At 35.4% G+C, this 72,089-nt stretch overlaps 1 long non-coding RNA gene across 1 annotated transcript; it reads left to right on the top strand.

Annotated features, from left to right (window-relative positions):
* Window positions 1-19,951: 19,951 nt before the first annotated feature.
* LOC148939760 (uncharacterized) lies at window positions 19,952-63,869 on the top strand. Its single transcript, XR_016143484.1, has 3 exons — window positions 19,952-20,089; window positions 47,320-47,517; window positions 63,759-63,869. It is a non-coding gene; the product is annotated as an uncharacterized LOC148939760 (long non-coding RNA).
* The last annotated feature ends 8,220 nt before the right edge of the window (window positions 63,870-72,089 follow it).

The raw sequence follows: 72,089 nt of genomic DNA, 5'->3' as shown, positions 1-72,089 counted from the left end.
CAGCTCAGCTTCTTTAATTTAAAGAAGTTCCTGGCTAAATAAGAGATATAAAGTTCCTTGCTTAGGAATCAGCTTGCTATAGCAAAATATTAAGGCTTGGTGTCAGGGTTGAAGCAGAAGCCGTTTATAATTTACTACCAAATATGTAACTTTATTTTCGTTTGGGATTTAATCACAGTAAATGTAATATAAGTAGTGAAAAGTCCCGTATAATGTTTCCACTTTTCTTTTCAAACGATCTGTAAAACCTTGGCGATTTTCGGGAGATGACTCTCAGGATTCGGTAGAATTTTCAGTAAGAATGTTTTTATTTTGTACTAAATTTTTGGAGGCGTCCGAGGGATTTACGAATGAAGTACAACATTCTAAAAGTTCAGTGTGCAGATCTACTGGAGCCAGCTGCGATTCCGGAAAGAAAAGAGGATTTTGTCAATCAACTTTGTCAAACATGACAAAGAGAAGCAGCTAAAAGCTCGACAAATGTTGAAATGTATCTAATTTTGAAATTTTATTTAGACTCTAAAGCTGTTTAATTAAGACAATTTTTTCATAAGCCCCAACTTTTTCTCAACCTTTCAGGCTCCAATCGACAGCCCGCTAAGTTCAGGACGGGGACAGAAAATCTGGACGAATCACACCGGGCCTTTAACCATTGGGTTTGAGTTAGGCGGATGCACTTTTTTTTTACCACCATCCCCAAACAGTTATTCACAAATGATAAAGGGAAAACGTAAAGTGATAGCTCATTAAAATTCATATAACTGAAAAAAAAGTATAAACATAAGTAAAACTTTCAAATACATCTACCGCATTACATTCATAATCTGTTTCTATCGCATGGCTTTTTATGTGAGCAGTCCACTCTGATCTTTCAGTAGCTCAGCTGTGCTGGCAGACGCTACCACTCCTTTTAGCCTCTTTCTGAGGGGCTGGTCAACCGTCAGTGCGTCTGCTGTAACTCCAGCTTGTTTCATTCCAAGTTTTGTCTGAATCGAGGAAGCCAGAGCTACCGCTACCAAACGATTTTGTCTGTCTTTACTTCCTTCAGTAAGCTGAGGAGTATTTCTGAAGCTGCGTTTGAAACTGGCAAAGAGAACAAGTATTGTAAAAAAACAGTGCTAAGCTTGGAAACCGTTTATTTCCACGATGGTCCCTCGCACTCAAAGCTGATTTCCAGAAATCCACGGCTGTCACAGTCGCTGTTTCATCATCATTGGCACTATCGAAATGTTCCCCCCAGCCTTTGTCAACGGCACTTCTCGACCATCCTGGCAACAAGTAGCATCTTAAATATGGGCCAAGGGTAGGTGGATTTAGTGACTTAGCATTTTCAGATTCAAGAGCTCTAACAACCTCATCGTCAAAACTGAATCTTTTCTGAATTTGAACGGTGGCCTCTTTATAAAACTCGCGAGCTGACAAATGAATTCTTTCAGTCTCGGATTTTGGCTTCTCCTTTTGGTCGTCAGGCTGATCACTGGTCAAGTTGACAATTTCTTCTGCCGCATCTAAGCCGAGGTAAATATTTTTCAGAGGGAGGTACTGCAAACTATTTTCAGGATCATTCCTTTTCTTCAACATACTTGGCGGTCGTGAAATTTACTGATAAAGTCTATACAAGTTTCACTGTCTCTTCTTTCGAAAGATGAAACAATGGGGCATCTGCTTGGAACATTGTATTAAACTCTGTTAATAATACAAGGATGAACATCTTAAAAATCATCATTACTTTCATAATTGGATTCTATAATGCATTACACACAAGCTCATTTCCATACGTGGGGTCCTCAAATTATAAATTCCTGAGATAAGTCTTCAGGGGTTCCCAAAGCTGAAGAATGTGTCTTACAAACGCATGAACTGAGAGCCATCTTGTTAGTCCATGCGCAAGAACTTTCAGCCGGTCCATGTAGAAAAAGTCCTGGAACTCTCCAAAAATCGTGACTCGTTTTGCACTGTTTGCAAAATGATTATAAATCGTCCTGCAAAGATCTTCCAAAGTTTTTAGAAGCTTTTTACAACCATAAGATGCCACAAGATGGATCAGGTGGCAACTTCACTTCATGACAGTAGCTCATGAGTAGTTTTCCGTTATAAGTGAAGAAACAGAGTGATGGGCCCCCCCATCATAAAGCTTGCAGTGTCACTGCAGAAACCAATCCAATTGGCCACTGGAACTCCATCTTTTTCCAAGACCTGCAGAGAATTCCTCAGTTTTGAGAACAACATTTCCGCAGTTCAGTCAGAGCACTCCATAAGGTCAATTAAATCCACCTCTGTTTCCAAATTCTCGTTTGAAAAACTAACACAGATGGCCCACTGTTTAGCAGTTGCAACATCAGTCGTCTCGTCAATTATGATTGAAAAAGGGTTCTTTTTCAGAGACTCCACCAGCATGTCCTTGTAATACACTAACAGGTCCTGGCAGACTATGTTCGTCATTTTCTGCCTACCCAATCTTACTTAATCAGTAACATTCTTATGTGGCTTTTTTTCAGGAATGGGATTGACTTGTCAACCAGCAAACGTACCATCTACGTCCTCTATGCAAGGCAAGAATACAAAGACCAATATGCAAGAAGGCGAACCGGCAAAGGACATGTTGGCATTGCAAGGAACAAATAAACTGAATTTAAATTTAACGATATTTCTTGTAAATAGACTATTCATCCAAAGAAAATAAATCCACATCATACATACAATTACAGTTATAACTTATTATCCTCAATATGTTTCACTGTTACATCTAATGTGTAATTAGAACTCATAATTCTAGATTTGGTATATTCTTCTTCTTCTTCTTCTTCTTCTTCTTCTTCTTCAGTGGTCCAGGTTTTTTTTTTAGAAACATGTTTGTTTGTTTGTTTTTCAGTACACGTTTATACGCATATAATCGCCTCTTTGTGATTCCAACTCAATTCCTTTTTTAGCCAAAAGGTAAATTAACATATTTCAACTCTTTAATTGCTATACGTCACCTCATTACCACCTCCCCTTCCTTCCCCAATGCTTTTACACTCCGTTCTTTTTTATCTGGCTTAAGTCGAAAAGGGAGATAATAGAATAATACCTTTTTTTCATTGAGTAAACTTTTTGATTTTTCTCACGTAGTTTTCAATTAAAGAGCTGGAACTTTAAATCAAACATGGATAGAATTTATGCCGAATAAATGTTCATTCCGATTATGTTCTATTAATTTTACATTCAATGTTTCAACATCATTTTATTTAAATTTAATTCATATGGAAGGAAAAAGCCTTCGTCATCATTCAAGCAACCCAAGATAATTCGAATAGTGGAAATAAAAATACCCCAACCAGTACACAATATAGGGAGTGCTTTTCTATTAACCGAAGATGAAGAAGTACAACTAATAGAATGTACCATTAGAGTTGAAAAATGGGATAGTTTCGTGAAGAACTGAGATCACCAAGCACAGTGTTACGAATTAGATCCCTATTTTGCCTTTTCTTTTTAAATGTTTTTTATACACCACTGTTTTTGTTCCAAGTAAAACCATTGTTTCTTCTGATTATGTTCTTTTCATTATAGTATTTTATTGATGACGATGATGACGATAGTGTTTGGGGCGCATTTCCTTTGGATGGAGAAGAAGCAAAGGCATTGTGTGATCTTGTTGAGGAAACCCCCTAAAACCGGTGATACAACAAGCTATTTCAACGAAATCCCCCCCCAACACCACATGTATCTGATGATATTATCAAATCAAACATTTCGTGGTAACAAACTGTAAGTAAGGAGCGACCCGGCTCAATCGTAACCGAAACTGTAGAAAACGAAATTTTGATACCAATATATACATCAAAAGAATTAAATTTTAATGCTGATTACAAATATGTAAGTTTCCTCATGTTTAGTTCTACCTACCAAAAGTTACGCGCCTGAGAAAATTTGGCTGATTTTCAAAAAAGGAGAAAAGACCCCCTAAAAGTTATAGAACCCTAATGAAAATCACAACATCATATTCAGCGTATCAGAGAACCCTACTGCGGAGGTTTCAAGCTTCTATCTACAAAAATGTGGAATTTTGCATTTTTTGCCAGAAGAAAGATAACGGATGCGTGTTTATTTGTTTGTTTGTTTGTTTTTTTTTCCCCCAGGGGTCATCGTAGCGACCCAGTGGTGCTAGAATTTCGCGAGAAGGTTCATTCAAACTGAAATTAAAAGTTCTAGTGCACTTTTTAAGTGACCCAAAAAATGCAGGGCAATTCGGCCCCCTCCCATGCTCATTTTTTTCCCAAAGTCACCCGATCAAAATTTTGAGATAGCCATTTTGTTCAGCAAGGTCGAAAATATGATAACTATGTCTTTTAGGATGACTTAATCCCCGAAAGTCCCCGGGGGGAGGGCTGAAATTTATGAACTTTACCCAATGTTAACAGATAGTATTAGTTATTGGGAAGTATACAGACGTTTTCAGAGGGTTTTTTTCTCGTAGTGGGGGAACTATCCAGTAGTATCATTATGGTAAATTTTCAATTTGATCGGTGAATGTTCTTCCAAAAAGTGTTTTTTGTGATTTCAAATAAAATTCAATGACTTTTTAATATTCTCAATACTCAAAGATCCAAGAAATATTAAGCTATATATTTACATATTAGGGGGTGAGGGTAAAGCATTACATATATTAAATACGTAGCCTGCAGAGTTCTAAGTGCCAAGGGCATAAAATAGAACCTTTTTTCCCTCCCCTCCCCTGAGCCCCTTAAATTGAAATATCTGGCTTCCTTGTACAGTCTATATAGCGCAGGTTTAAAGACGAGCGTTTTGTCTTATGAAACCACACAAAATTAGAAAAAAATGTGAAATGTTCCTTCACTATCTATGTAATAAGAATAAAAATGAAGAATTTTATACACAGTTTCAAGTGGTTATTTTTTTGTCAGCCATAGTTGAAAGCCTATTCAAAAAATGTCAGCCTATACCTTACCCTTTTTCCAAGAAAAGCAAAAAAGTAGAATTTGCGAGAAATATTGAGCTATATATTTGCATATTAGAGGGTGAGGGTAAAGCATTACGTATCTTAAATACGTAACCTGCAGAGTTCTAAGTGCCAAGGACATAAAATAGAACCTTTTTGACCTCCCCCTCCCCTGATCCCTCCTTAAATTGAAATATCTGGCTTCCTTGTACACTCTATAGCTCATGTTTTAAAGAAGAGCGTTTTGTCTTATGAAACCACACAAAATTAGCAAAAAAAATGTTAAATGTTCCTTTATTATCTATGTAATAGGACTAAAAATGAAGAATTTATACACTGTTTTCAACTGGTTATTTTTTTGTCAGGCATAGTTGAAAGGCCAATACCTTACCCTTTTCCAAGAAAAAGCAAACAAGTAGAATTTGCGAGAAATATTGAGCTATATATATTTGCATATTAGGGGATGATGGTAAGCATTACATAAATTAAATACATAACCTGCAGAGTTCTAAGTGCCAAGAACATGAAATAGAACCTTTTTTTGCCCTCCTCCTGGGGACTTTGGAGGATTAACTCATCATAAAAGACGTATTTATTATAATTTTAACAATGCAGAACCCCTAAACCCCAAAAATTTATATATATATATATATATATATATATATATATATATATATATATATATATATATATATATATATATATATATATATATATATATATATATATATATATATATATATATATATATATATATATATATATGTTGTCCAAAACGGCTCCATATTTTTTCAAGAAATTTAGTTTCTTGGGATATTCTGACATATAAAAAAAATGATGTAGATAGGTCAGAAGTCTGAGAAAATTTGTTAAGAGCCTCAATTTTGATTTTTGGAAATGACATCATGTTCTATGTTAGTACATCATATAAGCATTTTCTTATATGATGTCATGAATAGAATAAATAAGATTATTGAGTTTCCAAAGCAACAGTTCTTTATATAATATAATGTCTGTTGCAAGGCCAAAAAACCGAAAATTTGCAGTTGCAGTTAGTATAAATGATGATTCTTTGGAACCAACACCTGAACAATGAAGCGTGATAAGATATGAAATTCTTCAACCTTGACCATCAATTGCGACAACACCAATACGGACAGCTAAAGCAAAGAACATTGCTAAGTTGTATGAAATAATCAAATTCCAAAAACGTGTCAAAAATGAAAATGAAGAGCAAAGACATGGGCGGTTAGAATATATGCGAAAATGACAATTGGAGCGTGTTAAAAATAAAAATGAACGGCAAAGACACGATCGGTTAGAAGAAATATGACACCGAGCAAGTGAGCGAGTCAAAAATGAAAATGAACAGCAAAGACCCACACGGTTAAAAGAACAGCGGCGACGAGTCAAAATTAAGATTGAAGAGCAATCAAATTCCAAAAACGTGTCAAAAATGAAAATGAAGAGCAGACATGGGCGGTTAGAATATATGCGAACATACACACACAGTTAGAAGACATGCGACACCGAGCATGTGATCAAGTCAAAAATAAAAATGAAGAGAAAATACAAAAATGGTTAGAAGAACAGTGGCGCTTGTCAAAAATGAAAATGAATGGCGTATACATGCGGTTAGAAGACACACGACACCGGGCATGTGAGCAAGTCAAAATGAAAATGAAGAGCAAAGACACTCGCGGTTAGAAAACATGCGACACCGAACATGTGAGCGAGTCAATGAAAATCAACCTGGACAGCGAGACTCAAAACCTGTCAAAAGTGAAAATGATAGCGATGATGATTGGGTTTGGGATTTTTACATGGATAAGGTCATCGATGCCTACATTAAAACAACAAAGGTTTGCCGATATGTATACAATAATGACGAAAGATAAGCCGAGGTAAAACGAACCAAACAAATTGAAAATGATAGCGATGATGATTGGGTCTTGGATTTTGATATAGATAAGGCATCAATGCCTACCATACCTTTGAAAATCAAAAAAATATGGACTAGATAAATCGTTGCAAGAAAAAGAAGTGTATGTCCCACTACCTGAACAATTTAAAGAAACAAAGATTTGGCGATATGTCTTTCCTAATGACAAAATACAAGCCAAGGCAAAAGAAGAAATTGTTGTCCGACCAACTAAATAATAATAATAAAAAAAAAGGTGGTCGTCAATGCCTACCATGCCTTTGAAAATCAAAAACCTGGACTAGATAAATCGTCTAAAAAAAAGAATATTTTTTCCCCACCATCTGAACAATTAAAAGAAACAAAGTTTCGGCGATACGTCTTTCATAATGACAAAAGACAAGCCAAGGCAAAAGTGAAAGGTCAATAAGAAAATAATGTAATTTTACAAAGGCACCACTTCAAATTTAAGGTCTTTAAGGTCTAATTTGAGGTCCAGCTGGACGTCATGACATCATAAAAAGGCTCAAATTGTCTATATCAAGAAGACAAGCGACAGTGAGAATCTATACATGAAGCCTGCCGCGTGCCGATTGCCAGGGCCTGGCGGCAAAACCACCAGACCCCCAGAACTATATATATATATATATATATATATATATATATATATATATATATATATATATATATATATATATATATATATATATATATATATATAATATATATATATATATATATATATATATATATATATATATATATATATATATATATATATATATATATATATATATATATATATATATATATATATATATATATATATATATATATATATATATATATATATATATATATATATATATATATATATATATATATATATATATATATATATATATATATATATATATACCTGGGGTACCAGATTAACAAACTGCTGTCGTAACTTTATATCCATAGAGGCTCCAACCGGAAAACAAAAAACCCAATTTAGTTTTACCACCAGCTTTTATTTTACCTCGAAAACTCTTTTCTATTTAAGCTTCGTTATTAATAGTCCCTTGTAGCAACTTGTTAAACTTGCTGAAAAATAGATTCTTAACAACAAAGGGCAGTTTTCTTTTGAGAATAGACCTCTCTTTGACCGCTTAATTGGGTTCCCGTGGAGCAGATTGGGCAGATTACATGAAGACTAAGTAATTAAATTATAGCAAATCTGGAGCTCTAAAGAACGTTATCCCCTTTGTTTTGTAGTTTGTTGAATTTGACTAATTTTTAAATGCAGTTCCAGGCAGGTGAGAAGGAATTTATTTTGGTAGACTCAGCGTTTCAGGGGGATAAAATATTTCTCACTCTACAGTTGAATATTTTAGATATGAGATGAGATATACAAAAGAAACACAAAAAAAAAGAAAACAAACACTATTTACCTTTGGCCTGCCAAAAAAGACAATAAGCTTGGAAGGGCCAGCAAGGTTATCACTCTCAGCTAATCAAAACTACATTCATACCGAGCTACTCAACACATAAGAAACTCAACTGATGAAGGAAGAAAGGTAAACAGAGAAAACGGAAAAGACAAGAAGAAGATTGAAAACAAAAAAAAATAACAGCAAAGAAAATCGGGGAAACAGCTTGAAAAGAATGACAACCTGGAGTGAGCTTCACATCAAATTCATTCACGAGATAAAAGAAACTTCTTTGGCCGTGATTTGAAAGCATGACTTAAATAATTAGCAAGTAAAAGCTATTCATGAGATTATTAGAATTAATTCTGCTAAATAAACGTATACAAAGTTACTGTTAATGTTGTTTGATTCATTATTGTTGTTATCATAGGCAGCGCAATCGCGCTGCCTAAGTAAAGAACGATGTTGGCACAATATATTTTTTTTTTTTTTCCTTTAGACCAGGACACTTCGTATCGGAGGAATTGTCGTAGAAACTTTGAAAAGGGCTCATTCGATTGGAAATTGGAATGGCTAGTGCCCTTTTTAATGGTCGAAAGTAGTTGGAAGGCAACTAACCCCCCTCTCACGTCCACCTTTCCCCCAAACACATCCAATCGAAATTCTGAGATAGCCATTTTGAATAGAGAATAATAGAGAATAGTTGTATTTCTGAGGAACCTTATTTCCTCTGATATATTTTTCTTATACTTACTGGGTATTTTATAGAAAAATTTTCCCGAGGTTTACGAGTTTTTCAGGGGCCAAATATAGCAAATTTACATTCTTTTTCATTTTTGAAGTTCCTGGTTTTAATGCACTTGACAAGTATGTTGATTTGATAGCAACAAGGATATCTTCTGAAAATCAGTTCAGAAAAAAAAACTAAAAAAAAATTGTCATGTACACTAGATAAGTTACTTTTACCAAGTCCGTTTAAAATTCGCTTAGCACTGTCCGCAAGGACAATTGACACAACCCAATAGTAACCGAAACTCTAGAAAACGGAATTTTTATAACAATAGGCACGCCAAAATAATTTCTTTTATGCTGATTCTAAATATATGAAATTCATTAAGTTCAATATTACTCATCAATAGCTATGAGCCTGAGAAAAATTTGCCTGATTTTCGAAAAAGGGGGAAACATCCCCAAAACTAAAACGATCTTAATAAAAATCACACCGCAGTAAACCCTGATGTAGAGGTATCTTTAAAGATGTGGAATTTTGTATCATAAGCAGCGCAATCGCGCTGCCTAAGTAAAGAACGATGTTGGCACAATGTGTTTTATTTTCCTTTAGACCAGGGCACTTCGTATCGAAGGAGTTGTCATAGAAACTTCGAAAAGGACTCATTCGATTGGAAATTAAAATGGCTAGTGCCCTTTTTAATAGTCGAAAGTGATTGGAAGGTAACTAACACCCCTCTCACGTCCACCTTTCCCCCAAACACATCCAATCGAAATTCTGAGATAGCCATTTTGTTTAACGTAATTGAAAGATCTGGAAATTAGGCCTTTGAGGATGACAACCCCCCCCCAGAACCCGCAGGGCAAGGTTTGTAAGTAATGCCCGAGGGCATATAAGGTTTATGGAGAAAGCGTTGTCGTAGAAACTTTAAAGAGGGCTCATTCGATTGGAAATTGAAATGGCTACTGCCCTTTTTAATAGTCGAAAGTGACTGGAAGGCAACTAACACTCCTTCCACGCCCACTATTTCCCCAAACACATCAAATTCAAATTTTGAGATAGCAATTTTGTTCAACGCACTTAAAAGTTCTGTAAATTATACCTTTGAGCAGGACATTCCCTCCGCAGTGTTCAAGGCAAGGGCCATAAGTTACGCCTCGGGGGCATATAAGGTTTTCATTGAAATCTTTCTCGTAGAAGCTTCAAAAAGGGTTCATTCGATTGAAAATTCAAAAGGCTAGTGCCCTTTTTAAAAGCCAAAAGTGATTTGAGGGCAACTGACCCCCTCTCACACCCACCTTTTTCCCGAACACATCCAATCAACATTTTTAGATAGCCATTTTATTCAACGTAGTTGAAAGTTTTAGAAATTGGGTCTTTAAGGATGACAACCACAACCCCCTACCCCTCTAAAGCCCTCAAGCGAAGGGCTGTAAGTTATGCCCTTGGGGCACATAAGTTTTTTTTTATAGAAAGCGATGTTGCAGAAACTTCAAAAAGGGCTCATTCAACTGGATACTGAAAGGGCTAGTGCCCTTTTTAATAGTCGACAGTGATTGAAGGGCAACTAATCCCCCTGTCCGGCCCACCATTTCCCCAAACACATGCAGTCAAAATTTTGAGATATCCATTTTGTTCAACATCAAAAATTTTCAGATAGCCAATTTGTTTAACGTAGTTGAAAATCTGGAAATTAGAAATGGAATCGGAGGACGAATAGCCCCCTCCCCCCTCACGCCCATCATTTCCCCAAACACTTTCGATTAAAATTTTGATATGATCATTTTGTTGAAGGTAGTAGAAGGGTCCGAAAATTGTGTCCTTGAGTATGACGACCCTCTACAACCCCCAGTGCTAAGATTGTAAGTTATGTCCTGGGGGCATAAAAGGTTTTTATAGAAAGCGTTGTTGCAAAAACTTTAAAAAGGGCTATTTTTTTTGGATATTGAGAGGCCTATTGTCCTTTTTAATGGTCAATAGTGATCAGAGGGAGAATCACCCCCCCCCCCCCGCCCATGATTTTCTCAAATATTTCCGTTCAACATTTTGATATATCCATGTTGTTCAACGTAGTATAAAGGTGTGGAAAGTTGAGGAGGCCCCCCCTCCGATAGCCCTAGCGACAAGGGTCGTAAGTTAGGCCCTTCGACATAAAAGGTTTTATAGAAAGTTTTGTCGTTGAAGCTTCAAAAATGGCTCATTCGATTGGAAGTTGAGAGGACTAGTGCTCTTTTATTAGTCGAAAGTGATCAGAGGGCAAATCCCCCCCCACGCCCATCATTTTCCAAAACACTTCAAATCAAAATCTGAGATGGCCATTTTGTTCAACGTATTGAAAGAGCTCCTTCGGAGGGCAAGTAACCCCCCTTCCACGCCCACCTGTTCCCCAAACACATCCAATCAAAATTTTGAGATAGGCAATTTGTTCAACATAATTGAAAAGGCCGATAAAATATGTTTTTGAAGATGACACCCCCCCAGCAGCCCTCAGGGCCAGGGCTTTAAGTTATGCCCTTTGGGCAGATAAGGTTTATATAGAAAGACTGATCGTATATACTTCGGAGGGGGGCTCATTGGATTGGTAATCGGAAGTTCTAGTGTCCTTTTTAAGATTGAGAGTGATGGAAGGGTGAATACCCCCCCCCCCTCCCCACAGCCTCGTATTGTTCTTATAGAAAGGGTTGTCGTAGAAACTTCAAATTGGGCTTTTTCAATTGGAAATCGAAAGAGCTAGTGTCCTTTTTTATAGTAGAAAGTGTTTGGAGGACAACTAATCCCCCTCTCACGCCCACCATTTCCCCACACACATCCAATCAAAATTTTGAGATAGCCATTTTTCAACGTAGTTGAAAGTTCTGGAAATTAGGTCTTTGAGGATGACTCAAAGTCAGTTTACTTTGAGGATGACTTTGAGGAAAACTCAATGAATTTGAGGATGACTCAAAGTCAGAGGCTTGTGCCCTTTTAAATAGTCGAAAGTGATTGAAGGGAAACTAACCCCCTTCTCACACCCACCATTTCTCCAAACACATTCATTAGAATTTGAGGTAGCCATTTTGTTTAAAGTAGTTGAAAGATCCAGAAATTATGTCTTTGAGGATGACAAACCCCCCACAACCCCCAGGGCAAAGATTGTAAGTTATTTCCTGGGGGCATCCGAGGTTTTTATAGAAAGGATTGTCGTAGAAACTTCAAAAAGGGCTTATTAAATTGGAAATTCAGAGGGCTAGTGCCCTTATTAATATTCAAAAGCAATCGGAGGGAAATGCCCCCCCCCCGCGCCCATCGTTTCCCCAAGCACTTCCGATCAACATTTTGATATAGCCATTTTTTTCAACGTAGCAGAAGGGTCTGGAAATTATGTCTTTGAGTATGACAACCCCCTTCCCCCACAACCCTCAGGGCTAAGGTTGTAAGTTATGTCCTGGGGGTGTATGAGGTTTCTTTTAAAAAGCGTTGTCGTAAAAACTTCAAAAAGGGTTCATTCGATTGGAAATTGAGAGGACTATCGCCCTTTTTAACAGTCGAAAGTAATTTGAGGGAGAATCACCCCCCCCCCTATGCCCATCATTTCTCCAAACATTTCCGATCAATATTTTGATATGGCTATTTTGTTCAAGTTAGTTGAAAGGTCTGGAAATTATGTCTTCGAGGATAACAAATACCCAAACCCACAGGGGAAGGGTTGTAAGTTATGACCTAGGGGCATTTAATGTTTTTTATGGAAAGCATGGTCATATAAACTTCGAAGGGGGCTCATTGGATTAGTAATTAGATGCTCTAGTACTCTTTTTAAGAGTCAAAGTGATCATAGGGCAGCTACCCCCCCCCCACACACACAAAAACATGTCGTATGTTCCCGAAATGTATCTAATAGAAATTTTGACCATTCTATTCAATGGTCTAACTAGTCTAAATATCATATAGCAAGGCTTTTGAGGTTGAAACAAACCCTAGAGATTAAGGGCAAGGGTTGTAAGTTGTGCCAGAGGGTTATTTAAAGTTTTTATGGAAGGTATGGTTGTTTATTTTTCGGAGAGGCTCAGTCTTATTCCCTGAAAAAGACTATGTCAGTATAAAACGAGCAGAAATTAATTAAAAAAACTTTTCACAAAATATATTTTTTTTAAGTATAGAAGGCCATTAAACCCAAAATGAACAAAAATAGAATCAAATGATCTACCAAGCATAAAACTACCACAAATCAGCATCAATAAATAAATGAAACCCAAAAAACAGAAATTTAAATAAACAACAGAGTCAAACTAAAAACGAGCAGAAATTAAAATACGTAGGGGTCTAAACCCCTATGCTTTCTAAAAGCCAGAATATAATTTGTACTTTACTAAAAAAATTCTTTTAAATGTTTTCATTTTATAACTTTAAGATATCAAAAATTAATTAGTATTTTAAGGAATAAATATTAGTATATGTATATTAAACTGACAATGACCATTTTTTCATTAAATTCATTTGAATTTTTTCAGGGAAGTGCAAATTTTATTCTGGCTTTTAGAAAGCATAGGGGCTTAGAACCCTACACATATTAATTTTAATTCAAAATTCTTTTAAATGTTTTTACTTCTATAACTTCAACAAAACAAAATTAATTGATATTTTAAGGAATAAATATCAGCATATTTATATTAAACTGACAATGCACATTTTTTTTTTCAGTAAATTCATTTGAATTTTTTGAGTAAAGTACAAATTATATACTGGCTTTTAGAAAGCATAGGGTTTACAACACTGCTCAAATTAATTTCTGCTCGTTTTGAGTTTGACTTATTTTAATTTCTGCTTGTTTTGGTTTTCATTTTTTTTTTAATGCTGATTTGTGGCAGTTGTACGCTTGGTAGATTATTTGATTCTATTTTTGTTCATTTTGGGTTAAATAGACTTTTTTACTTTTTTTTGAAAAATTTATTTTGTGGCAAAAGTTTTTTTAATTAATCAGAAACAAGCTCTAGCGATGCCTTGGAATAGAGCCACCACATTCCTTCAAATTGTTATTGGTATTTAATCTCGCCATATTGTATGGTAGGAAAGGTTGTAAAATCGTAGAAGGGTAGGTACGAATCGTAGAATCGTAGAAAAAATAACAGATTTTGTTCCTTTTTTATACAAACTAAAAGCTGTTGGAAGGTAGTTAAACCTCTTCCATGCCTTTAATAACACCCCCTCCCCTGTAGCCACCAACCCATCTAATACAATTTCTTAAGAAGATGTTTCACTCAGAATATTAAACAAGTTCAGTAAGGATGCCTCCAGAGATGATGTAACCCTGGCAGCATTCAAGGCAGAAACCATAAATTAGGCAAGTTGTCAATTGTATACAAATAGGTTTTAAGGTGAAAAAAGAGGAAGGAAATATATGATCTTAGGTGACTGATAAATTCCAAGCTTTCTGGGGGGGGGGGGTTTCCCGACCAAGAGGATCACACATTTTGTTAGGTAGTGACCACGACTAGTGCCAGGGGGGCTTGAAATGCGCCAAAATAACAATTGTCTCTATTCAGTTTGAAACTTATAGCTAAAAATTCTGATGTCAAGAGAAAACTAATAGACACAAAATTAAAAAGTTCTGAGGTAGGGCCCCACCATAATTTTTGCCAAGGCATATTAAAACGATTTTTGCGCTTGGCTTGTATCATTAAGTTCTTGGCATAAGGGAACTTAAATGCAGAATAATAATGTAAAATAAATATTACTTCCCCCTGAAAACAGGGAGCAATAATCTTATAATTCGGAAGCAAGCCTGTTAACTCGCAATGCTAATCGGTGGACATAGCCAAATTCACTAGGAAAAAAGGGTCTAAGCCCTAGAAATATCAATATTAATTAACTTAATATTAATACTAATACATAATATTAATTATTTAAAGAAGGGGTTCAGATCAAAAAAGGGTTCAATAAAATTCTTAATGGTTCTTACTCTCTAGGAAGCTCTTGAAAGAACCCAGGGAACTGATTGATCTGTATTCATTATGCCTTATGGTGCGAAATTATCAAACAGTTCGTGGTAACGAACTGCAAGAAAGGAATGACTTGTCTCAAAATAGTAACTGAATACTGAAACTCTAAAAAAACAGAATTTTGATATCAATAGATACATAAAAAGAATCAGGTTATGATGCTGATTCCAAATATACAATATTCATCAAGTTTAGTGTTATCCATCACAACTTGAGAGCCTGAGAAAATTTGCCTGTTTTTTTTTTATTTTTGAGCCCTACTGTACAAGTTTCAAGCTCCTATATACGAAATGTGGAATCTTGCTATTTTTGCCTGAAGAAAGATCACATAAATATGCGTGTTTATTATATTTATTTACTTTTTTTGTTCCTTTTTTCTCCAGGGGTAGTCGTAGCGAAATAATGGTCCAAGAAAATCGGGAGAGGATGTATTCAAACGGAAATTAAACCTTCTATTGCCTTTTTTAAGTGAACAAAAAGATTGGCCAAGAAAATCGGGAGAGGGTGCATTCAAACGGAAATTAAAAGTTCTATGGCTCTTTTTAAGTGACAAAAAAGATTGGAGAGTAAATAGTCCCCCTCCCACGCCCCTTTTTCACCAAAGTTATCTGATCAAAATTTTGAGAATAGATATTTTGTTCAGTATAGTTAAAAGATCAAATAACTATGTCTTTAGGGGTAAAATACCCCCTCGAAGTCCATGGGGAGAGGCCTGTAAATTATGAAATTTGCCCATTGTTTAAGTATAGTATTTGTTATAAAGATATATGCAGGTATTTTAGGGAAGGGGGGATTTTGTGCTTGGGGTGGATTTCCATAAGGAAAATTATCCTTGGGGAGGGATATTTTCGGGAGGGGGTTGAATTTTCGAAGAGAAATTTTACACTGGGGGGATTGACAGAATTCCTATATCAAATTCTTTTTAATTGTTTTATATTCTCTTTGCCAACTCAATTTTGTCCGTGGAGATGTTCCGGGAGAATTATTCGGGGGCTATTTTCCGCGTGTTTTGATCTCTAGGAAAATATTTCAATGGAAGGAGGCAGTTCCGGAGTGATCGAGAAACTGATTGGAAATTAAAGTCTTTTTAAAATGAAAGTATGCTAGGGAGAATTTTTCAGGCTAAATCGTCAACAAGAAATTTTAGGGCGGGGATTGTCAGCGAAGATGAAGTGTCTGGAGAGAATTTGACTGGGGGGGGGGGGGTGCACTTCACTTTGGATGGAACTTTCACGGAGGAGTTTCCAGTGAGAGAGAAGGGTATATTTCATGGAGGGTAAGCCAGATTTGGCGGCATTATTTGAAAAACGATCAGAAATTAAATAACAAAATAACAAGTTTTTGTTAACTGAAAGTAAAGAGCAACATTAAAACTGAAAACGAACAGAAATTATTCCATATACGAAGGGTTTCTCCACCTTGCTCTTTACGCTAAAGTTGGATTTACGCTAAGTGCTCATTTCAGAGGAAATTGCTAAATATTGTGATTTTTTTAAATAAAAAAGGAAATATTAAAATAAAATACAATTTTAGAAAAAAACTGCAGCACGTATACAAGATAATTTAAAATAAGTATGTTCATGGTTGAAGCAATAGCTCCAACCCAGTAAAGAGCTATTAACGACCCATAGTAACCAAAATCTTATGTTTCTAAAAAACCTGCCTAATCAGAAAACATTTCTATTTGTATTGTATTAACAACTATTGTTTCAATTAATTCAACCCGGTAAAGAGCGATTGACGGCCCATATTAACCAAAATCTTATGTGTTTAAAAAAACATGTCTAATGAGAAAATATTTCTATTTATTAAGGAATGACAACTATTGTTTAAATTAATCTTAATAGTAAAATGTTATTTTGAAAACGGATTTACAGGAATTTTGAAAAAAAGAACCTAAAACACTTCGGATCGAAATAAAAGGTACACCATTGGAATTGCCATTGTCGAAAACCCTCTGCAAGGAAATTACAGCCCCTAGCTTTGATCAATTAGGAAAACTACTTTTTGCATGCATAGCACTGATGTGTCAAAGTTTGTTCTGTTTTTTCCTTTTTTCACCACTAGCTGTTTAAGGGCTCATTGAAAAGCTTCTTTTTTTTATCTAATCGCTTCTTATAAATTTGATCTGATATCACTATCATAAAGTGCTATATGACACGTAAAAAGTGCACTTTGGGTACCATTTTCAGAATAGAAAGGCTTAAAGAATGAAAAGGGCACAATCAAAGTTTCCAGGTTCAAAACCCTAAGCTTGAAATTTATAATCCCTCCTCTTTAGTGCAACCCATCTCATAAAAATTTTAATTGATTAGATAGAGCATATATGAAAAACCTTTATATCTTTTCTTCAATTCACTTTCCAGTTCATGCACTAACACCTTCAGTTGTAGTTGCGAATTATTAAATCTTGAATCATTTGCTCATTTCTGTTTTACGTTTTTTCACATTTTGTTGTGCAAATGATTTATCTCTCCTAAAATGCTGAAGCCCAAGAAGCAAAAAATCACATTATACTTTCTTCTAAGAAACTCCAAGTTTTCCGCAGTAATGTAGCAATAAGTTGCAACATTGATGACAGTAATTTTTGTAAATTGTATTACAGATACATTGTATACGTTGTATTACATATACATTTATTACAGATAATTGTATTACAGATACGTTGTATTACAAATATTACAGATACAAAATACAAAATTCCTTTAATGTCCTTTAGTTTTATAAAATCCCCATAGATTTCAAATAGGACAGTATTTTGCAAACAACGATATTTTTTATTTTCAGCGTCTGAAAGATACCTAGGATAATATTGAAACAAAAATCTTCATGTAAGGATTTTTGTTTATTTTTTTAAAACCTTAAAAACGAACTAAAATTAATTAAAACCAAGGGCGGATCCAGGATTTTTTTTTTTCGGGGGGGGGGGGGTTTACTAATTTTTGAATTTTTTCGGGGGGGGGGGGGGTTTACTAATTTTTGACTCAGTTTTCGACTAATTTTACTGATTTTTACCTAGGTTTTACTAATTTTAGACTTATTTTCTACTCGGTCAAAAATTTCGGGGGAGGGGGTCCAAACCGGGTAACCCCCCTGGATATGGCCTACGGATACGGGCTTGGATACGGCACTAACCTAACCAATAAGTTTTTTTTCTGATGGAAATAAAGAGAAAAGATAAAACTTAAAATGAACAAAATGTATTGCAGAACAGAATTGCGGATATATGCAATATATATCTGCAACATTGATTAAAATAAACTGATTCGTACCATTGATAAGATTCTAAAAAGCTACTTTTTGGTATCTTGGAAAGTGGTCAGGTTGAGAAAAAATAAGCCTTTCAGTAATGAATCCAGGGCCAAAAACATACTAAGAGAAGGTATTGCCAAGTTACTATGTTAACCCTCTTCTGATTTCTAAGTTTTAGAAATTTGCCTACAGGACTCGTTTTAAGTTTCAATATTGTTCCTTATATTCGGTAGAAATCTTAATTATCTTAAAAACGCTCAATTTCTTATTTTTAAAAATATTCTAATTGATTGATTGGAAAAGTACATATCTCTGCTAATTAGAACAAAACTGGCAATTCACTTTTAATGAAGAAGACCCCCAGTGGCAAAATTTTAGCAATAGAAGGTGCCAAATTAAAAAAATAGCATGGGGGAAAAATCAATAAAAAGTAAGCTAAGAGCTTGTGGTACTGAGCAGCTCAGGAAGGTATAGCTTTTTTGAGGGTGTAGTTATCTTTAGTAACCAACAGACTGTTAATGTTCAAACTTTTATAGTTTAAATAATTTTTTTTAACTGAAAGTAAGGAGCGAAATTAAAGCTTAAAACGAACAGAAATCATTCCGTATATGAAAGGGGCTTTCCCTTCCTCAACACCTCGCTTTTTACGCTAAAGTGTTTTTATTATTTAAAAAGCTGAGTTGTGAGAAAGAGTCAAACTTTAGCGTAAAGTGCGAGACATTGAGAAAGGCACTAGAAATTTTTATTTACGTTCAAGTACACACTCTCTCGATCTTCTAGGACCATTATTTCAATACGATTACTCTTGAAAAAACAAACAAAAAAAAAAACAAATACACACACATCCGTAATCTGTCTTCTTGCAAAAATAGCAAAATTCCAGATTTTTGTGTATAGGAGCTCGAAACCTCTACAATAGGATTCTCAAGTACGCTGAATATGATGGTGTGATTTTCATTGAGATTACTTGAATTTTATTGGGTGTTTTTCCCTTATTTCAAAAATCAGGCAAATTTTCTCGTAGCTTTTAATGGGTAGGAAAAGTAATCCATTGATATAAATTCCGTTTTTTAGAGTTTTGGTTAGTATTGAGCCGAGTCACTCCTTACTTGCAGTTCGTTACCACGAACTGTTTAACGAATATTTTGTCAAATTCAACCAACTATCTTTGCTTATTTATTTTCACGGTTCAACGTGGCAACACTGACGTAAACGTGATACTGCACTAAAAATTCCCTGATTTTGAAAATTCAAAACAAACAATCATATCCTTTGTACTTTAAGTGACTATAAACTATAAATTTTAAAAGTCAATTTTTGTTTTCATTCTCTTACGCCAATTTTGCCAGCTTTTTGATTCAGAAAGATACCCTCAGTTATTTTTGCTTGTGCATTTGTCTCTGAAAAATGACTTGATTCTCAATTATAACTGCTTTATTCGAAAGATGGATTGATCTTCGCTGGGTGAAGTTTAAAAGTTAATGACTTGGTTTAAAGAATACTGGAGTTGCCCCCTTAGAAAAATTAAAATAGCCCCTCCTACACTAGGTCCCACGGGTCACACTTTGTCCCACGCGAGGAGCCTTGGGTCCAATACAAGAAAACAGTAATGTTCCCTTGTTTCAAGATCTGTATGGACAGCCATAGCTTATTTTTCCATTCACACCCTTTTTTATTTTTTACTATCCATTGGCTAGTTGCTCAGACAAGAAGCAAGCGCGGTTCCCAAATCTGAAGGGTGTATAATAAAACATAAGGAGTGGATTAATTCAGTACAATACGAGTAGTCAGCTTAATATACGACACTAAGGATCTGTAAAATACAAAAGGGATATTTGGCATCGTATAATTGTAGTAAGTTTGACCTTAAGCTTTTATGTTTCTATATGTAACGGGCCAAAACCCCAAAATCTATTAATAACAAAGGTAAAGCAGTGTGTCCATAAGAAGTCGACACCATTGTTGCCAACTTGGTACAACTGCATCATTTTTGGTACAATTTGGAGGTCCTGGTGCAATACGGCACATTTGGAAATATTTTGGTACAGTTTTACATGCTCTTTTCTGACTCGGATATCTGTTCAAGCTAAAGTTTATAGAATATTTTCTTCTTGTTAGGGAAAACTTTTAACCTGATGTTCAGATGTTGCAAATTAATCTCTTGTGGCACCATTTTAGTCGGAAAACTCATACAATCATTTCAAAGCGTTAGCAACCCTAGTTGGTACTGCTATTTCAAAACAAAATCATAATCAAGCAGGTTTGAGCTAATACATTTCTGAATGCTGGTGTTTTCACCTAATATTCTCTGGTAGTGCAGTGACTTGATCAGAGCCGGGCAATAAGAGTCCCGGGGTTCGATCCTTGCTGCCACAAGGCTGGGCAAAAGACTTGCTGCCGATTCCTATAAAAAGAAACCTGACGACTGAAACGTCGATAAGTGTCAACAGATTATTCACCAACGATGGCTTCGGACTGTATTTATCCTTTTTTCACCTAATGAATGTCTTTTGTGACATACAACTCAGTGCTAAAAACTGCACAGAAAAAGAGAGGCAAGGCCACAACAATGTTTTAATTATATTAAGTAAATGAAAAAACAAGTTTTTTTTAAACTGAAAGTAAGGAGCGACATTAAAACTTAAAACGAACAGAAATTATTCCGTATATGAAAGGGGCAGTCCCCTGCTCAACGCCCAGCTCTTTACGGTAAAGTTTGACTCTTTCTCACAACTCTGCATTATAAATTAATAAAACAAAAACTTTAATGTAAAGAGCGGGGCGTTGAGCAGGGGACAGCCCCTTTCAGATCCGGAATAATTTCTGTTCGTTTTAAGTTTTAATGTCACTCCTTACTTTCGGTTAATAAAAACTTGTTTTTTTTTCATTTAATATCTGAACATTTTTGAATTAATGCACGTTTTGAATTTAGCTCACCGTACATGAATAATTAAAACGAAATTTGCATATTAATTTTACTTTTTTTAAACTAATAATAACCTTATAATAGCCTAAGCTGATTTTTGTTCCAGTTGTTTAAGAATGACTCCTGAATCACAAATACCGTTTAAATTGAACAATAACCTCTTTTAAAAGTTATAAAAGAAGCTTTAGCGTAAGAGCGAGCTATTGAGGAAAGGTAACCCATCTCATATACGTAATATTTTCTGTTCCTGTTAAGTTTTAATGTTGCTTCTCACTGTCAGTTGAAAAACTTGTTTTTTATTTAATTACTGATGGTTTTTAAATAATATACGGGAATCCAGCTCTCCTTCCATTGAAAATTCATTCCCCCACGCAGAAATTATATCCATGGAAAGATTCTCCCACGTAACTTAAATTAGCGATATTTGCGGAACTAATTTTGTAAACCATAGTAACGAAACGGTCAAAGAGGTCGAAACTATTTTTATGAGAATGAAAGTCACAAGTTGAGCAATTCTCAAATCACTGAAATGAATGAAAAAAAATCTTTAAAAGATATATGTAATAATTTATGTTTCTTTTAAGTTTTAATGTTATTCCTTACTTTCAGTTGGAAAGAACTTGTTTTTTTTTTTTTTAAATAACAACCACAATCCGAGGACATACAATATCTTTGGTTTATTATCACATAGAATCATAGTTATGAAGCTTCTTAAGGTTAAATTAAATGCTAAGATTGGCCGGAAAATAACGCTAACAAATTATTACTTCTATCGACCATTGTTTAACAAAATTTGAACTTTAGCGTAAAGAGCGAGGTATTGACGAGAAGGGTAACTTCCTCATATAGGTAATATTAGTGGGTTCGCCCCCTCGTCAATACCTAGCTCTTTACGCTAAAGTATAAATTTAGTTCCAATTCTTTAAGAATGACCCTGAATCACAAAGGCCGTTTAGTTACAATAAATACCTCTTTTGAAATTACTAAAAATACTTTAGCGTAAAGAGCGAGGTATTTAGGAGGGGATGAGCCCACTCATATACGTTATAATTTCTTTTCGTTCTAGGTTTTAATGTTGCTCCTTAATTTCAGTTGAAAAAAATTGTTGTTTTTTTGTATTTAATTTATGATTGTGTTTTAAATAAAGCTGGGAAATCCAGCGCACCCTTCATGGAAATTCTCTTCCCCCGTGAAAAATCCTTCCATTGGAAGATCCTCCCACTTAACCCAATCCCCCTGACCCCCCCTAACCCACCAGAAAAAATCTTCCCCTGAAAACGTTTATATACTTACCAATAACCAATACTATATATAAACAATGGGCAAACTTCATTACTTGCAGCCCTTCCCCTGGGGATTGGGGGGGGGAATTAAGTCGTCCTCAAAGACATAGTTATTAGATTGTTCGACTATGCTGAAAAAAATGGCTATTTCAAAACTTTGACCCGGTGACTTCGGGGAAAAAATGAGCGTGGGAGAGGCTGCCCTCCAATTTTATGGTCACTTAAAAAGTGTACTGGAACTTTTAATTTCCGTTCGAATGAGGCCTCTCGCAAAATTCTAGGACCGCTGGGTCGATACGATGACACCCCTGGAAAAAAAAAATAAACACCCATCCGTGATCTTTCTTCTGGCAAAAAATACAAAATTCCACATTTGTGCAGATTAAAAGCTTGAAAACTCTACAGTAGGGTTCTCTAATGCGCTGAATCTGCTGGTGTGATTTTTATTGAGATTCTATAACTTTAAGGGGGTCTTTCCCCCTTTTTTCGAAATAGGGCAACTTTTGATGAGTTGGAATAAACTTGATGAAACTTATATCTAAAAACAGCATACAAATCCAATTCTTTTGATGTATCTATTTGTATCCAAATTCCGTTTTTTAGAGTTTCGGTAACTATTGAGCCTTATCGCTCCTTACTTACAGTTTGTTACAACGAACTATTTGAAACGCCTTCTTAAATGACTAGGAAGTTTGAATAAAAAATATAAATGAAGTGTCAAATGAAATGAAATATTAAATGAAATGAAATGTCAATTTCATTCTATTTTTTCTTCATTGTTTCTTCAGTGACAAATGAAATGTCGGAACATTGCCCTAATTCAACCTTGTTCGGTGGTTTCTGAACTTATGGTTGCTTACACTTGTAGCGCGAAACCAAGCGAGAAAGATAAGATTTTAGGAATAAAATAAAAATGTAAAAAAAAAACAAACAAAACATCCAACTTGTTAGATACTTGCTGGCTTTGCTATATTTTATTTCTATAATATCTAAATCCATAGTCAAGGCAACCAGCAATAAAGCATAACTTAACTCTTATCTCTCTTGGTCCTTTAATCTCTCTGGTTGTTTTTCTCTCTAGAGCCTGTTGGGTTCTGTGGTTTCAAGTATCAACTGGGGTGTCGTAGCTAGAGAACAAAACTTGAAGACATGGATTGAAAAACTTCCAGTTACAAAATATATTTGAAATCGACGTACCACTGAACGTGCTGAACCAATGATCGGCCGTTTTGCATTGTACATCTTGCACTCCAATCTTAATATATTCCGGTTAACGCCAGTGAGGGTTCACCGAACTTGGCACTAAAGTACCAACCGCTTACATAAATGGTCTCACTAGGTCCAGGCTCTTCTACCTCATGCTCTATGACGCCATATTTTTTTCGTTCGGATGATGCTCGGGCCTCTGGCCCTTGCATGCTTATCATTTTGTTTTAGCACTATTTTTGCTTTGAACTTTGTTGTTTGTCCGGTTTTTTTTTGTGTTTTCAAAAATATTATCTTTAAATGCTTCGATTGTGTTTTGAATCAGTTGCATCATCCTTGAAACAACAAGAATAAAATACTTACAATCTCTTAACCCCAACACGTATTACAATTTCCGCAGTTCTTACCCTGCAATACTAGGATGTTATTATTGCAGAGTTCCTAAAAGTTCATAAGAAACTAAGCTTTTTGAAGGAATAAGGCTCTATAATTGAATAAGAAGAAAAAATAGGAATAAGTTTGTATGGTTTAGGGAAATAATCAGAGACAGGGAACAACATCTTGGAATGAAAGTCGGGCGTATAAAAAGCGGATGTTTTGACTTCGACGATGAAGTTTAAACTAGACCTTGGAAATACCTATATATTATTGTTTATAGAGGGTTAAAAGTAAGTTATTATTATTATACCTTTGAATATTCAGAATGTTATAATTATTTTCATAATGATAAAAAAAAACCTTTGCAGTGACTTTAATCACTAATAATTAAAAGTACACCGTGTTTAACACCTATTAATTACGACCATATGACTCATCGGTTCCATTATTTCCCTCTTTATACTGAAGTCAAAAGCTTCAGTTTTAGATATATTAGCAATTTAAAATAGTCTAATGTGGACACAGTTTTTTTTAACTACTCTGTTTTAATGCACTTTTCCCTTTTCTTACCTTCTTGCATTTCATCCACCTTCTTATATTAAGACTATAGGTTGGCAACAGTACTTGTAAAGCTATTTAAGTTTTACATATAGCCTATTTAGCAATATTTTTTGACCGGTCAAAAAAAAAGTTTAAGTTCCCATCTTCAAAAATGTGGAATTTCATATTTTTGTCAAAATAAAGGTCCGGATGAGTGTTTATTTGTTGTTGTTTTTTTCCCAGGGGTGATCGCATCGAACCAATAGTCTTAAAATATCGGAAAAAGGGTGTGTTTTAACGGAAATTAAAGTTCTAGCGCCATTTTAAGTGACCAAAAAGATTGGAGGGCAACTAGCCCCCTCCCATCCCTTTTTCCCTCAAAGTCATCCAATAAAAATTTCGAGATAGCCATTTTGTTCAGCATAATTGAAAGGCCCAATAACTATGACTTTGGAAATAATGTGACACACACCCCCCGCACTCCCCATAGACCCTAGGGAAAGGTCTTTAAGTAATTTACCCATTGTTTACGTATAGTATTTATTATTGAAAAGTATGAGTACATTTTTCGGGTGGGGGGGCGAGTTTTCTGCTGGGGGGGGGGGGTTCTACGGGAAAAATTTTTCATGCGGAAGGAAGTTTCAGGGGAGTGAACTTCTCAGGAGAAATTTTACACTGTGAGAATTTACCAGAATTCCTATACGAATTTATTTTTATTTTTCTTACTTTCTCTTCGCCGACTCAATTTTACATGTGGAGATGCTAAGGGGAATTTTCCGGGGGGGGGGGGCGGATTTATACTGGATTGGAGTTGTCTAGAGTATGTTACCAAAGGAGGGGGATTTTTCACGGAGAAAATCGCCATGGGGGATTTTCTACGGGAAAATTCTCCAGAGGAAATTTTCTAGGGGAACAACTTTCTACTAGGGGGCGGGTTATCTGCGGGAAAACTTTTCCACGAAGGAGGGGATTTCCGGCATGACTTTAAAAACAATTTTTTCAAATAAAAATCTTTTTCAAATGAAAGTTTGCCAAGAAAAAAAAATTCACCATTAAAAAAAGAAAGTATTTTCCAACTGAAAGTTAGGAGCAACATCACTACTTGAAACGAACTGAAATTATTATTTATTATGAGGGGGCTGCCCTCTCCTCATTACCTCGCTCTTTACGCTAAAGTTTGAAATTTTTTTCCAGTTGTTTAAGAACGAAAACTGAAACACGTGGGCCGTTTAATTAGAATAATAAGCTTTTTAAATGTTCTAAGAAAAACTTTAGCGTAAAGAGTGAGGCATTGAGGAGAGAGTAGCGCTCCTCATATAAGTAATAATTTCTGTTCGTTTTAAGTTTTGATGTTGCTCCTTACTTTTAGTTGAAAAAAAACCTTTTTATTTAATTTCCTTGAAGTAGAAATGTATACCCAAAATGCTAAATAGTTTCTTCAAGTCTTATTTTAAAAAATAAACTAATTGAAAGCCTTCGTTAAAATGTAGCTTGCCAAAAGTCAAGGAGTCTAGATTCTGTTCTGAATGAAACTTAAAACTTTGTTTCTTGGCCAAGGAGATCCTGATATACTACAACTACTAACAAATCACCGCAGTACCGCTTATGCTCCGCCTCCAACAAAGTTACGTATGCTCCACCTCCATCCCAATTATTTATAGCCTCGCTCTCAATTTATAGCCTCCCAATCAATTTATAACTACATCCTCCCAAAAAGCTCCCATTTCCCTTAAATCTTTCTTTACGTCAGCCTCCCAGCCCAGCCGTGGACGACGTGCGTTCTGTTTAGCCCTAGACAGTTGGCCGAAAAAAAAAAAATCTTTGGCAATCTGTCATCCTTCATCCAAGAACGTACCCTAGCCATCTGAACCTTTCTCTCATTATAGCCCTTGAAAACAGGATTGAACCACACTTTTCGTACAGTCTACTGTGGGAAATACCGTCAGTCAGTTGGGTACCCAAAACAATCCGTAGACAATTTTTATGGAATGAATTTTTTTCCTTTTTCCGGAGTGTCCACGCTTTACAGTCATATCTGACCACTGTCATCACTTTAGCTTCCAATATTCTAATCTTATCTTGGGGCGCAGAAACAGATTTGGGACTAGGAGCTGTAAGTCCATGGCTAAGAGAAGCCGAATCTTAAAGAAAAAAATGTTTGGAGCATGGTCCCCCTAAAAATCAGGATCCAAAAAAAACCTAAAACATTTATGATGGGTCAAACCTATATTACATGGTCCTTGGTACAAGAGGGTTCAAGTGTACCCGAAAAATTAGAAAAAATGACTTCCCAAAACAAGGCCAACAAACTCTTTTTTCTGTGCAGATTAAAATTTAAAGTCAGAAGACTTTGCGACAAAGAGACCCTAATGTACAAGAAAATTTATTTTCTTGGAATGGTGCCCCTTCTAAAATCGCGGCCCAAGAAAGTGTCAAAACGAAGGCCGTATCCAAGGACAGGAGGACATCCAGTGTACCTTCCCCCTATATTTTTGGCCGACTTGTACAAAATTAAAAAATGCAAGTAAAAAAATTTGTTTCCTTTTCTTTTTTTTTTGGTAAAAATGAACAAAAATACCCCTCGCCATAACAAGAATCCTGGGTACGGCCCTGGTCAAAGGACTTTTTTCTGATTTACTTAAAACTTTCAAGAATTTTTACCTTGGCTAAGGGGATTATAAGTTTTTGCTGGGAGGGTGTTAGGGGGTTCGGAAATGAGCTAAAATCTTATCGACCTTGATCAGTGGTGAAACCAAAAAAGGGCCAAGATTTTTTCTGTCGGAACATTTATTTGGAAAACCTAAGTAAACCATAGGTATTATCTGATTCACTTTAAAGTTACATCTAGGCAGTGCCAAGAGAATCTTATTAAAATGTAAAAAATAGGATGTCCCTATAAATTCGTAACGACTGAAACTAGACGCAATATTCTTTCATATTGCTCCTATATTCTACAATCCGATCTAGCATTTGGAATGTATGGCCGAATTTTACTTGTTAAATATAATCGAACTCGCATATAAATCAAACAGTTCGTGGTAACGAACTGTAAGTAAGGAGCGACCCGACTCAATGGTAACCGAAACTCTAAAAAACGCAATTTTGATACCAATATATACCTCAAAAGAATAAAATTTTAATGCTGATTTCAAATATATAAGTTTCATCAAGTTTAGTCGTACCCATCAAAAGTTAAGCACCTGAGAATACTTGTCTGATTTTCGAAAAAAGGGGGAAACACCCCCTAAAAATTATGGAGTCTTAATAAAAATCACATCATCATATTTAGCATCAGAGAACCCTACTGTAGAGGTTTCAAGCACCTATCTACAAAAATGTGGAATTTTGTATTTTTTTCCAGAAGAATCACTTTTCCAGAGATCACGGATGCGTGTTTATTTGTTTTTTTGTTTTCTTTCTTTTTCCCAGGGGTGATCGTATCGACCCAGTGATCCTAGAATATCGTGGGAGGACTCATTGGAACGGAAATTAAAAGTTCTATTGCTCTTTTAAAGTGACCAAAAAAAATGGAGGGCAACTAGGCCCCCTCCCACGCACATTTTTTCCAAAAGTCACCGGATCAAAATTTTGAGATACCTTTTTGTTCAGCATGGTCGAAAATATGATAACTATGTCTTTTAGGATAATATCCCCCGAAGTCCCCGGGGGAAGGGCTGAAAGTTATGAAGTTTACTCAATGTTAACATATAGTATTGGTTATTGGGAAGTATACAGACGTTTTCAGGGGGTATTTCTTCTGGTAGTGAGGGAGGGGGTGGGTCGGGGATTATGTGGGAGGATCTTTCCATGAAGGAAGTTTTCATGGGGGAAGGGACATTGCTATGAAGAGGGCACCGGATTTCCCAGCATTATTTAAAAAAAAATCAGACATTAAATAAAAAAAAACAAGTTTTTCAACTGAAAGTAAGGAGCAACATCAAAAATTAGAACGATCAGAAAATATTACGTATATGGTTGGGTTCACCCGCTAGTCAATACCTCGCTCTTTAAGCCAAAATTTGTTTACTACTTTCATAAGAGCTATTTATTCTAATTAACGGCCTTTGTGATTAAGGGGTCATTTTTAAAGAATTGGAACAAAATTCGAACTTTAACTTAAAGAGCAAGGTATTAACTAGGGGGAGAACCTCTTATATACGTATAAAAAAATATGAATATAGAAGTTCGGTACGTAAAGTTAATTCGTAAGTTACGTATATTTATTACTAATAAAAACGTTAGTTAATAAAATTAAACAAGTTTCGAGAAAGCCATTTAACCAAATAAAAGTAAAATTAATATGAACATTTTGTTGTAATTATTCATGTATAGTGAGCCAAAATCAAAACCTGCATTAATTCAAAAACTTTCAAAAATTAAATAAAAAAAAACAAGGTTTTTTCTAACTGAAAGTAAGGAACGACGTTAAAACTTAAAACGAACAGAAATTATTCCGTATATGAAAGAGGCTGTCCCCTCCAAAACGCCTCGCTCTTTACGCTAAAGTTTGACTTTCTCACAACTCTATTTTCTGAGTTGTAAAATATTTCTGGTCCTCTACAGCGCCTCAGTCCCTTCACTCAAAAAGATGTTATTTCTTTAGCCCAGACTATGATACTTGAGTGTTTCAAGCTAATTGGAAAAAAAGTTTTTGTCCTTTTTAAGCCACATTTTGAGGAGACTGTTTCCCTAAACTGAACTGCCCTTGCATGGTAGGTCCACTTCATCTAGGAATCATAGTGTTACACTTCAAATCATCCAGAAAATATCTTGTTTACTATTCGCTTTCAACAAGCAACCGTGATTAGTGCTATGAAGGTGAATAACAATGCCGCGGTTAACGTAGGAAATGAGATTTGCAGCTGGTTTTGCATTAAATCAGGAGCTAAGCAGGGTTGTGTTCTATCCCCCTTTGTATGGATTATTTTGAAGGATTTTGTCTTAAGGAGCACATGAAAGGTGATGGGAGACCAGGAATCAAATGGGGAGGAAAAAGTCTCCTGGACTTAGATTATGCTGACGATTTAAGCATATTAAGCATACTAGCGATTTAAGCACCTAGATGAAAGTGTGAGCAAAATAAATGAACTTTTAGAGGTTTTGCGGGTTCAGGGTGCTGGAATAGGTTTGAAGATTAATGTTAAGAGGACTGAGTCACTAAGGCTAGGAAGTTTGAAAGAATAGGAAGATAAGTCTGCAAACCAATATTAGAATATTAGAAGGTACAGTGATGACAATGGTCAAATATGGCTCTGAAGCATGGGCGCTCCGAAAAGCGGATGAAGATTTGCTAGATGTTTTCCAGAGAAATTGCTTAAGGATTGTTCTGGGTTCCCGGCTGACTGACCGTAATTCAAACAATAGGCTTTACGAACAATGTAGTTCAATACCACTCTCTAGGGCTATAAAGAAAGAAAGGTTGAGGTGGCTAGGGCACGTTGTGCGGATGAACGATGACAGATTGCCAAAGATTGTCTTTTTCGACCAACCGTCTAGAGCTAAACGGAAAGTAGGTCGTCCTCGTCTGGGGTGGGAGGACGTCATAAAGAAATATTTAAAGGAAATGGAAACTTCGTAGGAGGGTGTTAAAAGGGAGGCTTTGAATAGATTGGGATGTAGGAGGAGCGTGCGTGGCTGTGTTGGCTTCAGGCGGCTTGTTGCTGCTGTGAGTTGTTAGTAGTAGTAGTAGTAGTGCATATATTTATTTATATATTTTTTTTAAACGGCTCTATATTTTGAAATCATATTTATGAGCACATTCATTTCAAGTGCATAAATAACGTCAATTTCCCCCCAAGAGCGGTTGTATCGTTTTTATTATCTATCATGCATGCAAAATGACAAAAGATGACAAATGACTCTGAACAGCCAAAGAAAAAGGCACGAAACAAGACACAGCAGGTTGTGGGGGAGTGTCCTCCTCAAAAACATATTGTCTATCTAGAAATCAACTACGCTTAACAAAATGGCTATCTCAAAATTTGATTGGATGTGTTTGGGGAAATGATGGGCAGGGGGGCTAGGTGCCCTCCAATCATTTTTCACTATTAAAACGGGCACTAGCCCTTTCAATTTCCAATCGATTGAGCCTTTTTTGAAGTTTCTCTGACAACGCCGTCTATAAAAACCTTATATGCACCCAGGGCATAACTTAAAACCCTTACCCTGAGGGTTGTGGGGGAGTGTCCTTCTCAAAAACATATTTTCTATCTGGAAACCAACTAAGCTGAACAAAATGGCTATCTCAAAGTTTTGATTGGATGCGTTTGGGGTAATGATGGGCGTGGGGAGGGGGGCTAGTTGCCCTCCAATCACTTTCGACTATTGAAAAGGGTACTAGCCCTTCAAATTTCCATTCGAACGAGCCTGTCTTGAAGTTTCTACGACAACGCCTTCTATAAAAACCTTATGTGCCCCCAGGGCATAACTTTAAACCCTTGCCCTGAGGGTTGTGGGGGAGTGTCCTCCTCAAAACATATTTTCTATCGGGAAATCAACTACGCTGAAAAAAAATGGCTGTCTTAAAATTTTGATTGGATGTGTTTGGGGGAATGATGGGCGTGGGGGGGGCTAGTTGCCCTCCAATTACTTTCGCCTATTAAAAAGGGCACTAGAACTCTCAATTTCAAATCGAATGAGCCCCTTTTGAAGTATCTCCAACGCCCCCTTCCATATGAAGTGCCCAGCTCTAAAGGAAAAAAATAACAAATAGTACATTGTGCCAACATTATTCTTATATACCCTCAGGGCATAACTTAAAACCCTTTCCCCCAGGGTTGTGGGGGATTGTCCTCCTCAAAAAAATATCTTCTATCTGGAAATCAACTACGCTGTACCAAATGGCTAACTCAAAATTTTGATTGGATGAGTTTGGGGAAATGATGGGCGTGGCGGGGGGGGGGGGACAATTTGCCCTCCAATCAATTTCGACTATTAAAAAGGGCACTAGCCCTTCGAATTTCCATTAAATGAGCCTGTTTTGAAATTTCTACAACAACGCCTTCTATAAAAACCTTATATGCCCCCAGGGCATAACTTAAAACCCTTGCCCTGAGGGTTGTGGGGGAGTTTCCTCCTCAAAAACAAATTTTCTATCTGGAAATCAATTACGCTGAAAAAAAAGGCTGTCTCAAAATTTTGATTGGATGTGTTTGGGGGAATGATGGGCGTGGGGGGGGGGGGGCTAGTTGCCCTCCAATCACTTTTGACTATTAAAAAGGGAACTAGAACTCTCAATTTCAAATCGAATGAGCCCCTTTTGAAGTTTCTCTGACGACCCCTTCCAAATGAAGTACCCAGCTCAAAAGGAAAAAAATAACAAATAGTACATTGTGCCAACATTATTCCTATATACCCTCAGGGCATAACTTAAAACCTTTGTCCCAAGGGTTGTGGGAGATTGTCCTCCTCAAAACATAATTTATATCTGGAAATCAACTACGCTGTACCAAATGGCTATCTCAAAATTTTGATTGGATGAGTTTGGGTAAATGATGGGCGTCGGGGGGGGGGGGGCTAGTTGCCCTCCAATCACTTTCGACTATTAAAAAGGGCACTAGCCCTTCGAATTTCCATCGAATGAGCCTGTTTTGAAGTTTCTACGACAACGCCTTCTATAAAAAACCTTTTGTGCCCCGAGGGTATAACCTAAAACCCTTGCCCTGAGGGTTGTGGGGGAGTGTCCTCCTCAGAAACATATTTTCTATCTGGAAATCAACTACGCCGAATAAAATGGCTATCTCAAAATTTGATTGGACGTGTTTGAGGGAATGATGGGCGTGGGGGGGGGGGTATTTTCCCTCCAATCACTTTCGGCTATTAAAAAGGGGACTAGAACTCTCAATTTCTAATCGAATGAGCCCCTTTTGAAGTTTCAATGACGACCCCTTCCATATGAAGTGCCCTGCTAAAGAAAAAATAATACTTTGTAGATTGTGTCAACATCGTTCTTATATGCCCTCAGGGCATAACTCAAAACCCTTTCCCCGAGGGTTGTGGGGGAATGTCCTCCTCAAAAACATATTTTCAATCTGGAAATCAACTACGCTTAACAAAATGGCTATATCAAAATTTGATTGGATGTGTTTGAGGAAATGATGGGCGGGGGGGGGGGCTATGTGCCCTCCAGTCACTTTTTACTAGTAAAAAGGGCACTAGCCCTTTCAATTTCCACTCGAATGAGCCTTTTTTGAAGTTTCTCTGACAACGCCGTCTATAAAAACCTTATATGCACCCAGGGCATAACTTAAAACCCTTACCCTGAGGGTTGTGGGGGAGTGTCCTTCTCAAAAACATATTTTCTATCTGGAAACCAACTAAGCTGAACAAAATGGCCATCTCAAAATTTTGATTGGATGCGTTGGGGGAATGATGGGCGTGGGGAGGGGGGCTAGTTGCCCTCCAATCACTTTCGACTATTGAAAAGGGCACTAGCCCTTCGAATTTCCAATTGAACGAGCCTGTCTTGAAGTTTCTACGACAGCGCCTTCTATAAAAACCTTATGTGCCCCCAGGGCATAACTTCAAACCCTTGCCCTGAGGGTTGTGGGGGAGTGTCCTCCTCAAAACATATTTACTATCCGGAAATCAACTACGCTGAACAAAATGGCTGTCTCAAAATTTTGATTGGATGTGTTTGGGGGAGTGATGGGCGTGGGGGGGGCTAGTTGCTCTCCAATCACTTTCGACTATTAAAAAGGGCACTATAACTCTCAATTTCCAATCGAATGAGCCCCTTTTGAAGTTTCTACGACGACCCATTCCATATGAAGTGCCCAGCTCTAAAGGAAAAAATAACAAATACTACATTGTGCCAACATCGTTCTTATATACCCTCAGGGCATAACTTAAAACCTTGCCCCGAGGGTTGTGGGGGAGTGTCCTCCTCAAAAAAAATATTTTCTATCTGGACTACGCTCAACTACGCTGTACAAAATCAACAACGCTGTACAAAATGGCTATCTCAAAATTTTGATTGGATGAGTTTGGGGAAATGATGGGCGTGGGGAGGTCTAGTTGCCCTCCAATCACTTTAGACTATTAAAAAGGGCACTAGACCTTCGAATTTCCAATCGAATGAGCCTGTTTTGAAGTTTCTACAACAACGCCGTCTTTAAAAACCTTATATGCCCCCAGGGCATAACTTAAAACCCTTGCCCTGAGGGTTGTGGGGGAGTGTCCTCCTCAAAAACATATTTTCTATCTGGAAATCAACTATGCTGAACAAAATGACTATCTCAAAATTTAATTGGATGCGTTTGAGGGAATGATGGGTGTGGGGGGGGGGGCTATGTGCCCTCCAATCACTTTCGAATATTAAAAGGGGCACTAGAAATCTCAATTTCCAATCAAAGAAACCCTTTTTGAAGTCTCTACTACGACCCCTTCCATATGAAGTGCCCTGCTTTAAAGAAAAAAATAATAATTAGTACAGTCTGCCAACATCGTTCTTATATGCCCTCAGGGCATAACTTAAAACCCTTGCCCCGAGGGCTGTGGGGGAGTTTCTTCCTCAAAAACATATTTTCTCTCTGGAAATCAACTACGCTGAACAAAATGGCTATCTCAAAATTTTGATTGGATGTGTTTGGGGGAATGATGGGCGTTGGGGGGGCTAGTTGCCCTCCAATTACTTTCGACTATTAAAAGGGGCACTAGCCAATGCAATTTCCAATCGAATGAGCCGTTTTCCAAGTTTCTACGACAACTCCTTCGATACAAAGTGCCTGGCTTCAGAAAAAAAACACATTGTGGGCACAATGTTTTTTTTTACAATTGTCAAAATTTTAAGACAGCCATTTTTTTCAGCGTAGTTCGTTTCCAGATAGTAAATATGTTTTTGAGGAGGACACTCCCCCACAGCCCTCAGGACAAGGGTTTGAAGTTATGCCTTGGGGGCACATAAGGTTTTTATAGAAGGCGTTGTCGTAGAAACTTCAAGACAGGCTCGTTCGATTGGAAATTCGAAGGGCTAGTACCCTTTTCAATAGTCGAAAGTGATTGGAGGGCAACTAGCCCCCCTCCCCACGCCCATCATTCCCCCAAACGCATCCAATCAAAATTTTGAGATAGCCATTTTGTTCAGCGTAGTTGGTTTCCAGATATAAAATATGTTTTTGAGAAGGACACTCCCCCACAACCCTCAGGGTAAGGGTTTTAAGTTTCAGCCCTGGATGCATATAAGGTTTTTATAGACGGCGTTGTCAGAGAAACTTCAAAAAAGGCTCAATCGATTGGAAATTGAAAGGGCTAGTGCCCTTTTTAATAGTCAAAAGTGATTGGAGGGCACCTAGCCCCCCGCCCATCATTTTCCCAAACACATCCAATCAAAATTTTGAGATAGCCATTTTGTTCAGCGTAGTTGATTTCCAGATAGAAAATATGTTTTTGAGGAGGACACTCCCCCACAATCCTCGGGGCAAGGGTTTTAAGTTATGCCCTGAGGGCATATAAGAAAAATGTTGGCAAAATGTACAAAGTATTATTTTTTCTTTAGCAGGGCACTTCATATGGAAGGGGTCGTCATTGAAACTTCAAAAGGGGCTCATTCGATTAGAAAATGAGAGTTCTAGTCCCCTTTTTAATAGTCGAAAGTGATTGGAGGGAAAATCCCCCCCCCCCACGCCCATCATTCCCTCAAACACAACCAATCAAATTTTGAGATAGCCATTTTGTTCAGCGTAGTTGATTTCCAGATAGAAAATATGTTTTTGAGGAGGAAACTCCCCCACAGCCCTCGGGGCAAGGGGTTTAAGTTATGCCCTGAGGGCATATAAGAACGATGTTGGCAGACTGTACTAAGTATTATTTTTTTCTTTAGAAGGGCACTTCATATGGAAGGGGTCGTCATAGAAACTTCAAAAGGGGCTCATTCGATTTGAAATTGAGAGTTCTAGTGCCCTTTTTAATAGTCAAGGGTTTTAAGTTATGCCCTGAGGGCATATAGGAACGATGTTGGCAAAACCCCCTCCCCACGTCCATCATTCCCCCAAACACATCCAATCAAAACTTTGAGATAGCCATTTTGTTAAGCGTAGTTGATTTCCTGATAGAAAATATACTTTTGAGGAGGACACTCCCCCACAACCCTCAGGGCAAGGGTTATAAGTTATGCCCTGGGGGCATATAAGGTTTTTATTGAAATCTTTGTCGTAGAAACTTGAAAAAGGGCTCATCCGATTTAAAAATTCAAGGGGATAGAACCCTTTTTAATAGTCGAAAGTGATTTGAGGGTAACTAATCCCCCTCTCACGCTCACCTTTTCCCAAAACACATCCAATCAAATTTTTTGAATAGCAATTTTATTCAGCGTAACGTAGTTGAAAGTTTTGGAAATTAAGTATGTAAAGATGGAGACCCCTCAACCCAGAGACTTTAGGGCAAGAATCGTTTGATATTCCCTGGGGGCATATAAGGTTTTTATTGAAAGTGCGGTTGTAGAAGCTTGAAAAAGGGTTCATTCCGTTGTAACTAGAAAGAGCTAGTGTCTTTTTTAATAGTTGAAAGTGATTGGATAGCGACTAACGCTCCTCTCACGCCAACCATTTTCCAAAACACATCCAATCAAAATTTTGAGATATCCATTTTCTTCAACGTAGTTGAACATTCTGGAAATTAGGTCTTTTAGGATTATAACTCCCTCAGAGCCCTCATTGCAAGGGTTGTAAGTTATGCCCTGGGGGCATACAAGGTTTATATAGAAAGTTGTTGTATAAGTCATAGGCAGCACGATCGCGCTGCCCAAGTAAAGAACGGGGACACTCGAGAACAAGACAAGAAACGGGGACTAAGTAAAGAGGAGGACACTCCCCCATACCTCAGGGCAAGGGTTTTAAGTTATGCTCTGGGGGTATATAAGAACGATGTTGGCACAATGTATTATTTATTATTTTTTTCCTTAGTTTTTTCCTTAAATTTTTTCCTTAATTTTTCCAAGGCCAGAACAAAATTTGCAATTTACTGAAAAAATACAAATGAATGTGCATTGTCAGTTTAATATACATATACTGATATTTAGTAATAAAAATGTTAATATTATTTGATTTATTAAAGTTATAAAAGCAAAAACATTTATATTTTTTCAGTAAAGTGCAAATTTTGTTCTGGCCTTGAGAAGGCATAGGGGTTTTTCGCCCAACTTATATTAATTTCTGCTCGTTTTGAGTTTGACTCGGTTAATTATTGCAATTTGTGTTCGTTTCGGGTTACATTTATTTATCGATGCTGATTTGTGGTAGTTTCACGCTTGGTAGATGTTTTGATTTAATTTTTGCTCATTTTTTGTTTAATGGTGTTCTTTACTTTTCTTTGAAATACTTATTTTGTGGAATTTTTTTTTTAATTAATAACGCATAACAACATTGTTATAACAGTTATAATAGTAACATTAGCCGTTTTTTGACCCTTTTCCAGGGGAACCAATTTTTCTTTTCTTTTTCTTCTGAATTGGGATCCTCTTTACTTAAACACTTAAGAATATATTTTTGAGCCAACCGAAAAAAATGTTGGACCTTTTTTGGTCCTCGTTTCTGAGAGACAAGTGCCCCTAAACTTTTTTTAACATTCGGCTTCCCTTGTCATTGGGATTTACAACTATAAATTACAATCTGATCGGTACCAAACATTTTTATGATACCCTTCTCCCTCCCAAAAAAGTCTTGGTCTTCCTAGCCTAGGGAGAGATTCTTGAAATTTTCGAACAAATTATAAAAATATTTTTGAACCATTTTCAGACCCCGTATTTTGGAAGACTTTACTGAAACAAAATAGATTTTTGTATTTTTTCTAGGATCCATTTCTGTGGGAGCCACATTTTCTAATCAGTCTTTTCTTGTCCGTTCGGATGTCAATGGCCTAAAGACTTAAGGCCATAAGTTCCCTGTCATTAAAAAACTTAATTCTTCGTGGAGCCTTAGTTTTGAGGGCTCATGCGCCTAAACTAAAATTATTTTCGTACATTCGTGTTCCATTTGCTCACAAAGTTAAATTTTCAAAGTTTCAGCCGGTTCAAATACAAATTTAATTTGCCGTTTTTGGCCCTCTGTCGGACTCAGTTTTAGGAACTGATATTTTTTCTAGTTTTCCTTCTGAATTAGGGTTCCTTAACCGAAGGATATTATGATATAATTGTTGAACCGACTAGATTAGAAAAAAATAACCCCTTTTTATCCCCATTTTCGGGAGCTTGCACTAAAAATTGTTGTTATGTTCATTGTCTCCTCTTGTCCCAACGATCTATGGCTCTAAGTCTTGTGCTGAAATCTGGCCAAATTTTTTGGTCCTTTTTTGGGCCTTCAACACCTTCCCCCATGGATTTTCCATTTGACTCAGGGAAACATTCCTGAACGTTACAAGCCAACCGACCCCCAATTCCTCTATAGGACCTACGAGTAAATAATTGGCAATTTGTATATAATTTACGGCCCTTGCACCAGGGGCTGAGGGATAGTCATGTTATCTTCAGAGCCATATTTATTCGAAATTTCTATAATTTTGTGCAAAATGGCTCTTTCAATATTTTGATCTGATACCTTAAGGGGGTTAGAGTTAATCAGTTAGCAAAAACGGGCTCGAGTGTGTGTGGGGGGGGGGGGGTGGTAGTTCCACAGCAATCAGTTGCTTACGCTTTAAAAAGATACTAAAACTTAATCGAATAAGACCGCTATTTATTCGAAATTTCTATAATTTTGTGCAAAATGGCTCTTTCAATATTTTGATCTGATACCTTAAGGGGGTTAGAGTTAATCAGTTAGCAAAAACGGGCTCGAGTGTGTGTGTGGGGGGGGTGGTAGTTCCACAGCAATCAGTTGCTTACGCTTTAAAAAGATACTAAAACTTAATCGAATAAGACCGCTCCGAAGTTATACGATCACCCCAGCCAAATATATTTCGTTGATTTTTATGCTGGAAATTGGAAACACTTCCGCACTAGTTACCTTATATTATCATAAATTTCATCTTGATGTACTGTTACTTCTGTTATTTCCAAGCTTTGTTTTTTTAGATTTTCCCTTTTAAATAACAAGTTAACATTATACAATGAATTATGTACTAATATATGTCTCTTGTGTTTTTGTTTCTTTTCATTCTGCTATGGCCCCAATTCCATTTATTCTAAATAACTTTTGTCCATCTCTGAATGATAAAAGCTAGAGTGAATCTGAGACATTACAAAAAAAAAAAAAAAAAAAAAAAAAATCAAAAGAGTGAAACTGGGAAAATAAAAGCTGGATGCAATTAAACTAGAACTTTCTCTTAAATTTCAACGAATAAGCTCGGAAATCTTATGAACGTAAAAAATTAAGGATTCTGTTATTATACTATTTAGTAAAGAATACGACATAAAAAATACTATGACACCCTTTTGTCTATTTTGTGTATTCAAGTTTCTTGAAATTCTGGAGCCAATTTGACAATGATTCGTCACGCAGAAAAAGAAATTTTTCAGTATGTTTCAGTTTAGTTCAGTTCTGCTAAAGAACACATTTCAACATTGACAATGTCAGTTAATAAGGACAGTTTATACGGATTAAGGACGACAGATTGTCAAAGGTTATGCTTTCTGACCATCCCTCTGGGACCAAGCGAAAAGGAGATCGTTCAAGAATGAGTCCAGAAGAGGTTATAAGAACGGATTTTAAGGAAATAGTAACTTGATGGGGGGGGGGGGTTAAGAGTGAAGCTTTTTATAGACTGGACAGGATGAGCAGAATGTCCAGGTGCATTGGCCTCAGGTGGCTTCGTGCTGCATTAAGTTATTTTTAGTAGTCGTTTTTCCTTTAAAATTTTACACAGAAATATATCAGATTTTAAAAAGATGGGGTTATTGGCTTCTCTTTCTGGTATATGCTTAAGAAATAATTTGCTTTTCTTCAAGAAATTGATCACAGAAAAAAAAAGGAAATTAAGTCTCGTAATGCCCACAATAAAATTTCAGTATGCCACCTAAAGGGGTGAAAGCTCTCTTCTTATGGAGGAAAGGGCAAGTTATTTATGAAAATTCTAGTTAATTTGAATAGTAAATACACAATATCAGCTATTTTTCTCGAAGCATTGTTTTGCAAAAGTTATACTTTAATGTAAACAATGAAATTATACAATGAAAATTATACAAATGAAATTATACACATAATTCATTGTATAATGTTAACTTGTTATTTAAAAGGGAAAATCTAAAAAACAAAGCTTGGAAATAACAGAAGCAACAGTACATCAAGATGAAATTTATGATAATATAAGGTAACTAGTGCGGAAGTGTTTCCAATTTCCAGCATAAAAATCAACGAAATATATTTGGCTGGGGTGATCGTATAACTTCGGAGCGGTCTTATTCGATTAAGTTTTAGTATCTTTTTAAAGCGTAAGCAACTGATTGCTGTGGAACTACCACATCCCACCCCCCCCCCCCCGAGCCCGGTTTTGCTAACTGGTCCAACTCGAACCCCCTAAGATATCAGATCAAGACATTGAAATAGCCATTTTGCACAAAATCATGGAACTGCCTCCAAGATTGCAATGCAGAAGAAGGAAAAAACACTATCAGTGGTTTTTTTCCAACCTCCAAAAAAAACTTTGTCACCTGATTATAAAAAAAAAAAAAAAAAAAAAAAAAAAAAAAAAAAAAAAAAAAAAAAACCAAGACTCAAAAGAAAATTTTTCATTTTTCTTTTAAACAAACCAAGTTGCTGCTCCACCCGAATGCTTACTGGAAGAGAATTCCAAACCTTAGGACCTATATACCTGACAGAAAAACCTGCTCTAGTTCCACTTCTGTATTCAGCGACTAGATTGTCAGCATTGCGGGTACTATAACTATGAAGTGATTTATTTTCTCTGTAAAAACCATAAAATACATCAGGACTGATACGCTTCGAGCATTGATACGAGAAGATTCCAACTTGGTAGTCACGAAGTTGCCCGACATTAAGCACTTTAAGTTTATAATAACATGCATCAGTATCTTTGACTTTTTCTAAGTATCCACCCATAAGTCGTATAGCTTTGTTTTGAAGAATTTGTACTCGTTTAAAATTTGAATAAAAGTTGCTTGACCACAACACACATCCATACGAAATGTAAGCGTGGACTAAGGCTTTATATAAAAGTAATAAAATTTGTGGTGGTACAAAATTCTTAAAATGTCGAATTGCTCCAACTCCCTGTGCGACTTTCGTTGCAACAACATCACTATGTCGTTTCCAGGAAAGATTATAATCCAGGTAGAAACCAAGGTATCGCGTTACGTGCACTTGTTTCACTGGCTCCTTCGCAAACAAAAGTTTTCCATTAATTTCCTGGGGCTCAACTACTCTTGAATATAAGATAAAACTAGTTTTCGCAATGCTAACAGACACTAAGCTAAAACTAGTAAAAATACGGAAACTTTTTAAAATTTATTAACCTTCAAAATCAAACTATGTAAACACCGACTAGAAAATGCTAATGCAGTGTCATCAGCAAACAAGGTGAGTCAAGAACCTTGCAGATCAAACCTCATCGTATCAACATATACCAAATATAGTAGAGGACCAAGCACCAAGCCTGGTGGGACTCCACAAGCCACAGGAAATGGGGCAGAAGCGACACCATCAATCACAACATTAATAAACCTACCATTCAAATAATTTTCAAACCATTTTAAGTATGATCCTTTTATGCCTATATATTCCAATCTTCGCAATAAAATACTAAAATCTACTGTATCAAATGTCTTTTTTTTAAATTAAAGAATACTGTTAGAGGAAGTTCGCCCCTTTCTAGACAATTATTTACGAAATCAACGAGGTAATAGTAGCATGACTAGTAGAGTGGCCTCTCCGAAAACAGAACTGCCTCTCATTTAATAGGCCATGCTTCGTAATATGACCATAAATCCGTTGGTGGACCACTTTTTCAAGTATCTTGGAGAACAACGGTAATATTGAAATTGGTATCCATATCTGACTTCAAACCTCCTTTGAACAGAGGTATTACTTTAGCTTGTTTCAAGACATCTGGGAAGGTGCCTGTTGTCAGGGATATGTTAATAATTTGAAGCAAGGAAGGAAATAGACACATCATTATAGCTTTAAATGTCCTTACATTTACACCATCAATCCCAGCAGAATGTGATTTAACATTCTTAACAATTTTTATAACCTCATCACTTGTACATTTTTCAAACCGAAACTCCAATCCTTCCCCTTGATCATCCACAATTCATCTGAAAAGAAATGTTTTCTTTCAAGAAAAAGAAGTGAAAGAGAAAAAAAAAATTAAGATTCAGAACCTTCAATTGTCAAACAGTTCGTGGTAACGAACTGTAAGTAAGGAGCGACCGGGCTCAATAGGAACCGAAACTCTAAAAAACGGAATTTATATACCAATAGATATATCAAAAGAATTGGGGTATTATGCTGGTTTTAAATATCAAGTTTAATTAAGTTTAGTATTACCCATCAAAGGTTACGAGCCTGATAAAACTTTTCTGATTTTCAAAAAAAGGGGACACACCCCTTAAACCCTCTACCCTACTGTAGAGGTTTCAAGCTCCTATCCGTAAAAATGTGGAATTTTGTATTTTTTGCCAGAAGAAAGATCAGGGATGAGTGTTTATTTGTTGTTTTTGTTTTTTTCATGGATGATTGTATCGATCCAATGGTCCTAGAATATCGGTAAAGGGTTCGTTTGAATGGAAACTGGAATTTATAGTGCCCTTTTTGAGTGAGCAAAAAAGATCGGAGGGCTACTAGGCCCCCTCCCATACCCGTTTTTCTTAAAATCGTCCGATCAAAATTTTGAGATAGGCATTCTGTTCAGCATAGTCGGTTGGTTATAAAAGTCCTTGTTATAAAATTTGTCCATTGTTTACGTATAGTATTTGATATTGGGAAGTATGCATACATTCTTTTGATGGGGAAGGGGAAATTTTCTCCTGGTGGGATTTCCCACGGGGATAACATACCATTGGGAGGGAATTTGTCAGGGGGTGCGATTTTTCAGGGGAAATTTTACACCGTAGGAACTTGCCAGAATTCCTATACAAAATTCTTCTTATGTCTTGCTTTCTCTTTGCCGGGGTTAATTTGTCCGGGGAAAATTTTCACCAAGATTAAATTGTCTAGAGATAATTCAATCCGTGGGGAGGAAAGATTTTCCGTGGAGGTGTAGTCGGTTTTCTTCCGAGGGAATGATATTTTTCCAATGAATAAGTATGACGGTGATAAATAAGATCACTTCATGTGTATTTACATCTAATGCATCATTAAGATAAAAAAAATCTGCCTTTAAATAGATTTTATATAGGTCTAACAGACTTTAGGAATAAATTTACTTCTCCCGGGGGGGGGGAGAGAAGAGGACGGAGGTATTACCCTCAACGAAGGTTTGTTCCCAGCTTTCTCCATTGTTTTTCTAACAAGAAACCTTTTGTTTTCCTAACAAGACGGTATTTAGAAAGCAATGATCCCACCGGCCCCCTTTATACATGATTGTACTATCATGCTGTTTACACTGCCTTATTTGTTTCCTAAGCACCTAAATAATATAGAGCAGATTCGAATTTAGATGCCTTTATATTGCTAGGGTAGAAAATTACCAAGCTGAAGTCCCAACTTTAAATCGAATGGGACGCTACCCGACTGCTGAAGAACCGGGTGAAGAACCAGCTTTAATTTTACTGGCGAAAAATATATTTTATACATATTTTTAAATTAATAAAATTGAATGGAATTTAATTAAAAAAATTATTTCACAGAATGGTTGCCGAGTTTGAATTTTACGTCACAAATAGCACTAGTAGGCTATATATATATATATATATATATATATATATATATATATATATATATATATATATATATATATATATATATATATATATATATATATATATATATATATATATATATATATATATATATATATATATATATATATATATATATATATATATATATATATATATATATATATATAGATAAAGAAAAGTATATATATATATATATATATATATATATATATATATATATATATATATATATATATATATATATATATATATATATATATATATATATATATATATATATATATATACAGAAAAGAAAAAAATGAAATGTAAAGAAAGTGGAGAAAGCATTAAAATATGAACTAAGAAGGCGTGAAGTGGAGGCCATGGATAAAATTGCCAAGGATCTGGAAGATGCAGCTAGACGGCATAATAGTAAAATATTGTACTGGCATGTTAACAAATTGAGAGGGAGTAGTCAATCCGGACTTGGCCCAGTTAAAGATAGGAATGGGGTCGCAATTAGCGATAAGGAAAAACTAAAGAGAGATGGGCCAAACATTTTGATAATTTGCTTAACCGAGATAGAGTTGCAGGAAAAAATATAGAGGAAAATGAAAAAGTTTGTGATAATTTTGATGTGAAGGAAGATTTGTTTTGTGAGGAGGAATTAGAAACAGTACTAAAGGATTAAAGAATAATAAGGCTCCGGGTGCTGATAGGTTGGTAAACGAGTTCTTAAATATGGTGGCTCTGAGGTTAGAAATAAGTTACTGAAGATTATGAATATGATTTTTGAAAAAGGGGAAGTACCTAACGACTTTAGGAAAACCTTATTTAAGCCACTTTATAAGAAAGATGATAAAAGTGATTGTGGTAATTATCGAGGGATTAGTCTGGTCTCTGTAGGTAGTAAACTACTTAGTAATATGATACTTTTTAGACTGAGAGATGCCGTAGACAAAGTTTTAAGAGAAGAGCAGTGCGGTTTTAGAAAAGATAGAGGATGTGTCGACCAAATTTTCACTCGTAGGTTAATAAATGAGAAGTGCCGGAGTTTTTAAACAACATTGGCTCTCAGTTTTATAGATTATGAGCAAGCGTTCGATTCTGTTGATAGAAGAGCTTTAGTAAACGTTTTATCCTTGTATCGTATACCAGACAAATACATTAAAGTGACTAGTGCTATGTACGAGAATAACACTGCTGCGGTTAAGTTAGGAAATGAGGTTAGTAGCTGGTGTTGTATTAAATCAGGAGTTAAGCCGGGTTGTGTTCTATTCCCCTTTGCATGGATTATTTTGATGGACTTTGTTTTAAGAAGCACAGGAAAGGCAGTGGAAGACCACGGAATCAAACGGGGAGAAAAAAGTCTCCCTGACTTGGATTATGCTGATGATTTAAGCATCCTAGATGAAAGTGTGAGCAAAATGAATGAAATTTTAGAGGTTTTGCGAGTTCAGGGTGCTAGAATTGGTTTGAAAATTAATGTTAGGAAGACTAAGTCACTAAGGGTAGGAATAAGTGAAGATGAAAAGGTTATGTTGGGTAATGAAAAGATTGATCAGATTGGTGGGCAGCTTCACTTACCTTGGTAGTATTATTAGTAAAGATGGTGGGAGCAGTGAAGATGTTAAATATAGAATAGCCAAGGTTCAGGGTGTTTTTTCGCAATTAAAAAAAGTTTGGAAGAATAGGAAGATAAGTCTGCAAACCAAGATTAGAATATTGGAAGCTATAGTGATGCCAGTGGTCAAATATAGCTCTGGAGCCTCGACGTTCAGAAAAGCGGATGAAGATTTGCTAGATGTTTTCCAGAGAAATTGCTTAAGGATTATTCTGGGTACCCGGCTGACTGACCGTATTTCAAACAATAGGCTATACGAAAAATGTGGTTCAATACCGCTCTCTAGGTCTATAATGAAAGAAATATTGAGGTGGCTAGGGCACCTTGAGCGGATGAAGGATGACAGATTGCCGAAGATTGTTCTTTTCGGCCAACCATCTAGGGCGAAACGGAAAGCAGGTCGTCCCCGTCTGGGGTGGGAGGACGTCATAAAGAAAGATTTAAAGGAAATGGGAACTTCGTGGGCGGGTGTAAAAAGGGAGGCTTTGAATAGATTGGGGTGGAGGAGGAGCGTGCGTAGCTGTTTTGGCCTCAGGCGGCTTGGTGCTGCGGTGAGTTGTTAGTAGTAGTATATATATATATATATATATATATATATATATATATATATATATATATATATATATATATATATATATATATATATATATATATATATATATATATATATATATATATATATATATATATATATGTATATATATATATATATATATATATATATATATATATATATATATATATATATATATATATATATATATATATATATATATATATATATATATATCACATCGAAAGAATTTGACGTTCACGTTAAACATAATCCAAGCAAAACACATAAAAAAAAGATGAGTCAAAACTTCAAAAATAAAATGTTAAAATGTCAAAAATTAAAAATAAATAGATAACAATAAAATTAATGACTAGTTTTCCTGGCTGTTATACAACTCAACAAAACTCGGAACAAAACTCTCGCGATATCTTTCATGTTTATCGGGGGGTCAGTTTGAGGACTTTTTGGGATTTTATACGGGATGATCTGTTGCGGGCAGGAAGGTAGGGTTCGGGTATGATAGAACGTCATCGGGAAATAGACAGGGTCTTGGTGCCAAAACGAAGGCACGGAGTTACCTTCTCTCGGCGAACATGGCGAGCTTGAACTTACCTAGTAGATAATGATATGGAAACGTTAAGTAAGTGCAGAGGAACTAATCCTGAGTAACTGCTACCCCTGTCACTAAGCGATAAAATTATATGCAAGCTAAACACAAGAAAATGTTTAATGTTACATTTTTCATGTCAAGGTTTGTGCATTTATTCCTCAAGAGATTGTCCAAAGATTAAGAACACTGGCATTAGCAATGTTCAGCTTGAACGATTATCATTGGAATTAAATTATAAAGTTAAGTTATTTCTCTTGAATTACATGTTAATTGCATTTCTTTCTCGCAATTAGTATTTTTAAACTTTCGTCCTCTCCAAACTCTTTTTTTTCGGGCTTACCCTTTTTGAGTCGTGCTAGCCAAGTTGTTGGCAGGCGAAACTTGAAATTCCTTTGTCGGTGAGGACGGGGGGTTGAGTCCTGGTGTTGCTGGTTGTTTGGCTTGGAACGGGGGTAGTCAATTGATTCTGTAAGCTCAATCAATGTCGACCCAGCTCTAAATGGGCACCTGGAGAAATCTGGGGAAGGTAAACAGGATGTGTGGGCGAAAGCGCAGGATGGCTGGCCCCCAAACCCCATTGAAATTCATGGCTGAAGGGCCATGGAACAGAGATCAGCACCGCCGGAAGTGCCTCCAAGGTCCATAGCAGTGTACTTTACCTTTTTTTTTTACAATTTTTTTTGGTGTTCATTGCAATTGGATAAAACATCTATGAGCCCTGTTGCATCTTTTAATTTTTTTTTTTTTTTTTTTTTTTTTTTTTTGTACAGTATTTGTGTATATTTCTAGAATTTTCTTTCAAATTGGGTGAAATCGCTTATCTAAATAAGATACAATTGCAATTTTCCATAGCTGCACATTACCTTGAAACCTATTACAGCTGAACCCATGAAAAAACGCCCTTCATTATCCAAAGTTTACCGTTACAAAATATTTAATTAAACAAAATACAAAATAATTCACAATTATCACAATTTTACCATTTTGTTTACGGCACTGTTTTGGTAGTAATCCTTTCCTACATTATTTTGGTAGAGAGTGTAAAGGACCCCTATAACTCAACCAGAGACAAAATAGTTATTATTAATAATTTTTTTTCATCTCTTTTTATTTTAAATCATTGTTTATCATGTAAATTACATACTTAATAATCTGTTTTTATATCTTTTGTGTATTTACCTTTTTATTTTAGATAATCCGAGTAACAATGAAGTTTGGAGCTGTGATTTTCAAAAGGTTTCTGGTGCAAATCCTTGTGTTCCTTTTTGTGTTCATTGCACAATCACAGTGTCGATACTTGCCTACACGGTCTGACCCAACTTTTCCTGATTTCACAGAAAGTGATGAAGATTTCCCCAAGCTTATGAAAGTTGCGGCACTAATTAAAAAGGTAATTCACTCAGAAAGATTTGTATATGGTACTATTTTTTAATCCTTATATATTTTTTGACTCAGCTTTACTACCGAGCATTGTAAAAGATGTGTTTAGTAAAGCCGGTTTTGGGGTAATCACAGTAAACATGCGAATGATGAATTAAGGAAAATTTAAGTGTCTTAAAGCGCTTTTTTCATGTCACCTATTAAAGATTGCCCCTCCTCAGCCGTTTAGGGCCAAACAAAAAGAAGGTGGTCCCGATTACGGTGGAAGGACGTCGTAAGGAAAGATTTAAGGGAATTACAACTTCCTGGGAGGATGTAAAGAGGGAGGATTTGAATAGAATGGGATGGAGGAGGAGCGTGCGTAGCTGTGTTAGCCTCAGGCGTCTTGGTGCTGCAATGTTTTGTTATTAGCAGTGGTAGTAGTTGCATTTTGTTTCCTATGGAAGGTATAGTTGTAAAAAATTTGGATTGTGCTGATTCGGTTAGAAATCGAAAGTTCTAGCGTCTTCTTTCAGGTTTAGAAATGATTTGAGGGAATTCGGTCCCCTATCGTAACTATTCTTGTCTCTAAAAAACCCACTCTATTGGGTCAGATAACAATTTTCAGATAGTAGTATTTCTAAAAGTATCTGAAAGGTGCAATATATAGCTTCGGGCATAACATAACCCCCGCAGCCCCCGGGAAAGGTTACACTGTCATGCAGCTATTGCAAATACGTTTTGTACTGAAAAAAAAGCATGTTTGATCTTGACTGTTCTGCTAATTAAAAAAAAAAAATTTACTGTAAGTAAGGAGGGACATTAACGCTCAAAACGAACAGAAACTGTTCCGATAGGAAAGGGGCTGCCCACTCCTCAGCACATCGCTCTTTGCGCTAAAGTTCGACTCTTTATCACAACTCTATTTTTTAAAGTAATAGCAAAACTTTAGTGTAAAGAGCAATGTGTTCATGAGGAGGCAGCGCCTTTCATATACGGTATAATCTATATATCTATATAGATTATAATCTATATCTATATAGATTATTATAATCTATAGAGTATAATCTATATTACCCTATGTAAATTTGTGTCATGTTATTCTTCTATAATTTTGCGGTTTTAATGTTTCAACGCAAGACAACAATTTTGCTATCATTTATAGCTGAGATTGAGCTTTATCTATCGATCTAAATTATTGGCATTTTTTTTACATTTTTTCTTAGATTTCTGGAATCAGTAAAATGATGTGAAAGCCGTTGAAAGAAGCAGAACTATCCTATTTTTTTAAAGCAAATTTAAATCATCCTGTAAGAAAAAGTATAAGTAGTACAACCATCTGTTTCAGTAAATAGATATTCGCAAGCGTAAGTCTTGTGCTTATTGCGCTAGTGCAAGGATATGCATCTGAAATCTGCAAATTTTAACTGCAAACTTGTCATAAAATCGAATGTTTCGGAGTTAACATTAGCCACAGCAGAAACACAATTTTGGCCTTTATTTACTTGTCATTGCTATTAAAAAACAAACTTGAAAAAAGTAGAAAATTGAAGAGCCTATTTTAAATTTTATGAGACTGCTAAATTGAAAACTGTAAATATCTCCCACCAAAAGGGGTCATTCCCTTAATTTTACGGCAAAATCACAGGAAACATTGCATGCAGGTTTGTGTCCTTCATCATGAAATTCCCCAAAAAGTTAATAGCAGCAAGGTGTAGAAAACTAAAGGATTCTATACTTTTAACTTCTTTTATCATGGAAAAAAGTGAAAGCACTTATTAATATACTAACAAAGTTAGAACAAGAAACTTGGATAAACTTGAACATTAAGAAATAAGAAAGAAAGCAATTTGGGACAGGACAGTTTGGGATAGCTTTTTGACTATTAGAAAGTGATTTTCAAAATCAGACAAAAATAAATAAAAATAAAAGAGACCGTAAAGAAATTATTTATTGAAAAACAGTTTAGAAGACGATTTCTTCAAAGAAAAATTAAACAAGAGAAATGAAGTAAAGGCGAAGGTAAAGAATACGGCACTGGAATTTACAGTCCCTACCAGCGGTGCTGATCCCTGTTTCGTGGTCATTCAACCCGGAAGTGCAATGGGGGCTGAGGCCAGCCATCATATGCTTTCCCACACCCTTCCTGTTTATATTCCCCAAATTCTCCAGGTACCTATTTAGAGCTGGGTCGACTCTGGCTGAGCTTCCAGAGTCACACCACTGACCCCAGTTCCAAATCAAACAGCCAGCGACACCGGGACTAGAACCTCTGTTCTCATGAATAAAGAATTTCAAGTCTAGCGTCCTAACCACTCGACTAAGAGAAATAAAGTCATATAAAAATTCAACGTAAAACGAATAGAAATTACAGTGGTAAGTAGATCTTTATTAATATGGTCAAAATAAAATTCAAGTCTAGCTAACAGAAAGCAAATCTTGATAAACTAATTTAATAGCTACGAAATTGGAAAGAAACACGAAGTATATTAATATCTTCAGAATTCAGACAAAAGTAAGACAAATTAGAACAACAAACCCTAAAAGACAAAAAAAAGAAAACAGAGGAGGGAAGAAGAGGCAATCCCAACGTGAGCATAAATCAAACCAAAAGTACAACTACATCAATCATTTGTAAGTGCCCACACATCAACAAAGAATAATTTTTAAAGTGATTATTTTTTCATTGACAAACGATCTTTTGGAATAATATCAGGCAGATAAAATGAACCAGTGAATGAACCTTGAATAAATAGAAGAAACCTTAAACGAACAAACGAACGAATGATAAGATTCAAATATTAAATGAAGACATCCTACTGCGCATGAGTAGATGAAACCTAAACGGAAATAAATTAAAATGAACCAAAAACGGGGCTACCACCCCTATAAACACTCTAAAGGCTAAAGCGTCATTTGTGCTCTGCTGAAAAAAAATTATGTTTTGAGTAACGTGTTTTTACTTGTCACACCATAAAATAGCACACAGTGCACACATCACATAGTATCTCTATTGTACTATGTGATGTGTGCACTGTGAGCGTCATTTGTGTTCTGCTGAAAAGAAATTTGCACAATAAAACACCATAAAATAGCACACAGTGCACACATCACATGGTACCTCTATTGTACTATGTGATGTGTGGACTGTGAGCGTCATTTGTGTTCTGCTGAAAATAAATTTATGTTTTGAGTAACGTGTTTTTACTTGTCACACCATAAAATAGCACACAGTGCACACATCACATAGTATCTCTATTGTACTATGTGATGTGTGCACTGTGAGCGTCATTTGTGTTCTGCTGAAAATAAATTTATGTTTTGAGTAACGTGTTTTTACTTGTCACACCATAAAATAGCACACAGTGCACACATGACATAGTATCTCTATTGTACTATGTGATGTGTGCACTGTGAGCGTCATTTGGGTTCTGCTGAAAATAAATTTATGTTTTGAGTAACGTGTTTTTACTTGTCACACCATAAAATAGCACACAGTGCACACATCACATAGTATCTCTATTGTACTATGTGATGTGTGCACTGTGAGCGTCATTTGTGTTCTGCTGAAAATAAATGTATGTTTTGAGTAAAGTGTTTTTACTTGTCACACCATAAAATAGCACACAGTGCACATATCACATAGTATCTCTATTGTACTATGTGATGTGTGCACTGTGAGCGTCATTTGTGTTCTGCTGAAAATAAATTTGCACAATAAAACACCATAAAATAGCACAAAGTGCACACATCACATGGTACCTCTACTGTACTATGTGATGTTTGGACTGTGAGCGTCATTTGTGTTCTGCTGAAAATGAATTTATGTTTTGAGTAACGTGTTTTTACTTGTCACACCATAAAATAGCACACAGTGCACACATCACATAGTATCTCTATTGTACTATGTGATGTGTGCACTGTGAGCGTCATTTGTGTTCTGCTGAAAATAAATTTTTGTTTTGAGTAACGTGTTTTTACTTGTCACACCATAAAATAGCACACAGTGCACACATCACATAGTATCTCTATTGTACTATGTGATGTGTGCACTGTGAGCGTCATTTGTGTTCTGCTGAAAATAAATTTATGTTTTGAGTAACGTGTTTTTACTTGTCACACCATAAAATAGCACACAGTGCACACATCACATAGTATCTCTATTGTACTATGTGATGTGTGCACTGTGAGCGTCATTTGTGTTCTGCTGAAAATAAATTTATGTTTTGAATAAAGTGTTTTTACTTGTCACACCATAAAATAGCACACAGTGCACACATCACATAGTATCTCTATTGTACTATGTGATGTGTGCACTGTGAGCGTCATTTGTGTTCTGCTGAAAATAAATTTGCACAATAAAACACCATAAAATAGCACAAAGTGCACACATCACATGGTACCTTTATTGTACTATGTGATGTGTGGACTGTGAGCGTCATTTGTGTTCTGCTGAAAATAAATTTATGTTTTGAGTAACGTGTTTTTACTTGTCACACCATAAAATAGCACACAGTGCACACATCACATAGTATCTCTCTTGTACTATGTGATGTGTGCACTGTGAGCGTCATTTGTGTTCTGCTGAAAATAAATTTATGTTTTGAGTAACGTGTTTTTACTTGTCACACCATAAAATAGCACACAGTGCACACATCACATAGTATCTCTATTGTACTATGTGATGTGTGCACTGTGAGCGTCATTTGTGTTCTGCTGAAAATAAATTTGAACAATAATACACCATAAAATAGCACAAAGTGCACACATCACATGGTACCTCTATTGTACTATGTGATGTGTGGACTGTGAGCGTCATTTGTGTTCTGCTGAAAATAAATTTATGTTTTGAGTAACGTGTTTTTACTTGTCACACCATAAAATAGCACACAGTGCACACATCACATAGTATCTCTATTGTACTATGTGATGTGTGCACTGTGAGCGTCATTTGTGTTCTGCTGAAAAGAAATTTGCACAATAAAACACCATAAAATAGCACAAAGTGCACACATCACATGGTACCTCTATTGTACTATGTGATGTGTGGACTGTGAGCGTCATTTGTGTTCTGCTGAAAATAAATTTATGTTTTGAGTAACGTGTTTTTACTTGTCACACCATAAAATAGCACACAGTGCACTCATCATATACTACAATAGAGCGTCATTTGTGTTCTGCCAAAAATAATTTATGTTTTGAGTAACGTGTTTTTACTTGTCACGCCATAAAAATAGCACACAGTGCACACATCAAAGATCTCCTGAAAATAATTTATGTTTTGAGTAACGTGTTTTTACTTGTCACACCATAAAAATAGCACACAAGACACACATCACATAGTACAAGAAAGTTTCATTTGTTTTGTGCTGAAAATAAAATATTTTTTAGTAAAGTGTTTTGCTTGTCACACCATAAAAATAGCACACAGCGCACAAATCACATAGTACAAAAGAGCGTCATTTGTTTTCTGCTGAAAATATTTTGTATTTTGAGCAACGTGTTTTTACTTGTCATAATTTAAAAATAGTTCACAAAAAAACACCTACTGCTAATCAAGCTTTACAGAGCTGCCACAGCTTTAAAGAGCTACCACAAGCATTAAAGAGTTACCATAAATAAGAACAGGACCACAATAATCGCCTCACAGACGGTATAATAATCTTCAGCTTCATTTGCACTTTACTGAAAACAGCTCACATTTTAAACACAGGAGTTCTAAATCTGTGGAGTTATTCTAAACAGTGGAGTTCATTTCAAACATTTTTTTTTTCATTGAAACATATAAATAATTCCTACCTATATATAGTTTTAAACTGAACATTCATAATTTTTGAAGCAAATCAAATAATGAATTAGTATTAACATTTTAGTTGTTTTGTTTTTTTGGTAAAAGATGAACCAGAGGCAACGTTATAGCGTTGCCTATAGTAAAGGCCATACGGCTCCAATGTGTTATTATTTATTGTTTTTTTACCAGAGGCACTTCATATGGAAGGGGTCGTCGTACAAACTTCAAAGGGGGCTCATTCGATTGGAAATCGAGAGTTCTTGTGCCCTTTTTAATAGTCGAGAGTGATTGGAGGGCAACTAGCCCGCCCCCCACGCCCATCATTCTCCCAAACATATCCAATCAAAATTTTGAGATAGCCATTTTATTAAGCGTAGTTGATTTCCACATAGAAAACATATTTTTGAGGAGGACGACCCCCCACAACCCTCAGGGCAAGGATTTTAAGTCATGCCCTGGGGGTATATAAGGTTTTTATAGAAGGCGTTGTCGTAGAAACTTCAAAAAGGCTCATTCGATTAGAAATTCAAAGGGCTAGTGCCCTTTTTAATAGTCGAAAGTGATTGGAGGGCAGCTAGGCCCCCCCATGCCCATCATTTCCCCAAACACATCCAATCAAAATTATGAGATAGCCATTTTGTTCAGCGTAGTTGATTTCCAGATAGAAAATATGAGGAGGACACTCCCCCACAACCCTCAGAGCAAGGGTTTTCGATTTGAAATTCAAAGGGCTAGTGCCCTTTTTATTAGTCGAAAGTGATTAGAGGGCAACTAACCCCCCTCTCATGCCCACCTTTTCCCCAAACATATCCCATCAAAATTTTAGACAGCTATTTTATTAAATGTAGTTTTAAGTTCTGGAAATTAGGTTTTTGAGGATGATAACTCCCCACAGCCCTCAGGCCAAGGGTTGTAAGTTATACCCTGGGGGAATATATGGTTTTGTATAGAAAACATTGTCGTAGAAACTTCAGAAAGGGCTCATTTAATTGGAAATTTAAATGGCTAGTCCCCTTTTTAATAGTCGAAAGTGATTCTAAGGTAATTGACACCCCTTCTACGCCCAGCATTTCCCAAACAAATCCAATCAAAATTTAGATATAGCCATTTTGTTCAACGTAGTTGAAAGTTCTGGAAATTATGTGTTTGAGCAGGACACTATCCCCACAGTCTTCAGGGGCAAGGGTTATAAGTTATGCCCTGGGGGTATATATGGTTCTTATGAAAAGAATGCTCGTATAAACTTCAGAGAGGGCTCAGTTGATTGGAAATTGAAAGCTCTAGTTCACTTTTTGAGCGTCAAGAGATATTGGACGGTACCTCGCCCCCCCCCAAACGCTTTTTTCCCATATGCATCCAATAAAAATTTTAAGATAGCTATTTTGTTAAAAATAGTTCAAAGATCATATAAAAAAAATTCTGGTGTCGACATAACCCACCAGGGCCCGGGGGCAGGCGTTGTAAATTATGCCCTGGGGGGCATATATGGGTCTTATGGAAGGGATGCTCTTATTGACTTCAAAGAGGGATCATTTGATTGGAAACTGAAAGTTTTAGTTCACTTTTTAAGAGTCAAAAGAGATTGGAGGGCACCTAGCCCCCCCTCCCCCTCCACGTTCTTTTTTCTCAGACCCATCCGATAAGAAATTTGTTATAGTTTTTTTTTAAATAGTTCAAAGACCATATAACGAAAACTCAGGGGTCAATACAGCCCCCCAGGGCCTGAGGGCAGGTGTTGTAAGTTATGCCCTGGGGGAATATATGGTTCTTATTGAAGGGATGTTCGTAAAAAATTCAGAAATGGCTCATTTGATTGGAAATTGAAAGTTCTAGTTCAGTTTTGTAGAGTAAAAAGAGATTGGAGGGCAACTAGCCCCCCACGCCCCTTTTTCTCCAAACGCATCCAATAAAAATTTTGAGATAGCCATTAAGTTAAAAATTGCTCAAAAGTCAGATAACAAAACTCAGGTGTTGTGACAAACCCCAGGGCCCGGGGGCAGGCGTTGTAAGTTATGCTCTGGGGCATATATTGTTCGTATGAAAAGGATGCTCGAATAAACTTCAGTGAGGGCTCATTTGATTTGATATTGAAAGATCGAGCTCACTTTTTAATAGTCAAAAGAGATCCAAGGGCAGCTAGCCCCCCCCCACGCCTTCTTTTTCAATACCCATCTGATAAAAATTTTGAGATAGACCTTTGTTAAAAATAGTTCAAAGGTCGAATAAGAAAAAAATCCGGTGTCAATAGAACCCCCAAGGGTACAGGGGAAGGCTTCTAAGTTATGCCCTAAGGGCATGTATGGTTCTTATGAAAGAGATGCTCGTATAAACTTCATAGAGGGCTCATTTGATTGGAAATTGAAAGTTCTAGTTCACTTTTTAAGAGTCAAGAGAGTTAAACTAGCTCTTTTCAACTCCCCACATTCTTTTTTCCCCAACCCCGTCAACTACAATTTTTCTGAGATCATTAGTTTTTTAAATTGTTCAAAAATTAGATAACAACAACGCCCCCCCGAGCCCGGGGGATAGGCGTTGTAAGTGTCCTCCTGGGGGCGTATATGGTTCTTATGAAAGGTATGCTCGTATAAACTTCAGAGGGGGCTTATTTTATTAGAAATTGAAAGTTATAGTTCAATTTTTAAGAGTCAAAAGTTATCCAAGGGCAATTAGCCCCCCCCACACACCCTTTTTTCCCCAAGCCCATCCGATAAGATTTTAATAATAGCCATCTCATTTAAAATAGTTCAAAGGTCGGATAAGAAAAATTCCTGCGTCGAGGGAACCCACCAGGGCCCGGAGGCAGGCGTTATGAGTAATGCTGTAGGGGCATATACAGTTCTTATGGAAGTGCTTATCGGAGGGCAACTAGACCCCCCTCCTCCAAGCCTTAAATGCATCAGATAAAAATTTTGAGATGGACATTTTGTTAAAAATGGTTCAAAGTTCTGATAACAAAAACTCCAGTGTCAACAGAGCACCCCAGGGCCCAGGGGTAGGCGTTGTAAGTTATGCCCTGGGGGCATATATGGGTCATATAAAATTCCTAGAGGGCTCATTTGATTGGAAGTTGAAAGTTTTGATTCACTTTTTAAGAGTCAAAAGGAATTGGAGGGCAGCTAGCCTTCCTCCATACTTCATTTAATTTTTTCCGCATAGGCACTTCACATAGAAGGGGTCGTCATATGAACTTCAAAGGGGGCTCATTCGATTGGAAATCGAGAGTTCTAGTGTCATGTATAAGAGTCAAAAGTGATCAGAGGGCAACTGCCCCCCACCCAAGCCCTTTTCCCCAAAAATATCTTATAAGAAATTTGAGTTAGCCATTTTGTTAAAAATACTTCAAAGATCATATAACAAAAACTCCTTTATGTATGGTCATTTCGTCAAAAACAGTTCAAAGGTCAGATAAGAAAACTGCTGTGCCGACACAACCACCCCCCCATGGCCGGGGCAGGCGTTGTAAGTATTGATCTGTGGGCATATATGGTTCTTATGGAAGGTATGCTCGTATAAACTTCAGAGAGGGTTCATTTGAATGGAAATTAAAAGTTGCAGTTCATTTTCTTGGAGTGAAAATAGATCGAAGGGCAACTAGCCCCTCGCAACCTCCACGCCTTTGGGTGTATCGGATGGACAAACCCATCCGATAAAAATTTTAGGTGACCATTTTGTTAAAAATAGTTCAACCATAAGATATTAAAAGTCCAGGGTCAACACAATCCCCCAGGGCCTAGGGACAGGCGTTGTAAGCTATACTCTTGGGATATATATGGTTCTTATAGAAGGGATACTCGTATAAAATTCAGATAGGGCTCATTTGATTGAAAATAGAAAGTTCTAGTTCACTTTTAATGAGTCAAAGGAGACCGAAGCTTAATCTAGTCCCCCCACGCCCTCTTCCCCCAAACCCATCCGATAAAAATTTTGAGATAGCAATTTTGTTCAAAATAGTTCAAACATCAGATAATAAAAACTCCAAGGTTGACACAAACCCATTTTTTCACTTCGATATTGTGACTTTGACATCAGTTTTGATACTTTGATGAATATTTGATTTTTTTTTTAAAGTTTGATTACTAAATAAGGAATTTTTAAAAACTTGAAATTTTTAGCAAGTAAAAACGAACAAAAAATAATTTAAAAAACTTCCAAAAAATGAGTTTTTCAGAGAAAAGTAAAGGCCATTTTAAACTTAAGCTCAGCAGATCCGATTACCTTTTAAAATTCAAACTCAAGACGACCAGAAATTACTAATAGTGATAGTGATATATTTAATTAACAAAAAGTTTAAATACAAAAATCAACATGATTGACCAAAAAACAAAACGGTTGACGTGGGGTGAAACAGGTAAAAAAAAATAATACATACATGTAACATCATTCAAATACACTATAATAAGAAAGAAAGATAAAAAGAGAGAAAAGAAAAGAAAGAAAAATAAATAAATAAAGAATAATAATAATAGTACAGGGACAGCAACTACATACCATATTCATGTTGTGGGGTAGCACTCACAAACCAACAAGCAATTACAACTTAATTTTAATTAAATCAAATCAAGTTACCTCCAAAACAAACAAAACTAAAATTCAGACTTGCTTGGTAATTTTTCTCTCAATTTTCCTTTAAAACCACTAAAATTTTCTAGTTTCTTCATATCATTATCCAAATTATTCCATAAATTTATACCATTTATAACAAAAGAAAACTTGGACCTGGCAGACACTATAGGGGGAGTATAATAATCATTTTTACCCTTAGTATTTTGGTTATGTATATTCCATCGGCTGTAAAACCAACCGTTAAAATACTCCGGCAGCTTCTTCATATTGTATCTATACATAAGCACTAATATATAAAAATGATGAAGACCCACCGCTGGCAATATCCTAAAATCCCTATAGACTTCTCGAACTGATTCTCTTTCTGATTTTCCTGATAATACTCTAAAAGACTTGTTTTGGATAATTCGCACAGGACTTACAATTGAAGAAAATTTACCCATGTATACAGAAGAACAATACAAAATATAGGGATGGATTAACGAAAAATAGAGAAGCCTAAGTATACTAGTTGGAAACATATATTTAAGTTTAATAAAGAATAAATGAAACCCAAAACGAACAGAAATTACATAAACAATCATAGCAAAAACATACAACTAGTAATAATATAAATGAATAAATAGATCTTAAAGCGAGTAATGCTTAGATTGAATATGAAAATGAAGCTTAAAACGAAAAAAAAATATTTTCCTATTGAAGTATAAATGAAACTTAAAACAAACAGAAATTAAAGAAACAATCAATACAAACAAACATACAATAGATATTAATGTAAAGTAATAAATAAATCTTAAAACGAGTGAAACTTAAATTGAAAATGCAAATCAAGCTTGAGACGAACAAAAAACACTACAAACAAGAGTTTGGGTATGACCTCTTTCTCTCACTGTAAAAGTCTAAAACCTACTGCGTTATTGGCGCTTTACTGAAAACTATATGCGTCCTGAACAGTCTTGGAAAGTATAAACAACATCAAATTGATTCTGTGATGTATAATGACATTAATTGTTGAAAGATCCATCAGTTTAAGAATTTATTTCACTTTAATTGTATTTTAATTTTCAATGCTGTAAGAACTGGATAAGAAAATATTTGTAATATAACACGTTTTCAGTTAAGCGCCAATGACGCAGTAGGCTTTTGGTTTTTATTTACAGTTAGGAAAGGAGGCAGTATCCAAAGACTTATTTATAGGGAAACTATATTCGTTTTTAACAACTTTAAAAAGAGCTTATAAATTAAACTGAATATTTGATGTATAATGATATTAATTGCTGAAAGCTTATCAGTTCAAAATGTTAGTATAATTTTAATGTTTATTTTCAATATTAAGTACAAAAGAAAATATTTGTCATAAATTGGTTTTCAGTAAAGCGCCAATGACGCAGTAGGTTTTAGACTTTTACAGTGAGAGAAGGAGGTCATACCCAAACTTTTGTTTGTGGTGATTTATGTTCATTTCAAGCTTGATTTGCATATTGAAGCATATTCAATTTAAGTTTCATTCGTTTTAAGATTTATTTATTACTTTATATTAATATCTATTGTATGTTTGTTTGCAGTGATTGTTTATTTAATTTCTGTTCGTTTTAAGTTTCATTTATACTTCAATAGGAAAATATTTTATTTCGTTTTAAGCTTGATTTTCATATTCAATCTAAGCATTACTCGCTCTAAGATCTATTTATACATTTATATTATTGCTTGTTGTATGTTTTTGCTATGATTGTTTATTTAATTTCAGTTCGTCTTGGGTTTCATTTATTCTTTATTAGTAATTTCTGGTCGTTTTCAGTTTGAATTTTAAAAGGTATTTATATCTGCTGAGCTTAAGTTTAAAATGGCCTTTACTTTTCTTTGAAAAACTTATTTTTTGGAAAGTTTTTTTTTTTGATTAATACAAAAAAGAATGAACTTTTACTTTATAATTATTAGAACAAATATGAGAGCACGTCTTAGAACGTTTTCGAACACTGAAGGGGGGGGGGCAAAAACCAGTGTAACATCAGAACTGCCACTAGGTGGCATTTTTCAGTTATTTTTTTTTTCTGTCGCTAGTTTTTTGCCATGTTTCACTAGGCTGAGATCAATTTTTCTTCTCAGAAAACACTAGAAACGACCAGAGAACTCTGTAGTGTATTTTAAAGGAATTAACTAAAAAGACTTCTTCACAGAATAATTTTTTCAAAGAATAGTAAACAACTCCATTAAACAAAAATGAGCAAAAATCAAATAAACTAATCTACCAAGCGTGAAACTATCATAAATCAGCATTAATAAATAAATGAAACCCAAAACGAACACAAATAACAATAAATAACCGAGTCAAACTCACAACGAGCAGAAATTAACATAAGTTGGGCTCAAAACCCCTATGTCTTCCCAAGGCCAGATCATAATTTGCACTTTACCGAAAAAAAATATAAATGTTTTTACTTTTATAACTTTAATAAATCAAACAATATTAAGATTTTGATTATTAAATATCAGTATATGTATATTAAACTGACAATGCACATTCATTTGACGATACCCTCTATCCAAACATCAATATCATTTCTTACATGGTATGTCAAGGACTTTGAAATCAAACACGCAATTCCCCCTCTGTGAAGTGACGTCCTGTTTATAGCCTCCAAATTATAATCTGGAAAAGAATACACCGAGAAAGAGTGTTGCTGACTAAAAAAACTTTCAGATATACCAATAAAACTAATTTTTCCTTGAGAATCAGAAAGAAATTACAACACATCTTCATAACCAGTAGTGAGGTGACAATTCCAGGCACATAAACGCAACGAATCGGCTTCCCCGGGGTCTAACTTCGATATTTGGACATAAGCACTATTTTTTAACAGTTGAAATCTAACTTGGTTCATACACGGTTCAACATCTCTTGCTATTGGGGCTGATACAACCTCTTCTAAACGAAAAGGTCGGCTCATTAAATTATCAAGTGAAGAACCAACGAAAGTAAATAAATAAACATAGGCTATAACATATCTCTCTAAATGAAAAAAAAAGAAAAAAAAAGTAAGAAATAAAAAACAGGAGACCAAGACAATTTTTTGCAAATAATAATAGAAAAACTAAAATCAAAAACAAAACAAAACGGATCCCTCAAAGGAAAAGGAAAAACAAGAATAAAATAAACGGGAGACCAAAACAGTTTATGCCCTCAAATCACTTTCGACTATTAAAATGGCCACTAGACCTTTGAATTTCCAATGGAATGAGCCCTTTTTCAAGTTTCTACGACAAAGATTTCAATAAAAACTTATAAGCCCCCAGGGCATAACTTATAACCCTTGCTCTGAAGACTGTGAGGGGAGTGTTCTGCTAAAGGTATAATTTCCTGAACTTTAACTGCGTGGAACAAAATAGCTATTTCAAAATTTTGATTGGATGTGTTTGGGGAACTGGTGGGCGTGGAAGGAATGTTAGTTGCCTTCCAATTACTCTCAACTATTCAAAAGGGCAAAGGAATTTTCAATTTATAATTAAATGATCCCTTTTTGAAGTTTCTACGATAACGCTTTCCATAAAAAATTTATATGCTCCTAAGACATAGCTTAAAATCCTTATTCTAACGGTTGTGAGGTGGCTGTCATAATGTCATCCTCAAAGACCTAATTTCCAGAACTTTAAACTACGTTGAACAAAATGGCTATCTCAAAAATTTGATTGGATCTGTTTGGGGAAAAGGTGGGCGTGAGAGGGGGGTTAGTTACCGTCCAATCACTTTCAACCATTAAAAAGGGCACTGGCCCTTTGAATTTCCAACCGAATGAGCCTCTTTTGAAGTTTCTATGACAACACCTTCTATAAAAATCTCATTTGCCCACAGGGCATAGCTTGCAACCCTTGCCCCGAGGGTTGTGGGGGAGTGTTCTCCTCAAAAACATATTTTCTATCTGGAAATCAACTAGGAGGGCTAGTTGCCCTCCAATCACTTTTGACTATTAAAAAGGGCACTAGCCCTTTGAATTTCCAATCGAATGAGCCTTTCTTGAAGTTTCTATGACAACACCTTCTATAAAAATCTCATATGCCCCAGGGCATAGCTTACAACCCTTGCCCCGAGGGTTGTGGGGGAGTTTCCTCCTCAAAAACATATTTTCTCTCTGGAAATCAACTACGCTGAGCAAAATGGCTATCTCCAAATTTTGATTGGATGTGTTTGGGGGAATGACGGGCGTGTGCGGGGGGAGGGGGCTAGTTGCCCTACAATGACTTTCGACTATTAAAAAGGACACTAGCCCTTTGTATTTCCATTTGAATAAGCCTTTCTTGAAGTTTCTACGACAACGCCTTCTATAACAACCTTACAGCCCCCCCCCCCCAAGGCACAACTTACAATCCTTTCCCCGAGGGTTGTGGGGTAGTGTCCTCCTCAAAAAACATTTTCCATCTGGTAATCATTTATGCTGAATAAAATGATTGTCTCGCAATTTTGATTAGAAGTGATTGGGGGAATGATGGGCGCGGGGGGGCGGGGGGGCTAGTCACCCTCCAATCACTTTCGACTATTAAAACGGGCGCTAGCCCTTTGAATTTCCGATCGAATGAGCCTTTTTTGAATTTTATACGACAACGCCTCCTGTGAAAACCTTATATACACCCATGACATAACTTAAAACCCTTTCCCTGAGGACTGTTGGGGACTGTCCTCCTCAAAAACATTTTTTCTATTTGGAAATCAACAACGCTGAACCAAATAGCTATCTCAAAATTCTTAGTAGATGTGTGTGGGAGAATGAGGGGCGTGGGTGGGCTGGTTCCCCTCCTATCACTTTAGACTATCAAAACTGACCCTAGCTGATTAAAGTTCCAATCGAATGAGCCTTTTTTGAAGTTTCTATGACAACGCCTTCTATAAAAACCTTATATGCCCCCAGGGAATAACTTAAAACCCTTGTCCCGAGGGTTATGGGAGAGTGTCCTCCTCAAAAAGATATTTTCTATTTGGAAATCAACTACGCTGAACAAAATGGCTATCTCAAAATTTGGATTTGATGTGTTTGGGGGAATGATGAGCGTGGGGGGGGGCTAGTTGTCCTCCAATTACTTTCACCTATTAAAAAGGGCACTAGCTACTCCAATTTCCAATCGAATGAGCCCTTTTTGAAGTTTCTACGACAACTCCTTCGATACGAAGTGCCCGGGTATTGAGAAAAAGAAAAAAAAAACAACACATTGTGCCCACATCGTTCTTTACTTAGGCAGCGCTAGCGCGCTGCCTATGATAATGTAGCAATAATCAACAATGAGAACCGTTAATTTAGAACTGTACAAGCATACTTTTTTTTACCTGCATTTAAAGAAAAAAAAAATCTAAATCAGTGTACAGTAACAACTGTAGAATTGGAAGCAATGGCTTCCCTACATAAGGGGAAAATCAACTATGATAACTTAAAAGGTAGTACGTGAATTTTAACAAAGAAGAAGAACCAGAAAAACACGAAATGAATCTTATGATTGTTATTGAAGAACAGCTGTTAGCACAAAAAGTTTTTCATAATCAAAGAAAAATAATCTTTAAATCAAATGCTCAGAAAATACCACTATTTCAGTATTTTGGAAGGATTTGGAAAAAAACAACAAAAAAAACAGAGCCTCTGAATATGCAGGATCGGGATTAGACCAATCGGTCCAGGGTGAGCTGTCTAAAAGGTAATACCCATTTGACTGAAAAGTGCCAATTATCACCTTATCCATTGCCACAATGAAAATAAATAGATTAAATAAATTAATTTTATATGACCTAATCAATTCTGCATCGGCTTTTCAATTATTTCCATTTTGAGGAAAGCGAAAAATCAAAGAAGGTACATGACGTAATACCTGTTTCCAACATTTATTTTTAACGTTTAACATTTTCACGTTTGAATTTTATGTTTGTTTTTGTATTTCAGATGGTTGCAGCTGGCTACTTCAATGATGAAAATACAACCAGGTGAAAATACAACCTTAATATGTAAGATTGGTTTTGTCAGCAAAGTTTCCAAATAAATTATATTTAAGGACTTGTGGTTTGATTATGAAAATCAGTCTTAACGCGTTATCATTTGACAATTTATTGAGAACAAAAATAGATCTTTAACAAAGACACACAGAAAGGCGAAGTACTATGGAAGGATAACAAAGTATAGAATAATTATTAAAAAATATATTCAGATTGGCGATAAGACATTTCAGCCAGTATTACATTATTTTTATACCATTTTATTTATAGGAATCCTTATGGAGATGTTACAAAGATTACGATCTTTAATGAAAAACACACTAAGGAAGGTGAATTTTACTGAAAACATTGAAAATTCTGTGACAAATATTCAAAAAATTTGTTTAAAAATATAAATTCCTTTTACTGGCATAATATTTCTCTTTTTCTTCTAAAAATTAGTCCATGGAATCTAAAACGTAATCGCTACGACCTGCAACATGTTTTCTGCTGACATCTATCTTTTTGGTCATCATGTTGCCGTACAATTGCCTTTTTTTTCTTCAGGGAAATTGGTTTCTCCATAATATCATTTTCTTTGTTTTTTCTTCAACACTACTTTGAGACGGGTGGGATTGTCCCCAGTCTGACTTCAATTTTTTGTTCCGAGAGTTCAGGAAAAAGGTAGCTCAAAGTCTTAGGGGAACTACAGGCAGAAAAAAAAGTCAAGGCAGAATCTCACAAAAGAACCCATCTGGGTAAACCCAGATGGGTTTTTCTTTCAAGAAGCTGCATTTTTTGAGTCTAGATTTGTCATTCAGCATTAGGTGACTGAAAAGAAAGTGTTGTACCTCTGACCGGCATGTACCTTTGACCACCTTGTTTTGTGCTGCCATCTTACACGTTCTTTGGTAGTTAAACTTGCCGTTACAGGCATCAACCCTAGGAAGCATTGCTATACATAGGCTCGTTTTTTAGCACTAAGCTCTTACATCTAAGATCTTGCATCTTTCTGCAAAGATTATCGTTTTTTAACTCATCTTTGTTTTAAGATCTTACAGCTCACTGATGTTAGCAAAAAGTGTGAAGACCGCCACTGTTCTGCCATATAGAACAATAATAGGCCCGTTTTTTAGCACTAAGATCTTACATCTTTCTGCAAAGACTATCGTTTTTTAACTCATCTTTGTTCTAAGATCTTACAGCTCACTGATGTTAGCAAAAAGTGTAAATGTTCTCAGACCGCTGATCAGAGCAGAATGATTAAAGACGTTTGCACAAAAACGACAAAAGATGTAAGATCTTCGTTCAAAGATTTCACTTTTAAGCGTTTTATGACAAAAGATGTAAGATCTTAGCACATTGATTAGTGAAAAAACGGCCCTCATGTTATGAATCAACACGTGCTTGCAGATTTTTCAAGAAATTTTTATCCATTTCCATCTCTAAAAGTAAGTATTTTTTTGTGGGGCCTCTGCCTCTAACCCTTTTTGTTCAAGAGGATGCCTTGATGCAGTAATATACAGGTTAAGTTTCAAGCCGTCAGGGAAAAAAATCGTTCATTGCTTGGCCTGAATTAAAGTGAACTAATATTTTTTCAAAATTATTTTCTTTCGTATTCGGGTCCTCTTAGCCAAAGGACATAAGTTTTCATGAAAAAAATGGACCCTTTTTGGGCTCACTCTCCGGGGTCATGTACCCTAAAAATTTTGTATACCTCAGGTTTCTCTTAGTCGAAAGAAGGGTGTGTGTACGTTTCAAATAGTTGATATGGGAAAGAAAATTATAACCCGTTTTCAGACTCTAACAAATTTTTTCCATCAAAATTGGTGCTACTCTTGGGCCAGAGATCGATCTCTGATCTGGTAGAACAGACTTGGGGCTGCACGTTTCAAACTGATCAGTAACAACACGATTTTCGGCCCAAATCAATCAAAAATGTGTGATATCGCAGCCAACAATCCTTGACAGTTCCAAACCAAACGGAAAACATTTGCTCGTTTAGGTCAACTAGTTTAAGGCCTCAAAATTGGAGAATTCCTTGAACAATGGGGTTCACTTGGTCAAGGACAGGGGAGGAAAGGACTTGGCAGGGACAAGACAAAGTTTATTGACCCTTTTTAGAGTCTTCTTTTCCGGCAAATCTATATTTTTGACATTTTATGTGGAAATTTAAGGCTCCCTTAATCAAAGAAATTTCTGATATGTATAAAGAAAAAAAGAAAAAAAAAAGAAAAAAGAAAGAATGTCACTTCAGTTTCTGGTGGCCCTTGGCCTTAGCCCTAATTGTGTTTTGTACCTGGGGGTTTCCTTGACTTAGGAAACCTACAAGTGAAAGTTTCACTTGTCGAAAATCTCGTTTGGAGATTTTTCTTTTTATTTATTTTTTATTTTAGCTTCGCTTTTTGTGGGGTAACGAATTCATTTGTCTCTTTTTTCTATGGTGTGCCCACTACCACCCTTCCTTCTCATGGCAAAAAGCTGGATCTCCATAGTAGTATATACCATCTATTCAATTCCAACACGCCCCCGTACCAAACAGTTTTTTGTGTTAATTTTTGTAGGTCATTACACTCTTTGCCATAGAATAACTTAATTTCAAAAGTTCAACGTAACTTCAAAAGTTCAGTGTCCTTTTTTAGTGTTAAACCAAAACCACAGAGTATAACTTGATTGGTGATTAGGATTTGAATAAAAAAAAAGGGTAATTAGTAATTGGAAAATTTCTTAATGCTTTTACAATCGGAGATGTTTGATTAACCTTTTGCAAAAAAAAGGGGAAATGGGATATGCGAGTATTTGCAAAAAAGGGGTAATTAGTGAATGGAAAGAAAGAATACCTCCTCGACATTAAACCTAAGGAAATTTATGTATTTGGAATCAGCGTATAAAGCCCAATCATTTTCATGTATCTATAATTATTAAAATTCTTTTTTTAGAGTTATGGTTACTTTCGGACACACTCAAGAAGTGAAGTTAAAGCAGATAATCGGAAAGTGGAATAGTTGTAGCCTAAAACAGCCATAAGTGTAATTTCGGTTCATTTAGGGTTTCATTTATTTATCGATTCTGATTTGTAGCAGTTTCATGATTGGTAGATTATTTTATGTTATTTTTGCTAATTTTTTTTTTATCATATAAGTCTATTGCGTCTTTCTGAACTTTCTGTTGGAGGCGAGGGTAAGTATTTAGTTTAAATAATTCTAGGAGGAATTGAGTTTTGTGGATGGTGTTGAAAAATGGTACGTGTTGAATATTTGGGTAAACATACGTCTAAGAAACGCTTCACTATAAATAAGTCTATTGTGTCCTTCTGAACTTTCTGTGCGAGGCAGGGATAACTATATAGTTTAAATAATTCTAGGATGAATTGAGTTTTGTGGCTGTTGTGTAAAAATGTTACTTGATAAATATTCGAGTAAACATTCGACTATAAATAAGGCTATTGCGTCTTTCTGAACTTTCTCTTGGAGGCGGGGGTAAGTATTTAGTTTAAATAGTTCTAGGAGGAATTGAGTTTTGTGGATGGTGTTGAAAAATGGTAAGTGTTGAATATTTGGGTAAACATACGGTTAAGAAACGCTTCACTATAAATAAGGCTATTTTTAATGTCTGATCTGTCGCTTAGCGTCAGTTATACCGTGTTTCATTAAATTTGTCTAGGAGTTTGTGAGATGGGGTACTTGTGGTTAACTAATGGAATGGTTTCTGCTGCTCGTGCACTAACGAGAAGATATCTGGCGCTATATACATTCTATTATTGGGCTGTTATGCGGGGGGACATAGGTCTATTATTTAAATCTCGGAGTAATTGAGTTTTGTGGATGGTGTTGAACAATGGTATGTGTTGAATATTTGGGTAAACATACTGTTAAGAAACGCTTCACTATAAATAAGGCTATTTTGTCTTTCTGAACTTTCTGTGCGAGGCAGGGATAACTATTTAGTATAAATAATTCGAGGAGGAATTGAGTTTTGTGGCTGGTGTGGAAAAATGGTACTTGTTAAATATTCGGGTAAACATTCGACTATAAATATGGCGATTGCGTCTTTCTGAACTTTCTGTTGGAGGCGGGGGTAAGTATTCAAAGTTGTGTATCTTTGAAAAGAGCTTTACGGGGTGAGAGAGTCTCAGGTGCCTGAGTCCGTGTGGTTTTACTTTACTTGGTAGTCATTAAAAACGAAATTTTTGTGTTAAATAAGTATTTTTTGCATCTTTTAAAAGAGCTTTACGGGGTTTGAGAGACTCAGTTGCCTGATTCCGTGTGGTTTTTCTTTACTTGGTAGTAATTAAAAACGAAATTTTTTTGTCTTAAATAAGTATTTTTTGTATATTTTAAAATAGCTTTACGGGGATTGAGAGACTCAGTTGCCGGATTCCGTGTGGTTTTTCTTTAATTGATGGTCATTAAAAACGAAATTTTTGTTTTAAATAAGTAATTTTTGTATCTTTTAAAAGAGCTTTACAGGGTTTGAGAGACTCAGTTGCATAATTCCAAGTGGTTTTTCTTGACTTGTTTGTCAATAAAATATTATTATATGTGCTAACTATTTATTTTTTGTATCTTTTAAAAGAGCTTTACGGGGATTGAGAGACTCAGTTTGCTGAGCACATGTGATTTTCCTTTAATTGATTGACATAAAAGCCAAAAATTTTTTTTTTAATCAGTAGTTTTTGTATCTGTTAAATAATTAGTTTTTGTATCTTTTAAAAGAGCTTTACAGGGTTTGAGAGACTCAGTTGCCTAATTCCGTGTGGTTTTCCTTTACTTGGTGATCATTAAAAACGAAATTTTTGTTTTAAATAAGTAGTTTTTGTATCTTTTAAAAGAGCTTTACGGGGATTGAGAGACTCGGTGCCTGGATTCAGTGTGGTTTTTATTTAATTGGTTGTAAATAAAAAGAAATATTTTTTTTAAATAATTAGTTTTTGTATCTTTTAAAAGAGCTTTACGGGGATTGAGAGACTCAGTTGCCGGATTCCGTGTGGTTTTCCTTTACTTGGTTGTCATTAAAAACGAAATTTTTTTTTTTAATAATTATTTTTTGTATCTTTTAAAAGAGCTTTACGGGGATTGAGAGACTCAGTTGACGGATTCCGTGTGGTTTTTTCTTTAATTGATGGTAATTAAAAAAATAAATTTTTTTTTTAAATATGTAGTTTTTTTATATTTTAAAATAGCTTTAAGGGGTTTGAGAGACTCAGTTGCCTGATTCCGTGTGGTTTTTCTTTACTTGGTGGTCATTAAAAAATAAATTTTTTGTGTTAAATAAGTAGTTTTTGCATCTTTTAAAAGAGCTTTACGGGGATTGAGAGACTCAGTTTTAGCTTGTCACAGTTACATTTTCTTGATTTTTCAAAGTTCATTTTGAATTTCTTTCGTTTAAATGCAAGAGTTGGATTATTTCAGTATTGTGTGGTTATGGTTTACCTTGTTACAGTTACATTTTCTCGATTTTTCAAAGTTCATTTTGAATTTCTTTCGTTGAAATGCAAGAGTTGGAATATTTCACCAGTGTTTGGTTGTGGTTTACCTTGTCACAATTACATTTTCTCGATTTTTCAAAGTTCATTTTTGAATTTCTTTCGTTGAAAATCAAGAGTTGTAATATTTCATTAGTGTTTGCTTGTGGTTTACCTTGTCACAGTTACAATTTCATGATTTTTCAAAGTTCATTTTGAATTTCTTTCGCTGAAATGCAAGAGTTGGAACAGTTAAGTAGTGTTTGGTTGTGGTTTACCTTGCCAAAGTTATGTTTTCTTGATTTTTCAAATTTCATTGTTAATTTCTTTCTTTGATGTTAAAGATCTGCAATATAAAAGTAGAGTGTGTGAGTGGATTACCTTTTCACATTAAAATTTTCTTTAATTTTCAAAGTTCATTTTTATTTTCTTTCCTTGAAACGCAAGAGATGGAATATTTCAGTACCGTTTGGTTATGGTTTACCTTGTCAAAGTTACATCATCTTTATTTTTCACAGTTAATTTTGAATTTAATTAGCCTATTTTCACTTTTTGTTTTATTTCAGTAGTGTTTGTTTGTGTATTACAATGACTTACAATCTTACTAATTTTTGTTTAAGTCTCACATTTTTTTTATATCGTTTAAAAGCAAAATACTGAATATTTCACTTACGTTTGATTTTGGGCTAAAATGTCCGAGTTAAAATTTCTTGATTTTTCAAAGTTCATTTTGAATTTCTTTATTTGAAATGAAAGAGTTGGAACATTTCCGTAGTGTTTGATTGTGGTTTACCTTGTCACACTTAAATAGTCTTGATTTTTCAAAGTTTATTTTTAATTTCAATCTTTGAAAAGAAAGAGTATGAATATATCAGTAGTGTTTTGTTTTGGTTTACCTTGTCACAGTTACATTTTCTTTATTTTTCAAAGTTCATTTTGTATTTCTTTCGCTGAAATGCAGGATTCGGTATAATTAAGTGTCACAGTTACATTTTCATGATTTTTCAAAGTTCATTTTGTTGTTCTTTCATTTATATGCTATAGTTGGTTTTTTTAATGTGTTTTTGTTTTTTTTTTAAATTGACACAGTTAAAGTCTCTTAATTTTTCAAAGTTCAATTCGAATTTATTTCACTTAAGTTCAAGAGTTGGAATATTTCAGTAATGTTTGGTTTTGGTTTACATTGTAACACTTAAATTTTCTTGATTTTTAAAATTTCATTTTTAATTTTATTTCGTTGAAATGCAAGGGTTTGAATATTTCAGTATTGTTTGGTTGTGGTTTACATTGTCACAGTTACATTTTCACTATTTATCAAATTTAATTTTTTAGTTCAGTATTTTTATTAGAAGATTTGGAATATTTCATTTTTGGTTTGTTGTGGTCTAACCTGTAAAATTTAAATTTTCGTTATTTTTTAAAATTTCATTTTTAATTTATTTCGCTGAAATGAAAGAGTTGGAATAGTTCAGTAGTGTTTGGTTGTGGATTACCTTGTCACAGTTACATTTTCTTGATTTTTCAAAGGTCATTTTGAATTTCTTTCGATGAAATGCAAGAGTTGGAATATTTCAGTAGTGTTTGGTTGTGGTTTACCTTTTCAAAGTTACATCTTCTTTATTTTTATAAGTTCATTTTGAATTTATTTCGATGAAATGCAAGAGTTGGAATATTTCAGTTGTGTTTTTTTGTGGTTTACCTTGTCACAGTAACATTGTCTAGATTTTTCAAAGTTGATTTTGAATTTAAGTAGAGTTTGGGTAAGTGTGACAATGTCACAGATACATTTTCTAGAAATTAAAAATTTCATAATCAATATCGTTAGTTGAAATGCAAGAGTTGGACTATGTCAGTAGTGTTTGGTTGTTGTTTACCTTATCACATTTAAATTTTATTGATTTTTCAAAGTTCATTATGAATTTCATTCGCTGAAATGCAAGAGTTGGAATATTTCCCTGTAAAAGTTACATTTTCTTGATTTTTTAAAGTTCATTTTGAATTTCTTTCGTTTAATTGCAAGAGTTGGAATATATCAGTAGTGTTTGGTTGTGGTTTACCTTGTCACAGTTACATTTTCTTGATTTTTCAAAGTTCATTTTGAATTTATTTATCTGAACTGCTGGATTCTGAATACTTAAGTGTCACATTTGCATATTCTTTATTTTTCAAAGTTAATTTTGAATTTATTTCCTTGAAATGAAAGAGTTGGAATATTTCAGTAGTGTTTGGTTGTGGTTTACCTTGTCACAGTTACATTTTCTTGATTTTTCAAAGTTCATTTTGAATTTCTTTCGTTGAAATGCAAGAGTTGGACTATTTCATTAGTGTTTTGGGTTTGGTTTACCATGTCTCAGTTTCATTGTCATGAATTTTTAAAGTTCATTTTGAATTGCTTTTGCTGAAAAGTTATAGTTGGAATATTTTAGCAGTGTTTGGTTATGGTATACATTGTCAAAGTTACATTTTCCTGATTGTTTAAAGCTCATTTCGATTTTCTATGGTTGAAGAGCTATAGTTGGACTATTTGAGTAGTGTTTGGTTATAGTTTAACTTGTCGAATTTACATTTTATTTATCTTTAAAATTACATTTGATATTATATAATTTAAAATCTATATATTTTATATTTATGTTTAGTGTGGTTGTGTTTTTAAAATTAACTGTTTATTTCTATATTTTTTTAAATTATAATATTTAATTTATTTCATTTAAATGAAAGATTTGGAATATTTCATTATTGTCTGGTTATGGTTTAACTTGTCACTGTTAAATTTTCTTTATTTTTCAAAGTTCATTTAGAATTTCTTTATTTGAAATGAACGAGTTGGAATATTTCAGT

Source organism: Artemia sp. Qi Xiang Cuo, chromosome 20 (genome assembly GCF_049724085.1).
Source record: "Artemia sp. Qi Xiang Cuo chromosome 20, ASM4972408v1, whole genome shotgun sequence".
Lineage (NCBI taxonomy): Eukaryota > Metazoa > Arthropoda > Branchiopoda > Anostraca > Artemiidae > Artemia > Artemia sp. Qi Xiang Cuo.
This window is presented reverse-complemented; position numbering and strand designations above follow the sequence as displayed.